Source organism: Chiroxiphia lanceolata, chromosome Z (assembly GCF_009829145.1).
Source record: "Chiroxiphia lanceolata isolate bChiLan1 chromosome Z, bChiLan1.pri, whole genome shotgun sequence".
Classification (NCBI taxonomy): Eukaryota; Metazoa; Chordata; class Aves; order Passeriformes; family Pipridae; genus Chiroxiphia; species Chiroxiphia lanceolata.
Genome location: NC_045671.1, coordinates 71735583 through 71807671, shown reverse-complemented (window position 1 = coordinate 71807671; position 72089 = coordinate 71735583). Strand labels below are relative to the sequence as shown.

The 72089-nt window shown below is 38.0% G+C and overlaps 1 protein-coding gene across 4 annotated transcripts; it reads right to left on the bottom strand.

Moving 5' to 3' along the window:
- Positions 1-19653: 19653 nt before the first annotated feature.
- DIRAS2 (DIRAS family GTPase 2) lies at positions 19654-53209 on the bottom strand. Of its 4 annotated transcripts, XM_032676207.1 has the most exons (3): positions 35880-36241; positions 31186-31265; positions 19654-23764 (listed from the first exon to the last, which is right to left on the bottom strand). In XM_032676207.1, exon 3 carries the CDS (start codon positions 23721-23723, stop codon positions 23124-23126), a length of 600 nt encoding a protein of 199 aa, XP_032532098.1. In that variant the 5' UTR covers positions 23724-23764; positions 31186-31265; positions 35880-36241; the 3' UTR covers positions 19654-23123. The 4 variants fall into 4 exon arrangements, with proteins under 4 accessions (XP_032532098.1, XP_032532100.1, XP_032532097.1 ...); XM_032676209.1 differs by lacking the exons at positions 31186-31265; positions 35880-36241 and adding an exon at positions 53127-53209; XM_032676206.1 differs by lacking the exon at positions 31186-31265 and having other exon boundaries at positions 35880-36237.
- Between the last annotated feature and the right edge of the window lie 18880 nt (positions 53210-72089).

Genomic DNA, 72089 nt, shown 5'->3' with positions numbered 1-72089 from the left:
TAAGAATTATACAGTCTTTTAGTCTTGCGATACAAGGAAAGAAAATAGCTAGAAGGCTTCAACTAGAACAATCCATTAGTTTATGAAACTTCTTAAAAATAAAAAATGAAAATTAATTAATCTTAATTGTTACTTTTCATAATTTTGCTCTAAAGGTTTAGTATCTGCTCACCAGCAAATATTTTATTTCTTTTTAATTATTTTTATGAGGCTTCTATCTCTTAACATGCAATTTTTAATAGTTCTTTTCTAGAATAGTGTCCAGATTTGCTAGATATTCTGAGTTCATTCATATTTGTAGAGAATAAATATTTATGATATTTGATTCTGAAAGAAGGTATCACAGAGTTTGAGAGCAGAGAGAAGCATAGGTAAAGTATTAACTTCTTATTTAATTTTAGGTAATTTTCCTTGGTTTTGTATGAGATATTTTGTGAATTTCTATTCAAAATCTTTCAAAAAACTCCTTTCTATTTATTGATATTTCTAGTTTACCTCTTCCACTTTATTCTTTTCACATTTTGCCCTCGTTTTTTTTTCTTCTTTCTTGCAACCAAGGAAGAAGTAGAATGCTTTTTTTCAAATTTAATTATTAAATAGCACTCTGAAAAGAAAATAATCTTTTCCTTGTTTTCTGAAGTATAGAACACCATGACCTGAGGTACTGCAGGGAAGCACAGGGACATTTTTGAAACTTAGGGAGACAGGTGTCCTACAAAAAGGGGAAGGGAAATATCAGGTAAAGAGTGGGAAGAAAAAAGAAGAGAGAGAAGAGGTCAGAAGCTGGGTTTAGGCCTTGCAGCAGAGCCCGCCTGGCAATTTTCCTTCCAGTTTGATGGGAAGCTCAGGTGGCACCAGCTGGGTCACTAACCCAAGGTCTGAGAGGGTCTTGCAACAAGAGTTGGTGTCTCCTCGAAAAAGGACGCTGTGCACCATCCATCCTGAGGAGAAAGCACTTTGTACAAACATTTTTTTTCAGTGTGTGCATTAATTTCAGAATTATGCACTTTCCTTTGGTTCTTTCTGAAAGCTTCAAAATCCCTCAGTCACTTGGTGTAACTGAACAGAGCAGAAAAAAGATGCCATTTTGCAAATGAAAATGAAAATTGTGCCAAAATGTTAAGCATGATGTTCCCTTTTTATAATATAACCCTTATGAAACTTCTCATACCTAAATTATTTTTTCAGCGACTGGATACCAGCAAACTAGTTCTGACCTACTAGTGAAGTGAAGCCATAAAAATGGGACAGATGTCTCCAAGTTGGCACTAGTTTTGGTAGACATCCAGATATACACACACACAAAATTGTATTTCAGGCAATTATTTTGTCTGAATAAGAATTACTTAAAAAGTTCTTTTATCAAAGGAGAAATAATCTATTAGCTGTGTCAAGTGCAGCAAGATTTCCTGGCCAGTCACCACTTGGGCTCCTTAAAATGTAGCACATTAACTACCACGTAAAATATCTCTCTTTCACAACCTTAATACCATGCAACAGCAAAGAATAAAGCAGCAGATATTAAAAAAAAAAAAAAAAAAAAGAAAAGGAAATTGTACACTCAGTTTCTCAGTCATTTTCCCTGTCCATAATAGAGTGAAAGGCTTTTGATGAGCAATGTCGCTTAGTGCACAAGAACAGGATGTTACTTATTTCAGCTGAAATGAAGCCCTCCAACAAATTTCTGATGTTTGCAAAAAGAATGTGTTCTCATTCTTCTCAAACCTGAAGGTAATATTTAGTTTGGAAAAGGATGCAAAATCAACAGCAAACAAAATTATACCTGAAACCATATGGGGTAAAATAATATTTTTTCTCTTTATAGCAGCAAGATGTTTAATGCTTCTGAGTCAGCATAACGAGGGTACAAAGTGACATTTATTTCCAGGTCAGGATAGTTATGTTTTCTCTAAGTGGTGAAGCAGGGCTATGTTATGTTTCCACAGAACGTTAGTTAGAGCTATTTGCCTTTTTCAAGTTTACAGTGGATGACATTTTGGTGATGCATTGTTGGGTTACATCACATTGTCATCAAAATTAGAGCTTTTATTCTCCCTGCCTCAGGAGGAATACCTCCCTGGCATTTTGGGAGAGTATGACAGTATTCCTTCAGTTTGAAGTCAGACCTGAAAACACATTTGGTTTACTTAAATGGATATTTACAGTGCTTCTCTCATGTTTTATTATGCTAACTGCTTCACCCATGGAAAGAAAACATCTGTCTACATTTCAGCTCACAGTCTCATTAAAAAATAGTATATCTTTGCTTATTGGTGAAGACTTCAATAGTAATTTGGCAGAAAAATCTCTGATTATTGTACCTGGTTATGTATTTTTCTTTCTCTTTTTTAGCCTTTTTCAGCCTATTCCTACTGTAGAGTTGGCTGGTTCGGACATCTTGTTTGTGGAATGCACAGTGTGTGTGTCAAAGCTTATCATGTTGTTGTTGGGTTGTTTTGTTGCCCCTAACATTGCAGCCCCAGTAAAATCAGTATTGTCTTGGTCGACTTCTGTCTCCAGTAAAAATTTTTTGGGTGAATGTAGACAACACTATGTTAGAGTGAACACTGATATATAATTTTCATGGGTACTGATAAGGATCCTAAGATAAAGTCTAAATATTCAGATTCACCAATTTAATAGAAGATATGTTTTCATCAGACTCAGCTTTTTTGGGGGTCATTAGTTGAAGTCTATTTTGAGTCAGTATTTTATGATGACTATCATTTCCAAAAAGCTTTTTAAGAGTGGTTAAAATGTGATGCATATATTAAGAGTATGCAGTCAGTCGACACTGAGCCATGCACATGACTAGAATTCATAGGATTAGCTAAAAAAAACCTGTTTCCATTTGCATGCTGTTGTTGGCCTAAACAGGTGAGGTTTGTGTACATCCATTTGAACATTCATTTCTTGGAGACTAATAGCTATTAATTCTGTCAGGCAAGAGATCATGTGTGGGATATGGTGGAGTAAGAAAAGTTTGGGCTCTAACAGTCATTCAACAGGTGATTATGAGACACTCTTGAGGATAAATGTATATCTTGGGATGTGTGAGTCATTGCGTGATGGTTGTTCTGACAAGCCATGTGTTAGAAAGATGAATTTAAAATAGAAGAACGGGGAGAAAGGTTATAAATATGGTAAATAATGTTTCCTCTAGAAACTGGAAGATGACTTCAAGCTCTTAGAATCCAGAAATTCTGGTGCTGCCTCATACAAGACCTCTAGGGACAGAGGTCTTAAATTACTGCCATTAACTGGAGCATTTGTGAGAAAGATAATTTTATTTTGATCACTGAAAGGTAGCCCAGAATGAGACTTAAAGATCTTCTTCTGGGCTTGTATTTTTATTTGTCCTTCCTGTAAGTATCTATGTGAGAGGGAGGGGAGGGAAGGGAAGGGCAAGGGAAGGGACAAGAGGAGAAGGGAGGAGGAAAGAGGAGAGGAGAAGGGAAAAGAGAGGAGAGGAAGAGGAGAGGAAGCGGAGGGGAACCAAAGTGCTAGGCCTTTACTTAAAGTTCCCTTATAAGATAAAAACTTTGTTCTTCTGGAGATTAATTGTAAAATCACATATATTTCTGATTTTTTTTTCATGCTACTTCTTTTCATTAAGTAAGAAATAGCATAAACATATCATAGGCACATCATGTGATATTTTTTTCTTCTGATGAGGATACCTAGATGAAGACTTGAGCACAGTAGCATTCGTTAATAATGCAACAATTAGTCAAGATAGCAATATTCCCATAGGGATGTGAGTGGAAAGACACACTCTTTGGGAAACAGTCCCAAAATGTAAAAAGTACAAATCACACGGTGGCAAAGTTCTAGCCCAATAACAGCATTGAATAGAACTACAAATTTGGAAGATTCAGATAAGTGAAAAGTCAACAGTCTTAGACCTACTTCATGCTACAGGCAGAGACACTTGGGGAATCTTCCTATTAGAGGGAGCTATTAAAAAGCAGTTACTCAGAAATATATTGGGTCAGCTATTGAATAGCAGAAAGTTAACCTATCTGTTTTGGTTTTTTCTGCTGGTTCCATGCACACCAAGGGTTCCAGCCAAACAGGCAGAAATCCCTGGGAGACTTTGAATTCTTGACTGTAAGTTCTTGGCTCCAAGGACTGTAGTGGGATATCCCTGGCCTCCTCAAATTCCCTACTGGCTTTCAGGATTTTGGCTGCTAGGGCTACAGTGGATATCTGGAAGTCCTGAGTGACCTGAATCCTTCTTGCAGAATCAGAAGATTTGGAGTTCCTGAGGAAGAGCTTCGTTATTCTTACTAGGGTATTTCTCTAGACTAGGTTCTATAAAACACACACACAGAAAAGAGAATTTTCTGCCAAGTTGGATCAAAATTGAAAAATATTGAAATGAATGATTTGCAAACTAGAAACCCCACATTTCATCTAATTCTGTCTCTATGATGACTATTTTAATGGCTGGGTAATCCCACTGCTAAATGAAATCCAATTTCTTTTTTTCTAGTGAGCTACTACAATTTGCAGATAGAGAAAAATAATGTTCTGTTTAACAATATTTATCATTAACCCTGTAAAACATTCTAACCCAATTATTCCAACAAAATGTGAAACGTATATGAGAACAACACAGTGTAATTGGGCAGAATCAACTCAGGCAAACAATTTTATGATTTAACTAAGGGCAGTGATAGTACAGGTTTAAAATTGTGGAGCATTAGAGCAAGAAACCCTATTAAAAGCAAGTATGGGAAAACCAGAATTATTTGAAAAGAAAGGTAAAAACTGTGCATCGAATCTAAACTTGAAATTTTTTGCTTTTTTTTTTTTTCAGTCATTGGACTGGTCTCCAAGTGCAATTCAAGAAAGTCTAAAAATTATTATAAGCTTTGTAATTTTGTTCTTGTCTGTATAGTATGTCTTGCTCTGAATTCTGTGCTAAAAATAAACCATCTATCAGTCAGGATGTCAAAAAAATAATAAGTACAGGATGTGAGATCACTCTCCTCATGAAAATCTCCACATGATCATATAAAAATAATGCACTCTTTGAGGCAACTGAAATGGTGTAAGACATAGAGAATCAGAATAATAATATTGATATTTTTTAATGAAGAGTGAGACAGCATAGTTCTTTCCACCATTTAAAAGAGAAGGTTTAAATCCAAAACACAAATAACCACTTCCATGATTTATAGCCTAAATCCATGCATGAGTCAAGCCAAGTAACTCAGAAGAGTAGTGTTCCTATCTAAACTGAAATAAGTACTTCTTGGTCATACGTACCTGGGTGTATTAACAAATGTGGTCATACTTGGCCTAGAGGGGGAAATTTTACTGCCCTGAAGTTGTCTTTGGGAGCATTCTTTGTCAATTCTTTACACAGCTGAAGTTTTTGACTGCCAAGCATTTCATCCTTCCACTTAGTAGAGGATACTCATTTCTGAGCAGATGGTCATACAACTGTGTGAACGTCTAGGCTTAAAAACAAAAGCCCTGAAAATAGAATTCTTCATTTACCTGTAAATCATACCCTGAATTTCAGTTGCAGTTTACTTGCTCTTTTCTCTTAACCTCGATTAATTTTTCTCACCTTCTACCTTTCCTTGAGCATAAAACACTTCCGAAAGAGGAGGTTGTGGATGACCCAGGCAGCTTGCACAGGACTGACATGCTCTGAGAGTGGAGGCTAATTACATCTGTAGATGTATGCATGTAGGAGCATGGCTGTCATGTTCTTCTATTTTTTCTATACCCTCATAAAATCAAGTACAATGTGAAAACCAATAGCACAGTAACTGCATTATGTCAACAAAAGTCCTCCCTTCACCACAGATTTTCTGTTATCTGGTCCTTTGCCCTTCAGAACTATTTGTGAGGAAGTGTAATAGGTTTCTCTGCTCTGACCACGTGCAGTAAAAAATGCTAAATATGAGAGAGAGACTGCAGTAACATGCAGTGTATATGACTTTGGTACACATGCACCTGCTATTTTTTTGGTAACATATGCTTAATAAGTTATGTTTTTATAAGTATGACGAGTTCTTATTTAGACTTTATTTTCTGTCCTCAGAATTGAATGAAAAGCCTCATCTTTTTCCCTATGGATAAATTTTCTTACCTCTGTTCTAGACATTTAAATGTTAAAATGACAGAGAACTTGAAAAAAGTAAACAGAAATTAGGGGAAAAGATTTAACACACACACACTGCCCTATAAAGCACTAGTTTTAATCTGAAAAGCACTATGTTTCTAAAGTGTTTTCTGATCTTCTTAGACTGCTTGGGTTTTCCTTCAGTTGGTGACTCTAGCACAAAGTTTATGGTCTTGTGATAATTCAGCACTAAAAGTCTACTGGAATATTCATTACACACTTCCAAATTTTGTATCAAAATCCCTATCTACATTTCTGCACTTTTATGGCTGTTCCATGGACAGTCAACAATACAGACAAACTGTTGTGCCACGTATGCTAACGTATTTTAATCTCAAAGACATGTAAAAAGAAAAAATTAATCTGAAAAATATTAAAAGAAGTGATTTTTCTTAAGGATGCAGCTGACTTGTTTGATTTCAAAAATGAAACCTTATCATCTGTATTAAGCATATAAAAATAAATTATTCTGAAATACAGGAAAAAATCTACAATAAGCTGATTATCATGTGATTTATTGCTGTGGGGTTTGCAGTATTTTTATAACAGCAATCTGTGAAGTAAGGCAGTGCCACCCATTTCAAGTGTAAGAGGAATTTATTTTCTGGCCTCAAAGCAGTGGCAAAAGCAAAGATTGTAAAATTAAAATCTTTAAAATTTATTTGTCCTAACAACTTTTAAACCTATTTATTGCTGCATGCACAGAACAGCAGTATTAGAATATGTTCTGCAGTTTTTTTTCTTCATTGTACTTTAAATCCTGCAGCCTGCAATCATCAATAATCTGGGATTATACCTATGTTGGATTATCCAGCAGGCTATCTGGATATGGAAATTAATTTTTGCTTTTACATTCTTATGTCTCATTTACAATGATGCTGTTAGGAAGACCACATAAGTTTGTTAGTATCACTGTGGAAATGGAAATTGAACTTTTATTTTACTGAACTATTGCTCATGTTTAGGGATTGAAAACCTTTTGTCTAATCCTTTAATCACAGCAGTAATACCACATACCTAAGTGAACTTCAAATAAACTGGCTCACTCATGTTCAGATTTTATACACAAATATGTCTAATTTTACTTCATCAGTTAAAGTCTAGGATGTCCTTATTCATTCTAATAATCTCAGTTATATAACAAGTCATTAATCATAAAATAAACATTTTGCAAGTAGTATGTAAAAGGAATGTTGTTTATTTGGTTTCGGTTTTAAAGTTGTCACTTAAGAAACGTCAGTAGGATGTTAGCATAAAAGCAGCAAAGCAGTATAATCCATTTTAAGAAAACAAATGGAAGGTTTTACATGACAGCCATTTTCTAACTGCTCAGATAAAGTGAAAAAACTGTAGGAAAATTCACGGTAACAACTAAAGGTGCTAATCTGCTCCCCACTCACCAGAAGACTTACACATAGCAACAAGTGCCTCCAATATTTGTGTTCAGTATCTGATTTTTGCGTTAATGCTGAGATTTCTACGTGCAATTTCCCGTGTGAAGTTTTTCAAAAAATTAATCACAACACTTTATCTTCCCAATAACTTGGCTGTGCAAGTCCATTGACTGAGTAGCAGGAACTATACACTTATAGTTGTATCTGATGAGCAATGAAGCTGGTGCAGGGTCTGGACCACAAGTCTTATGAGGAGAAGCTGAGGGAGCTGAGGTTTAGCCTGGAGAAAAGGAAATTCAGGGGGAGCTCGTCACTCTCTACAGCCACCTGAAAGGGGGTCGTGGTGAGGTGGCAATTGGCCTCTTCTTCCAGGTAACAAGGGACAGGAAGAAAGAAAATGGCCTCGGGTTGCACCAGGGGAGGTTTAGATTGGATATTAGGGAAAAAATCCTCACTGAAATTGTGGTCAGGCATTGGAACAGGCTGCCCAGGGAAGTAGTTGACTCACTTTCCCTAAAAGAATTTAAAAGATGTGTGGGCTGTGGCACTTCGGGACATGGTGTGACCACGATGAAAGACAGCCAGGTCCCTGTGCGTGTGTGCCCCTGCACACACCCCCTTCCATCTGTGATGATTGCAATTGACTTTGATACACATCAGCCTGCAAAAGGGTGTTAAATGCTGCTGGAGATGGGGCCAACTGGGCTAATTGCTCTCCCGAGGTTGCAGGCAGCTTCCCTGCTGCCAGGGCATCCTCCCCCTGCCAGGGTACATCCAGACTGCCTTTTGAGAACAGCAGACATCACTATTTTGTCTTGGTATTGGCAATAATTGTATTATCTCACATCACCTCAGCCAGCTAAAAATAGATAGGTAAAAATAAATCTATAAAAACGCACTTAGTTGGGTGATAACAGTTGTGTTCACACGTAACTGTGGAATGGATGTCCTTGAGTTTCAATACTATCTTTTTTTGTTATACAACAGATTTCAGATTTATTGTTATCTTCTTCCTGACATTTAGCATTATGCTTTGCTGGCCCCAACCTTCTACATGTCAGATGCTGTCAGCTCTCCACTTGATTTGATGCCATGTAATTGAATAGGACATGAGTTGAAATGGTAACATTTTTCAGCCAAAGTTCTTATAATTGTATTTATTCATCTGTCAGTAAATGGGCTCTTAGAAAATAACTAGTTACAAAGTTTTCACATACTATGAACACCTCAAGTTTCATTTCTGGTTCAGCTGCCTCTCCATTTCTCTCCTTTCCTGAAGATGTCACCATTCACAGCTCAGGCTGCGTGATGGTTTCCCAGAAGCAGCTTCTTTCACCTGAGACATGCCACATCCCTGTGCCAGAAAAGACTTGTAGTCTGGTAATTGCTGCAGCAATCCCTCAGCTTTTCACCTCCCTTTTTCTGTGTTGGCAAAATCAACTGTATCTTCTCGAGGACATCTAGACAGCAATTGACTTGTGAACTTGCTGCTTTTCCTCAATTTGGAAGTGCAGTTATCACTTATGAGGAGAAATGATAAGTGAAACCTGGGATCAAATGTGTAATGCCTTGTATTGCTGTACAATACATCCCCAGAAGCACAAAGGAGTTCAGGCAGGAGCCCTCACAGCAGGAAAACAGGCTTTACCTCAGACTGTGAAGGAAACCTGCCAATGAACTAACAAAAAGTAACATCACTGACCAGTGGAAGCAAAGTGCCAAACAATACAAATTCTCACTTCCTTCTTAACAAGGTTGAGTTGGTGCGACACTGTGTTCCTAACTTGAAAAGGGAATTCATTGTGAATTGGTGTTAAAAACCAATATTTTTAAAGATTTCAACATAGCATTCTTCCAACAGCAGTGAGAGTTGTTAGCAGCGCAATAATCCCAAAAGACTGTGTTGCTAACTGGGTTGGGATGGGACACGTCAACTACATGCCGTGCTGACCAGAAAGGAGAATCTAAATTTAGGAATACAATATATCTAGTTAGATTTAATTACCTCATCTATAATTTGTCCCTAACTAACCAGTGCAAAAATCTCAATTTTCTGTTAAGTGCCATAGGGTTTGGTTTTTTTCTTTCTCCTGTTTTCATGAAATGGTTTTTGAGTTTTCCTGCATTCTGTTTTGAGAACAATTCTAAAAATAATACTCTGTGGCATCAGAAGCAGAACATCGAACCCATACTAACCCACATGGAAAATTGCCACCAAGATGATCAGTATTTTTCTTGATTATCCGTTAGTGACAATTCAAAAAATACTTGTGAGACAACTCCTCAGTCAATTTTTAAATATTTTACAGATATTTTCACTCCAAATACTCAAAAAGCACTGCTTTTAGAAGAATTGTGTCTGGATGTTACGCTGTTTCGCAGTCTGAATCATTGACGAGGAAGTCTGAATTAAACAACAGGTTCAATTTGGTACTTCAAGGAGACAGCAGTAGCTGTTTCAGCAAAGTCTGATTATTACCAGACTTGAAAATAAAATTTGCCTTTCTCTCAGACACTCCTATAGAAGTGAATAAGAAAGCAAGAACCTTTGAACCTGAAGGTTCTGCACATTCATCTTCCCTATTCCGAGTTCAGTAAATATTCTCAGCTTTGCAGTCACGTACAAATTTAGAATATGACCTGACTATCTATCATTTAGATAGCCAGAAGAACAGTGTAGATGTTGGAAAACAACTATAAGTCTTCTGAAAAGAAATCAGAAAGAAATTAAATAAAACCTGGAAATTAATATTCTTCTGCCTCTTTAAGTACTAATAAGACCTCATGCAAAATACAAAGCAGTTTCCCTGTGTTTCAAGTATGTTGAGGGAACCATGGTACAGCTCTTAATTTTTTCTAAAGTCTTAGAGTGTACATTTAAATCTGTATATAAAAAGTTGTCATTCTAATAGATACAGTACTTTTCCATAGCAAACTGACTTTCAAAGGTGTAGGTAATTATATTTCATAGCTAAGCATAACTAAATATAGCCAACAGACTACAAATTTTAAGAGGAATAAATAAGAAATTTATGTACTCTAGCTTTTATAACTTTCTCTAAAAACATAAAAAGCCCATTCACAAAATGGACAGTCTTTAATCTGCAACACTTTTTAATATGCTACACTGTTTAGTACAGTCTCAAGTGGAGTAGTGTATATCTCAAAATACCACATTATGTGTTTGAATGCCCAGGCTCATTGAAACATGGAAGGCATATATAGTGCATAACCTAGATTTTTCAACCCACCAAGAATTTTTCTTTGCAGGAGAGAAAAAAGAACCATTGCAAAGCAAGCCAGTTAAACCAAATGTGTATTTTCCCGGTCGACAGAAATATATCAGAATTAAAAAAAAAAATAATAAAAAATAATATCCTCAAATTCCTTTTGAATCTTCCCCCTAAACGTAATTTCCTATCCAAGAATGTTTAAAGATGGTACGGAACAAAACAATACTTTCACAAAAATCTAAGCCACCCAGTTATCAACCCTCTTGACAGATGATCAGCTTTCCAGATAGGGTATTTTTTTTGTTTTTACTGATTTTTTTTTTCAATGAATCTTTCATGATTAATCTCCATTTGAGATTGCTTGCTACACTAATCGTATTGTCCATATGGCATTGAAGTAATTTATAGAGTACTAAGATTCTTATTCAACCATGCTTCAGATTTCTCATAAAACAAATCTGCCATCATTTTTGCTGGAAGAAACATTTGTGATTCATAAAATGACTAAAGCCCATCTATTTTTCCTCATACCTGAAAAAATAAAAGATAATAAAAAAACCCTGAAAGTAGTACTCTGGCAGATACACTTCTTTGTGCAATGATGAACTAAAGGGTAAAAAATGCGGTGAAACATGATTTTTCCTGCCCACACTGCTGTCAGTGTGGCAACTTCTACTGCCAGGTGGGGATTTTTCTCCTACACCATAGTATGTCCAAATGCCAGAAAAAGTCCATTATCAGTCTGAACTGAAATTTCAACAGTTATAACAACCTGGTATCTTTTGAAAGTGAAGTTCACAGAAAAGAACAAACTAACCCTAATATTATAGTGTCAAAATACTTCTATTTTGCCTTTCTAGAATATCACAGAATCATAGAATATTCTGAGTTGGAAGGGACCCACAAGGATCGAGTCCAGCTCTTGAATGGATGGCCCATAAAGGGATCAAACCCATGACCTTGGTGTTATTAGCACCATACCTTAATCAGCTAAACTAATCTCAGGGTCAATGTGTTTTCCTGTCAACTTTTAGATAAAAAGTGCTGGGATAAGAGAGTATTGGTCACATTAAAGATTATGTATAGTGTCTGTAGCATATAGAGGTTTTTTTCTTGTTGTATCATGTGTTTTTAGCAGGATGAGTAAAAAGGGAATATTTAAGATGTTAATCTTACCTGATGAAACACAAAACCCCATGTTAAAATCACAGATGATGAGGATTTTCTGCCATATCTGCAGTGACAGTAGCACAGAAACTCTAATGCCTGAAGAAAGCAACCTTTTGTGAATTATTTTCTCCCATGATGTTTAGCCACAGGGGTGGGTGAAGAAAGATGGAAAACAATTACGAGCTGTTATGAGAATCTCCCAGGAAAAATTAGTCTTCTCTTTACTTGAGGGGAAAACAAAAAGACAAAAAACTGAAAACCATGCACACAGTTTGAAAGAAAAACAAGCATTAAAAATACACTGTCAGAGCTGCCTTTCTGTCTCTGCCTATGAGCTGTCCTCAGTCATTGGGATAGATCACAAATAATCAGACTGGTGAGGACGTTCAGGATGTGTCTAGGGGCCATATCAGCAATGTCACTGCTATGAGTGTCTCTCCCATTACTGGGTGTTTTCATCCACCCACCAGCTGCAATGAGGGTAAAAGTATACAGATCCCTCAGTCAGTGTCTGTGCTCAGACTCCCTCTGGGTGCTTGTACCTGCTCTGACTACTGAAAAATTTGCAGAAGCAGATGTGCAACAGAGCTTTTTGTTCTCTTTTTTACTTACTTGCAGCATAGTTGTAGCCTATTATGGCTCTTACCATATGGGTCTTCTGTAGTTACCCAAACCATTTTTTGACCTGTTCAGCATGGATCTGGCTTTCTAAATACCCTGTTGCTTCCACTGTTCTTATTTGTATCTCTTCAAATGATCTGCACGTTTCTTAATCTGGAACCAAAACTGGAGATTACGCTTTGAGGTTTCACCAGTTGGTTGAAGTCTTTTTTTTTTTTTTTTTAAATTTCTTTTTCCTAGAAATGCATTGATTTTATATTGCTGATCTTCTTTTTTTTGTATTTCACAATCACTTTCACAGAATCGCAGGGTCACAGAGTGGATGAGGTTGGAAAGGACCACAGTGGGTCATCTGGTCCAACCTCCCTGATCAGGTAGGGTTATCCTGAAGCACATGGCACAGGATTGATGTAGAAAGTGATATAAAATATTGTGCTGTACGTATCTCGTTCACCAATATCAACAGAAATTGCTTATATCTGATCATCTTAATACTGAAATAGAAAAAAATAAAGGGAAGAAGTTCAGTATATAGTTTTCACTGAAGGTCATTGGTTATTGTTATTCTTAGAAAGAACATTCATTGTCTTTGTTCATCACTGATCATTCATTGTGGCACTTTGAAAGCTGTCTGGACGTCAAAGAACACTGAAATGTTCTTCCCAGTAGATCTAGGAAGTTTCACTTTTGTTAGTTGGAAATATGGTATTCCAAAAATCAGGCAAGCTGAGGTGTTTCCATTGATTTGGGGGATTTCTATTTCTAATCCTACAAAGCCATAGGGTAGGAGAAGTGGAGTGGTATCTACTTATTTATTTTAAAATAGGCAGTCCTCATCAAAGACCCAATGAGCTACTGGTCACTCAGTGCACATGTCCAGCCAATGAGCAAATCTAAGCCATATCCTACTTTACTTAACTTGTTCTATTTCCCCCCTACATTCTTTAAAGGATTGAACATTTGTTCTTTACGATTCAAATATGCCAGTGGAATACTCTCTCTTTTCCCACCGATGGTGGATTAAAAGCAAAATCAAGAAACACCATCATCTCCTGCAGGTAACTTTTACTATTCAATTGCTTCCTTTCTTTCTCACACCATGGTGCAATTAAGACCTTTCATCATTTTAGTCTTTCCCCCAGTACAAAAGCAGCCACGTCAATGAAAACAAAAGTCAGTAAGTTTATGTTATTGTTCCTTTTAAGACTGAGATGAGAACTTAAAATTTTTTCCATAGGAAAGCTGTCTTCAAATAGCTGCTCAAGAAAGCTTTCATTTAACATAGCCTTTCATCTTCTAAGCTTTTTAAAAGAAAATCTCCTGCAGAAAATACATAATTTATGCCATGCCTTAGAAAGCAAACAAAACTTGCTATCCGCAGTCAAAAATACTTTTTCTAACCTCTATGTCAGTATCTACACTGGTACACACAGTGATAAATCCCATTACTGCATGCCTGTGAAAGAGGGGTTGCCTACAGCCTTCAAAACAGCAGTGGGGCAATAGAGTTTGATGGACTGTAGGGTGAAGAGAGTGACCAGAGGTATCGGCTGCCTGGGGTGGGGAACACATGTCACGATGGCTCTGGCGCAAGCAGTAGTTTGTGTTATGCTCAGCAAGAGTGGCCTGTGCTTGTGTAGTGGTCTGTTCTGGAGCCTCCTGCAGATGACCTACATGCAAATTCAGAGGAAGCGAGGAGGTCCTGCAGATTTCTTCTCAAGCAAGCTCACAGGATTAGGAGTACGTCCCTCCCACATTTCCCCTGCGTCTCCTACGGGTTCCTCTGTGGTGGTGTCATCATCACAGAAGAGCTGCAGTCATGTCAACAGCTGAGGGGCTTAGAAAATGAAGTTGGAAGGAGTGAATTATTTAATTTTGTCGCCAGAGGATTTTAAAATGAGAGCATGAGAACCAAGGGAGTGTACTGACATGTCCAGTGGGAACAGATTTTCACCTAATGCTGTAAGTTTGGAAGAGACAATAGGCTTTGAAAAAATGGTAGCTGTTCTATAAAACAATATTAAAAGGACTTAGAGAAATTAAATTTTCACTTCATATGCTTTGTAAGTTTCCTGTATCTTCAAGAAAAAAAAAGTTGCTCCAGTATATGAGAGGAATTTGGACACTAGGGTATTGGTCATTTTGCTACAGATCAAAAAAAAAGTCTGAGTTAGAGAAAGGAAATGAAAAACATTTCCTAAAAGTCTCACTTTGTAGCTTACAAGTTTAACTTTTTCTTGGTTTTGTAGTTTCCTATACCAAAAAAAAAAAATCAACAATTTTTACCACAGAAAGCAAAATTCTTCAGTTTTTTCTCACATCAGGTCCATTGTTACCACACCAAATACACTGCTATTGAAAATAAACTGGACAACATAGGGACAAATTTATTACAAACAAAACCAGGAATGAGTTTGGTCTCTGACATTCAGAAAAAAATTGAATTTGCCCGTACTTCCATGTCATCCATGTAATTGAAAGTTAAAACACATGCTAAGTCTGTTCCTATTCAAACTTCTAACTTGTGCTCTAAAATACTCATTTTAGTGACATTTCAAACCATAAAACATATTTGTGGGGGAAAAGAATGACTAATACTGTCTCTACAAATGACTGTTAAATTATTCTCTTGAACTTCAAATTCTAATTACTATTAACAGTACTTTGAAAATCTCTTGCTGAAAATAGACCTGATATGGAAGTTTCTTTTCCTAAACTAACTCATACTAAAAGACCCAGTAGAACAGTACTAATATCAAGTTTTTGAGAAAAAAACAGGTTAAAGAAATCACCACAATAAATAGAATACAGTTTTAACTACTAGCTTGCACTTAACAATACATTGTCTTTCTACATCTGTATAGTACAGAATAATATATTTTCTTGACTTCAACACAACATTGATTTTTTTTTAAATTAAATAATACAGGTTCCGTAAGTAGTTTAAAGCAGTGCTGTGTAACCTAATTGACCCAGCAATGTTTAGACCATGGTAACTTCTGAGAGATGCAGCACACTTTATGTGCTGTTACATAACTGACAGGCTATTTTTGTTTGTTTTGAGGGTTTTTTTCCATGGCAATAATTTAACAGAGTGGCTGCTCACCGACCACTCCGGTTACTTTATTACTACACTATTTTGAGCTGTTTTCTAGTAAGTAATAAAGAAATTAAAATTGTTCTCTGCCATAGTGGCTTAATGGTGCTTTTGCAAAATGGCATCCAGCTTTTACCACTAGGTAAGCAAAAGACCATGAAATGATTAGGTGCAGCCCAAACTTTCAGAACAAAGTCAATCTTAGATTCAGATTTGAATTTGAAAAGAAACACTCTCTTTCTTCCCTGCCACCTCCTTTTTCCCATTTCTTTCTATCTCTCTGCCTCACATTTACTGTTAAATAAAATCCATACCACTGATTTTGGCATATGGTCTTGTTTGCACCTTAATTCAGGCAGAGACATCTTTCTAATAATTTTAATCACTGGATCATAAGAGCCAGCAAAAAAGAAGGACAGAATTTAAGATTGCTTCTTTTACCCCAACCTTCTTTTTAATGTTCATATTGACTGCTACTTACTCTGAGTGATTTATCTGTGTCCTAATGGACTTTATTATTAAGGTAATTCCAAGAATATGCAATTGATTTTTTACCTCCTTTGTTTCATCCTTCTTAAATATTATCATTGAAACTAAACATATTTACCCTCTCTCCACATTCAGTATCCCAAGAAAAGCCACTTCTGTAATTCTGCCTCTCTCTTCTAACACAGTCTTTCACCATTTTTTGGTACATGAACATGTACTTGATAGAGCTACATGTAAATATACTATTATTTGGATGCTTACAGACATGTTTCTATAAAAGCGTCCTGCTTTCCCTTGCTGCTGTATTGGGCTTTGTTGTTCCAGTCAGTTTTTCAATTCATTGTAAAAGGCAAGGCTTGACCAGTGTGAGGTTTGTAGAAGGAAAGGACCTGTTGTTCATACCTGCAGAGGTCGTCTCACCTCATTGAGGAGAACATCTGTCTCTCTCCATGTAGAGGGAAAGAGGGCTGCCTGGACTAAATAGGTCTTGTGGCTTAACCCCAGCAGACAAGTGGGCACCACAGCAGCTGCTTGCTCACTCCCCCACTAGTGGGATCAGGGAGAGAATAGCAAAAGTACAGGTGAAAAAAACCATGGCCTGTGATAGAGACAGGCTGATAGGTGAGCAGGCAAAGCAAAACTGCAAGCAGAAAAAAAGCCACACAAGGAATTAATTCTCTGCTCCCCGTGGGCAGGGGTGTGTTCAGCCACCGCCAGGAGAGCACGGCCCCATCATCCCTAATGGTCACTTGGGAAAATAAAGCCCATCACTCTGAACTTCCCCCCTTCCTCCTTCATCACCCAGCTTCTTATATTGAGCATGACACTTTGTGGTATGGTAGGGTCCAGTTGGCATCAGCTGTGTCTGCTCCCAGCTTCTGGTGCACCCCCAGCCCCCTCGCCAGCATGCAGCAGGAGAAGCAGAAAAGACCTTTGTTCTGTGAGAAACCTGCTCAGCAATAACAGAAACATCTTTATATTGGCAAGATTGTGTTCAGCACACATCCAAAACACAGCCCCATACTAGCCACTGTGAAGAAAATTAACCCTACTCCAGCCCAAACTAGTGGAAGAGGAAGGATAGGAGAGCTAAAACCCTGTGGCTAGTGAGTGTGTTCCCCTACACGGGGAACACATAAAAGTCAGCTATCCAGTGTAAATTTGCTTTTATAAAGAGTTACAGATTTGAATAGATCATTGAGTGAGTAGCAATTGCTCTGCTTATACAACCTACTTACTTGAGGTAACCTTGTGTCACCTCCCTGTGATGTCTGTAAGAACAGTCATCATTAATGCAGCTCAGTGTGATCAGTCAATATTGACTTGCTCTTTTGGAAAATACTTTTAGGGGTCCTGACTGATCTCCCAATTTTTTGAGAAATAGTGAGTTCTGTAAAATGTAAAATCTTCTGACATTCCCATTTTCTGTGCTCCTACTTCCCCTCCCAAATTATAATTCTCCTACCTCTTTATCACAATGACTCAATTGTGCAGGGGACAGCTGGCTAGGAAAAATCTGGAATTAAATTCATATGCCTAAGCATACAGTGCCTTTGTAATGTGGTTATAAATTAATAAACAGGCCAACAGTCTTTTTAAAGGACCAATCTGAACAACAGCAGGAACTGAACCACCAAAGAAGGAAAGGAAATTCAAAAGGCAAAGGATCTTTACAGCAGCTCTGGACAAAAGCTGCTGTATAGCAGATATATGTTAAAGTGAAACAGCAACTCAGTTCTCTCCTCACCTCTCTCTGAAAGTTAAAGCAGAATAACCTTTCTCATCTTACATATTAAAGATATTTGCCATACAGCTCTTATAAAAGAACACCTCTTATGCTTCTTTATTTCCCGCTTTCTCTACTGAAATAAATAAAATACTATGGTAATTTCCATGTGACAGACACCGTCATCCACAGCTTTCAGAGCATCAGGTATAGAGGCCCACAGAAGCTGGCTTGAGTTTTGGGGTGGATTGTGGTGTACACCACTCACAGCACCCTCATAGGCTGCACTTTGAGAATCTGAAACTAGAGATGCTCTTGTAGGATCCATTGTGCACCACTTCTCAGTATCTGAGTGTGACATACGTACATCAGACTGAACAACAAATCTTCTTTTGCCCTTCAGTTTCATTATGATTGCAGTAGAACCACTATAACTCATTATAAAAAGTAGTACTTTGATCAAGATATATGAAAGAGGTTAAACGTTTTCTCTATACCCTTTATTCCTCTGGTTAATTTAGAGGAAATTCTGGGTCCTTTGCAAAGAGCATCCAGGTATGTACTTTCAAAGGTACTCAAGCTCAGCTCTCCCTCTCCTTGCAGTTTTAGTGGAGCTGGACTTCAAACACACTTGACTACATGAAACAAATTTGTGGATTAATCAGAAAATGTGCACAGAAGGTGGGTGAGAATGCCAGTTAAAATGCTGATGAACTAAATGTGACAAGTGTGCATGAGTTTTAATGAGGGGACGTGTTAAAAACGAAAATATTTTCCACTGGGAAACAGGAGTAGTAACAAATGACCAAAACAAAATTGAAGGCTGGCAAAATTTTGTGATGCTTCTGGTGTTTCCATGGAATATGATACGGTAAACATTTGCAAAGCAATTAGTGACTGAATTGTGCAAAACTCAGGCCACTGAATTGGCACATCCACTGTTGTACAGTAGGCTGTAACAGAACCAGGACAAAGCATAGTAAATGATGGCACATTAGAAGAACAAAAAAAAAAAGGAACAATAGGGATTAATTAGATTCCTGGGGTGTTTGTTACTAAAAATAAAACGCTTCTTGGACTGCCATGTGCAGTGAGGTGAAATCTGTAATAAATACTCGATATTTCATCACTGGTTCAAATGCCTATCAACATGCATAAGTATTCAAGCTTGTTTTTTGATTCCTTTCTCAGTCAAATATGAATTATTGCTTACAAGAAGAAATAATTGTTTAACTTAACTGCTGCTACTGCATCTTCTGTATTGCAAGAAGTGTTAAAATATCATATTTGACATCTTTTGCAACAAGTGGTGATATAAAATGCAGTAGTAGTAAATTTGCAAAAACATCAGGAATTTTATAGAAATGAGGAGCAATAGCAGGATCCATATAGCAAGTTTCAATTTTTCACAAGCACAAAGTTTTATCTGTCATTATTTTTAAGTAAATATTAAGATATAGATTAGCTTTTCGAATGATTTTGATTTTTGCTGGCCAAAAGGAACACCCACCGATAAACTTTTTTGGGCAGTTTTTACTGAAGGTAGATTGCTTTGAAAGGTAGGTATTTGCCACAGTATAATAAAGGAAGAGTAAATACTGGATAAGATAATACTGGTCCAATTCACTCAGGACTGATTTGTATAGCTGAAGGCTCTGGGACTCTGCCTAGCATGTAAGAATCTATTTAGATTAAAGAATTGCCTTTACAATTTTTAAAAATATATAATATACTTATGAAACAAATACAATGCAGGCATCAACAAGACTTCTAAACTTATGTTTAGATTTAAAACTTTATTTTGTATGTTGAGAACATCACCACACACAGGGAAACTTGTAGGCACAAATTACTTCATATCCAGTTTTCAAATAAAACAATTGCTAATGAAATTGCAACAACACATTTTCATGATAACTATATACTTAATATTTCACATATACATATAAAAATCATGCATTTTAAAGATTCATTTTTACTAGATCATATTTTCTGGGTACTAAAATTCACTGCAGACCTTACATATTTTAAATATTCTTTATATACTTTTTAAAGAGATTATTATACTGATACCACATTCTCAAATAAAACACAAAATGTAATAAAGCTGTATATTTTCTTTATTTACCTTATATTTTTTCTGTATTAAAAAAAATAATTCTGTAAGTAATAGCAAAACAAATGTTTTCAACCAGCTCACACGTATGCAAGATATGTAAAATCTAATAGTATAAACTAGGATGGCAATGCAAGGGTATAAAATATCTTCTCTTTTGAGTCTGTGGTCCTTGAGTAATATTGCTTCTGTACTGGCCTTGCTTTTATACATGCAAGTCCATGAAATACTTCATGGCTTATAATGTAGCAAGTGAGGAATCAACTGGAAACTAAAGGAAATGGTCCTCAAGCCTAACACTGGCAGCTACTAGTTTTATTTCCATATTTACCATACAATTACTCTTTTCTTGCTATGAGGCACATTCAGAAAAAAGTCCAGGGCCAAATTTCAGCCTGTAATATCTTTGCAGTCAGTACATTTTAAGTAATTTAGATCCCCTATATTGTACTTCTGCAAGATACTTTAGTATGTAAATTATTCCTCCAGTTAAAGAAATAATGTTAAAAGGTATATATAGCCTTTTTTTTTTCTTTTTGAATTTCTATCATTATTCCATGCTGGCTGCTAAGGCATGTGCCATGCATGATGACCTTTGGCACCGGTGTGTTAGCATCTGTGGGTAACCTCTCTAATTTTGATCTTTGTATGCCTCCTTAAGGTTGATCATGCTTTTTTCCCAGCTTCATCCATGGGATCGAATGCTGTGATGTTGAGTATCATCAGCAATTTTTTTTTACACCGTCTATGTATAAACATTTATAAAAGTCTTACCAAACATAGTGCTTTTAAATGCTTTGCATCCCTGATCTGGAAATACTGTTTGATTTATTGACAGAGAGTCGAGAAAGATGCACCTGGCTGTGTAAGCCAAACCAGGCTTCTTTATGTGTTTCAGAAACTATTTAAGAATGTGAAGAGACAGTCTGACAAAACACAGAGTGAGCACTGAACTGGGACAGAGGAGATCTGCTTTTGTTCCTGGATCTACCACTAACCCACTGGGCAACCTATGTGCAGTTGCTTCCTCTCTTCATGCCTCACTTTCACTACCTGAGAAGTTAAGATAATGATGCTGTCCTTTTTGCAAAGTGCTTTGAGATTTATGGAGAAAGAGCGTTGTGTAAGAGCCAGGAATTTGTAGTCAATGAAGAATCTTAGCTTTTCTTCCCATGCTCTTTACAGTTTTCTCTTCTAATGCAATGAAGTAAATACACACAAAAAAAGTCTTTCTGAAATAAGTAGCAGCTTCACATTTGATTCTACTGGTGCCAGAATTTCTTCTGAGTGAATGACAAAAGCTGTGCTCCTTTCTAGACAGTGCTAATAGCAATTCTTCCTCAAAGGAATGTATACCATCACTCTACTTGTGAAATATCTGCACATTTGTTAGAAAGGTAGAAGTTAAGCAAGCAATAACTCTGAGAGAAACAAGGTAGCAATTTTTAATGCAATTACTGCATTTGAGCATCTCCTGGAAAGTATTTATGATGCAACAGGATGCATGCTAGTAATATTAGTACTTGACTTCATTTTCCCATGTTTCTTGATATAAACATTTACTAAAAGTATGCTAGGCTTTTTTATTGGTTCAAAGCAGTTCCTAAGGTGCAAATTGTGACTTCTGCAATTTTAATGTGTCCCTTAAAAACTGTATGTGCTTATTTTATGTTAGATGGCCTTTGTTATCAGTAGGATTCATACTTCAGTCATTCATATTAGTGTTTAAAAAAGCTTTGGAGAGACATCCAGGAAAGCTCACATTTTGTACAATTTTTCCCCTTTCGAAGGTTTTGAGAACAGCAATTTCCCCTGATAGAGTGTTTTAAATATTTTCTTTTTCTATTCTGAACTTTCTATTGCATTGTAACACAGTACTGACTGCAACCCCTAGTATGCCAAATCCTGTAGTGCTTATCCCAGAAAATCTTCTCTGAGAGGCTCCAATGGGCCCTAACTCCAGATATAGGATTTGGTTCTATAAATAGTCACAGTAGTTCAAATAATGAATTTAAATGGCAGATATAAAACTCTTCAGACAATATAAAGGCAGTAGATCTAGTAGTGCAGAAACATAACCCCATTCTGATTGGAATATGGTAATGTAAAGAAGCATCACTCATCTAATCTGATAAATTGAATAAAAACTTTGTATCCTGCATTGACCCCTGTCCAAGGGTACCACCAGTTCACCAGTTCAAAAGACATTTCATTCATTCATTCATTAATCACACCATGTGTTCATTTAACCAGCAGCAGCATTTGAATTGAGTCTTTCCCACAGAGGCTTTTTAGGGGTCTCCCTAGTCAGTCCTCCCTGGGCAAAGCTTTCTGTTTGTATATGTACACCATTTTTATACAATCTGACATTCTCCACAGGCAAATGTCTGTTCTTCTGAAACATATTTGGTCCAGAAACACAGGTCATTCTTGAAGCAGTGAGTCCAGAAAAGTAAATGATCTCCACCTCTCCTGCAGGGACTGTCTTTTCGACAACCTTCAGTCCAAATTCTGCATCCCACCAGAATGAAATATTATTCTGAAGGGTAGAGATAATATCTATTCCTTTTAACTGCTATACCCACACTTCCTTTTACTGTGCAATAGTTCATTTATTTGGCAGATCCAAAACTCTCTTATGTACACTCTCCACCAGTTAGTAGTGAAAATGGCACAGAATTTTTTGTTTACAGCATTCTTAAAGAAAATGATTAATGCCACCCAGAATGTATTTGTATGTTCTAGGTTTCTTCACAACTACTTTTTTTATTTTCTTCTGACATTACACAGTGCTTTCTCTTGTAGTTATATGCAAATGAAAATATTATTAAGTTGACTTTCCAAATCTTTCACATTATGTGTGTGAATGATGAAAATTCTTCTTTTCTGTAAATTACAAAATTAGGTATCCTGGGGCATCTTTCTCTTTCTTCCTGATTTATTTTCATTGAGTGCATGCTTTTTTATTTGTTGATTTTTGTCATAGCAACCACAGTATCTCATTTTTTCAAATTCTGAAGCTTTCTTCCAGAACAGATACTAATAAATAGGATCTTGCATGGTTGTTTGGTGTCTATAGGTATTACATGCGTGTTCTCAGGTAGGACTTCACAGCTGACTTCTGACAATGCAATTTCACATCACCACGCATTTGCCTTTCAGCTTCTCCTTCCTTTTCTGCTGCTTGCTTTTTTTGCCATCAATTTGCAAACTCACAGTCCTGCGTTTCTCCAGGTTGAGCAGCTCTTGGAACAACTCTTTCACATTGTGGTTCGTCTTGGCAGAAGTCTCCATGAAGGCACATTTCCACTTCTTAGCCATGGCTTCTCCTTCGCTGCTCTCCACCTCTCGGTTTTGGTTCTCATCGTTCTTGTTCCCCACCAGCATTATTGGAATGCTTTCTATGTCTCCTTTAATCTGACATATTTGTTCATAGATTGGCTTGAGTTCCTCCAAGGACTGCCGGCTGGTGATGGAGTAAACCAAAATGAAGGCGTGTCCTTTAGAGATAGAAAGACGTTGCATGGCTGGAAATTGATGGCTCCCCGTGGTGTCGGTTATCTGCAAGGTGCATATGCTCTTATCACAGCTGATCACCTGCCGGTAGGTGTCTTCAATGGTGGGGATGTAGCTCTCCCTGAAAGTGCCTTTCACAAACCTCAAAACCAAGGAACTTTTGCCCACTCCACCAGCTCCGAACACAACTACCCTGTAGTCGTTGCTTTGCTCAGGCATGTTTCCCTGTGTGCCACTTGGTCAGCTAGGGGGGAAAAATTCTAGGGAAGAAAACGACAAAAGCAAGAAGACAGATGTTAATACAGGTAACATGTGAAGAGTGCACATTGTCATATCTTTCCCAGTAAGAGAAAAAAAAAGTGACATAATTGATGGCATACCAGTTGTAGTAATTTAAGAAGATTTGCAGGGGGTTACAGAATGATTTTTTTCAGGAGTAAATTTAGGGTTTGCAATCTAGTCTGATAACAAAAGACCTTCTTTATCACTTCATGGCTGATCTTAAATTAATATCATGAGTTTCAGCATTCTTTCTACTGTACTGATATCCGCAGAAGTAAAAAGTTACATCTGGGCATTTCAACAAGGCCAAGACCTGAACAAGTTGTACAGACTGAATTACTCTTCTGTCTCTAAAACAGGTTTTCTTAAATCATACTTGAAACATGTTGGCGTACGGGTGTATACAGTCAATTACTCTGAATATGCTGTATCGTCAGTAGTTGCAGAATTTATCTCCACTACAACTGAACAATTCTTTTTGAGTGACAACAAAGACATACTGGTAGATTATTCATCAGTAGCACAAATAGGCTTTGTTTTCAAATCCATGTGAGCTCTACTTCAATGTGTTTTTCCACTTGCATTTCAGATCAGAGAGTACATTTTGACAAACTCAGATTGCTCACATTCAGTCTGCCTTTTCATTCTAATATTTATCTTGCAATAGAGGACATTTAACATGACACATGCTACACTTATCAGAGAGGTTGTGCAGTCATATTCATAACATTTTTAGTGGCTTGTATTGTAAAGGCTCACAGGTGCATATGTCAAAGGTCAAAAAATTCTGTGATTCCTGAGGTCAATTCCCCTTGACAAAACCCGTCTGTAAACAGTAGGACTACAAATATTGGCATAATTGTTAAATAACAGAAATGGTAAAGTTTTCAGGTGTTTACAAGCCGTAGCTGTTTTAGAATTCATTAACATAAAGTGAAAAGGATTTTGCCCTCCCATTAGCAGCAGCTCACTAGGTACACAGCACATACAAGTCTTTTTCATATTTAGTGAGATTTGAGCAAATAAACACTAAAAAATTGAACCCTAACATTGAAGAGAATCTAGGATATTGTTACTTTTCAGACCAGATTTAGATATATAAGAGGTGCGTGCAGGACAAACTGCAAAACTTGCTGAATCTGTATTTGTTCTTAAGAAAATTAGCTGTTTTAAAAGATAACCTCACCCAGGTGCCTTAATGGCACCGAGTGACTAAATCTGCCTGTTGCAATTTTGCCTGGGTAGCAGTAAATCCAGAACAACCCCAAGGAATTTCTTTCCTTTGAAGGAAAGCCTTCAAGATATTTCTTCAATGCACCAGAAGGAGTAATTGCATTGCTAGGTGGGATCTTACCTGTCTAGCAGTAGGAGAATAGTGATGCCCTAGAGATATGGGCATTAGTGGATCCTCCATGGCCTTATCTCCGTTGCAATCTCACGCCCAAATTTTTGCTTCTGCATTTTGATGCTGTTGCTGGCTTGTGCCACTTTGACTCAAGCTATGGCAACCCATGCTGCACTAATGTCTTCATTTGGTTGTTTGAGCATACCCTGATTTTGTTACCCTTCTTGTCCAGGGCATCCTATGCTGTCCTAATTCTAATGTCTGAGTAAGCTGAAAACATCTGTCTTTACACAATGTGTTGTGTGAAAGAGTTGTACATCCTCATTTGCCATAGGACAGGCAGAATAACCAGTGCAACAGGGCCTGCTGATCCCAAGGCAAAGTGGAGAGCTGTCACACCTCTGCCTACCCAGCCTGGTTTCAGGCAGATGATGCCTAAAAATGGAAGAAAAATTCTCCAAACAATATTGGTATAGATGAGGTAGAGAGCAGTTCTTCAATGAAAGCTTTCAGGTGCATGCAGTACCTCACAGAAGGTAGCTTCACCCCTTCCATCTCTCCTATGCTACAGTCAGTGTCACTCTGAGAGACTTGTTTAAATACAGGAAAGACAGATAAATAGGTGTGTTTTTCCGGAAGCATTAAAGAAAATTCTTTTTCTGAGACCAGAATTCAAGGAACGGAAAGGGAAAGTAGCCTCAGAAAACACACTGGTGTTTGCATCTGCAGAAGAGGGAAAACCCTCTGAGGAATAAAGAATATAGGAGAGCAACTCATGATGCTAAGAAAGAAATAAAAAAAGAAAACCAACACAAATCCACCAAACGACGTAGCTAGAAAAAATTGAGGAGGAACAAGAGGCAGCTAGCAGAATGCTGTTCCACTGAGGATAAAACTGTACCTAAGAGCTGCAAACATGCAAATTCAGAGCAGTCATAGAGTTTATAGTTGTGGATGACTGCACAGAATGAGCTATCATAAGAATTATAGTTTAATAATTTCTTGTGAGTAAAAAGGCAAGAGAGGAAAACCTGGATATTCCACCTTAGAAGCAGCTTAAGTATTGCACATTCGTATAATATGCAGCCTAAGAACTATGGGATGAGGAGAAAAAATGCACTAGGAAAATTTTTACTATGAAAATCAGTGAAATGTGGGGTAGAGAAATAAAATTTTAAAAGCTAGCTGAGTGTACTCCTGCTTTATTATGCTTTATGCTTTGAGCATACTCAGAAATCTCTGAGAAATCTGACACATATGGTAGCCCAAAAGATAGAACAAATTGAAATGTGGCACTTCATGGCACGAAGAATTAAGCATACCAAAACTTCTAAGGGATCCTGAAATGGCATGGTAACAGTCCTCAAAACATAGCAAGTCACTGCAAAAAGAGAGAGTGTATATCTGTAGTGAAAAAAAAAAATAGCATTAATGGGCTTACATTGTAAAAGAGATTCCCATTAGACATTTGGAAAACTTTACAGTGGTAAGAAAAGCAGACCTATTGCTTAGGGAGATTTTGCAGACAGTCTTTAGAAATTACCATAGTATCAAAGGATAATTCCAGCTGGAAGGGACCTGAGGAGGTTTCTGGTCCAGCCTGGTGGTCCCAACAGGGTCAGCCACGAGACCAGGGAAGGTTGTTCTGCCCTGTCCAGGTGTGAAAATCTCCATCATTTATTTCCCACAGCCTCTCTGGGAAACACTGCTGACTTACTGACAGGATGACTTTTTTCCCACTTATACCTGTCCTGCTCAGGAACTGAGAGGATAAAAAAATCCCAAAAAACAATCTCATGCATGGCTTTTTGATCACACCGAGGAGAAAGTATTTCCTATATATGCCTTTTATCATCTGTTGGTATTCTCTGTGTAGATCTGGTCAGAGTCTCCTGCAGTGAAAATCGTTCTGTATGTCTGTGGTGAGTTTGCACACAAGTGTTCATTTGTTAACTCTTTCCATACTGCCCTTTAGTTTGCTGATGTTCTTTGTCTTAAAATATGTTCATGAAAGCACAAAACAGAACAAAATAAAGTATGGTATTGTTCCATCAGCTTTCCATATTCTTGTCGGTATAGGTACAGAAAAATTAACTTCATAGAAATCTGGGTTTTCAGATGTACAGGATCATTTCTGATTCATACTTATGAAAACCTGTCTCATAATCTGCACATAAAAAAATACTTTTTACACATTAAAACTGACTTATTTGTAATAAAGCCTCATTTGCTGCTTTTGCTACTTTCACAACCTGCATCAGTGGAAATTTACTGTCATCCTCTGAAGTGTCAATTTATCAACACTATCCTCATTTGAAAAGGCAAAATACTTTCTATAGCATACATTGATACCCTTCATTTTTTAATTTTCTGATTGCAAAGTTCAGCAAATCACTGAGTCTGCACCTCTGCTGACAGCTCTGTTTTCTGCAGATGCTCTGGTAGCACAAGGCTCGAGTGGTTCAGTTACTGCAGGTGAACTTAATGGGCTATTCACAGGGACAAACCTCTGCCTCCAATTCAAACTCAACTGCAGACCTTTGTGTTGGTCTGCATGCTTTCCCCATTTACTTCTGACATGCCAGGTGAAAGAACTGAAGGGCTGCTCTGACAGAACTCTGGTTCAAGGTCTGAGTCATTTTAATATAAAAATCAGTTATTTTATTATATAGTGGTAACAAAAATATGCATTTAAAATGTTTAAACAAAGTACTTCACATTATAGTTTATGTTCTTTATAGTTCAAACTCTTCATGTTCTTTGGCTGACTAATTACATGTAGGTGTATTAGAATTTACTAAATTGATGTTACTGATCCCGTACTTAGCCACTGGATCTCCAGAGTTATTTTTAATTGTTTTTTTTTCTGTTCTAATTCTTCTATCAATTGTATTTATAACTTGCCTCTTATGTTTGCATTTAAGCTATGGATAACATACACAATAAGAGGCAAAAGGCGTTGGATGGCTGAAAAATATCTTCCAAAAACTAATCTACTTAAATAACTACACTTAGAGTAACATGAGATGAGAATCTCACTGCTCATGAACTCCTTCAGGTTATACTTGAAAACAGGCACAAAAAAAATATCGCTCACTCTCCAGTGTTTCCAGTCTTGGGTTTTGTTGCAAAAGATTTTCATCACGTTTGCATTGTTAGACTACCATATAATCTCACAAAATTGTTATTTTTTTACTAGATGGTATCTTTTAGTATGGCACTCATTTTATAAAACAACGTCATTGCTTTCTGGAGTCAGAGACTTTGATTACATCTCAACTGATTCAGTTTTTGAGGTTTTATTATGTCCTACTGAGATGTCAGTCTCGTGTGATATACAGCAATTTTCAGATGTTGGGTATTAATTTCCTGAAAACTCTTTTTCTTCAGGTAAAACCATCTCATGTCAGTCAGTGGTTTTTGTTATTTTTTTTTGTTTGGTTGTTTGGCTGTTTGTTTTAACTCTAAGGTGACGTCTCTGTTTATATTGCCATTATTATAATGAAAATTCAATAAGGGACAAGCAATGCTTTTAGTTCAAAATCTTGCCTCAATTTAAATTAGCAGTCTTTCCAGGCTATCCAGCGATGGCATCACTATACGAAGATACAAGGTACAAGGTGAAGAATGTACCTATAATTAAGATGGATTTCAACATGGCTATAAGGTTAATGTCCATTTCAGCATATCAAATGTGAAAAATGTCACATTATTTTTATAAAATACAGAAAGAGAGCTCTGCAAGGAGGTTTTGCTTGTTGCACATTATGTATTGAAGCAGGCATTCCTTGGAGATATTTCACTATGTCTGCTAATGAACATGGACTTCAAGAATGGGGACTTTCCTACTTCCAGTGTCTTCAACTTCGAATACAAGATTGACTTTTTCATTCTTTTTCTTTTCTTGGCTTCTTTGGTCTTTTCAAGTCAATGGAAATTTGGACACATTTGAAGACCAAATGTTAACTGTTAAAACGGCTCTTTCTTGCAACATGAGGTTCTAGTCCATATGGAAAGAACTTTTTTATTCTCATGCTGAACAAAATGTTCTTTGAAAGTCTGCTTCTTGATCAGCTAGTGTAAATCATGATTTTTTTCACTGCATAAATGTTGTAGCACTTTTAATTTATCTTGTTCTCGACCATAGCTGGAGAGAAAAGCATTTATAGCTTAATATTTTTTATCATTTGTCAGAAAGAAGGTGACCAGACTGAGTTGAAAAGAAAATGGCATCTTCTGAGGAAAAAACCAAAAACTCATGTGTCATAAATCTGCTGAGTTTACTTGACACACTGTCCTTATATGATATTTACTTGATCATTTCAAAGTAAAAGACAAAAGCAGACATTCTTCTTATTCAGTGTATTTGTAGAAAGCAAAAATTCGAACTACAAACTCAATTTATTTAAACTGAAACAGTTTCCATTTTAGAGCTATGATTTCTACAGTGTTGAAATTGCTCAAATTTGCACAGAAAATTCATAACTTAGAAACTGGGTTGGACTGAGACAGAGTAGAAAGCTAAAACTGCTCTGGGTGACCAAAATGTCAGAAAAGTGTCTGCTTTGGAGGAGTTTGGACTAAATAGTGTTTGCTTTCAAATATCCAAAAAAAAAAAAAAAAGAAAAAAAAAGAAGAAAAATAAAAATTGCTCTTTTTTTCCTTTCTTTTTCTTTTTTTATTTTTTTTAAATATATTTTGACCAAAGTATTTATTGCATTTTGGAACAGTTTTTTCACAACATTATAAATGTGTTTGCTACAGTACAAATATGGTGTAGGTTTCAAGCTAAGTATCAGAAACCAACTTTACAAAGTCTTTCAGAGAGGTTCTCTGAGAGGTTTCCTTCATGCTCCTGGTCCAGCACAGAAGAGAAACAGCAAGAACAGGAGTCTTTAAGAACAATTTGTTGCAAGTGTTTTTCTGTATTTACGGAGGGAGACTATTTGTATGTAAAGGAGGTAGAATACAGCCTGTATATTGGTCTGCAGTCACAGATGCTGTGCTCTGCTTTAGCAAACTGTCACATTGTCATCACGCCAACGCGGAAAATCTCATTCCCAAAACAATAGCTTTTCAAAATAGCTTTTCGTTTGAATCCCTATAAATTCTTACATCAAATGGAACCCCTGCTAAAATGAAAAATCTCAGATGAATAGTTGTCACAGTAAGAAAATCTTTGCTAGTTTCTGAAACTATGTTTTAAACTAAAGTGGCATTGCTTGTTAAAGAAGGTGAAACTGTCACAGAAAAATGAATGATGCAGAAGTAACTGTTGATTCCCTCCTTGGCTGAGGGTTCCTGTGCAGAAAATGCAGAAGGTGTTGGACCTGAACTAACAAAGAGCTTTACAAGTAGAAGTACACTGAAATTTTGTGCTCTGTTGGTATCTAAGAGCTTCCAGAACTAACCCTTGAGTAACAGGTATGTACCAATGAAACATTAACCTAAAACAAGATTCAGTATCTTTGAACACAGTTACCATGCAAAAGAAAAAGCCTTCCTTTCATGCAGTAACAGAAACATTATGCTATATTTATCCAGGATGGACAGTTAGACACATTTACCACACCAAAAAAATCTGTACTTTCATGCAGAAATGGAAATAATATATTAAGTTCATCCAGGATGCTCAGGGGTCCTATTGGCTGTCACTTCCTATTTAGTTGATTGGTTAATCTTAAAATTAAAAATGGACCATTTCATGACAGTTTCTGTCAAAATTCAGGATTTATTTTAGGCATGTTAGATATTTCATTGACTTGGATGGAGCTATTCTTACATTTATTTATCTATTTGAGCATTTTGGTGAACCAGTGTCTTAATCTTTAAAGCGCTTATCATCAAAACTCAGAAGTCTTTGTGTATGTGTAGTTAGGTATTTGTGAATGGACACAGAGAAATAAAAATGTCAAGATAACAGCATTGTATTCAACTCCCTTTGGGACTGATTTTTTTTGTAGTTTTCTTCCCAACTTAAACAAAATACTGTAGTTTTTCCTCAATTTTCAACAGATTTGATTTAACCAAGTAAAGAGAGAAAGATCAACTTACAGTGTTGAATGTTTGCCTTTCAACAGGTAGGTCATAAAGCCACTATGAGCAGCAGGGTTATAAACTGGAATTTTTCATTCCTATAAATGCAGAATCAGAGACTCAGTTTGACCTTTCAGCCCCTCTAGTTTTTTAATAGTAGAATACTGTTTTGGCATTGAGCAGTGACTTTACATGTCATAGCGAACTTCTGCTTCTCCAGATGTAGACTAGCCAAAATAAGTTCTGCATCTTATGGAAAAAGGTATGGGTTTAAAGTTTTCCTGGATGAAAAAACTTAGACAAGTACAAAGCACCGAAAAAAATGCAAATCAAGAAAGAACATTCTCCAAATAATCATTTTACTCTGGAGGGTTTGGATGATTCCATGTATTGTGAGATTCATAACCATTCAGAGATAAAAATGCCAACATAAGCAACCAGCTATTTCCACATGAAAATGTGTATTTACGCAGAATAGTATACTCATGGAAAACTAATATGGAAGAAAAAGTTCATTCAGCAAAAGAAACTGTATGAAGACTGGTGGCCCTTGTTCCTCTCACTGTAGCCCTCAATTCTGATGCTCTTACACAGCCCAAATAATATCCCACGCAAAACAATGTAGCTTAAACTGGGAACATTTTTGCAACTCCTTTGTTGTGCAATAAGTTGTGATTAGGATAATGCAGTGGATTTCAGGACCCAAAATGTCCCTGAAAAGTAATTAAATAATGCAGTACCATTGCTGATATGCTTCCAGACACTAGTAAGAAGACTGTTCTTCCACTCGATACTTCAAAAAGCTATGAAAATCGAAAGTTAAAGTATAACTTTGGGGTATTATATGACAATAGCAATTTTCTAATAGGAGACTCTAAATGTTCGTAAGAAGCTATTTGTTATCTATAATGTGCAATTTATCATAACCTGGTTTGGGGGAAAGTTGTATCTTTCTTTTTACTCCAAAGAGTTGGAGTTTTTTTAACAATTTATTTGCAAATCTGCATCTCAGGACTTTCAAAAACTGAATCATTTTCCCTACTGATTTTTTTATTATTATTTTTAAATAGAAAATAAATTTCATACTAATATTCATCATTGTCCCAAATTTCAATTCTTTTTGTTCTGAAGCAAGAAAGATAGGTTAAACCCTTAAAGTAGTTTAGTCTCAATTCATGTTTCTTCTCCTTGTAGTATTAAAAAAAATTGTAAAAATTATATTCTGAATATTAAAAAACAATTACTCAGTAACACATGGCAGCATTTTCATGTTTGCATGAAAAATTAGGAAAACTGTAATGTTATTTATTTGGGCCAACAGCAATATTTTAGCTAACATTTTACTATTTAGATAACTAACTTTTTCAGAATAGATAAAAGTTGTCAGCTTAAATTTTCAGGGAAGAATAAAAAATTAAATAAAAATAAATAAAAAAGAACAAGTGTTCTTTTCTTAGCTTCAGATTAATTTTAAGTCAGGATTACTGGACGTTTTGGGAAGGAAACAGCTGCAGTCCAGGAACGGATTTGCCCTTTTCATATGCTTGCTTTAATATGTATATATTTTAAATGAGGATGCTGAAAGGCTGACATAACTTCACTGGAACTTGTTCAGATTCAACTAAAACCAATTTCATTGCCTGCGGTCAGGGTGATGCTGACTGAGTTTTACTGCCATAGCATATTGCAGTCCTGCATAGCCAGAGAGACTGATTTTAATCTTGGATACAGAAGCTTAACATTCAACATTAAAATTATTTGCTCGAGGGGAGGTGGTCCTGCCCTCAATGTGAGCTGAAAGGTGCATTTGTCACAGTTTTGACACACCCTTTTTCACATTTTCTTGTCTTCTTTTGATACCAGTTTCAAGAACTATACAGTCATCAATATTTTTGGTTGAGAACTAATCAATACTTGTTTATTCAAAAAGGTAAATTAAAGCATGTTCGGTTTCAATTAATATGTACGGTTGCATTGTCACTCAGTGGGTCTTTTTCACTTCTTTTCCAGCAGTAAAGTGAGATAATTTAGTGCACATTTTAATGCCACAATAAGAATGCAGTGAAAGTATCTGTTCACTGATACTTAGAAACCTCTGTTTGTGTGTAAAGTAAAAATACTAAATGGAAAAAAAAAACTTCCAGGGATATTTTTTTTACTGAAACATTTATGGAAGTTTTTCATTTTAAAGGGAAATTCATATTGCTAATATCCATGTTTTACAAAACAGTGATTTTTCTTCCTCTACATAATATTGATAATTGCTCTATTAATCCTAGTAACATAAAATATTAAGGGGAAATTAACAAACATTTGAAATCAGCCCCACATACCAAGCTAAATGTCCCACAGTGAATACTGTTTCAGCTTAAATGTACAAATGACCCAACACTCACATACAGTGTGGGAGATGGAACAACTGAATGCAGCTTATCATGTATTACAGAACAGTTACTGAAGTCCACCATGAGTTGAATGTAATTCAATGTAGTATATAAATCAAAAACATTAAAAAGAAAAGAAGGAAGAAAAGCGCATGTTTATAAATTAAAGAATTAGAGGAAAAGGGAATATGGAATTTAATTCAGCCTTTCTGTAGGAAGATCTTTGAACCAGAATATTGTTTATTGTATGTTTATTAAAAAAGCTAAGTTTGAGGCAATAGCACATACCCTGCCACAGTGAAAGTGTAAGTTTTTACTTTTTCACACATGATGATGGGATCTTTACAAGGGCGAGTGTGTTGGTTAGCACAAGAGAAAATCCCAATAGAATTTTGTCAGGTGATCCTCAAAGGAAGCTGGAAACAGTGCTGGTAACACCTTAAGGAACAGCAGTACCAGTTTACATATTGTTCACCATTTTAGTGGTACTACAGAGACTGCAGTGCCACTTAATATAATCTTGACCACTTGGTCATAAGGAGCCATGCCTCTGAACTCCAATTAAATTCCAAAGAGCTCAGCCCTGCACTGTGAGAAAGGGATATTATTCAGCCTGAGGACCATCGGAGCCCATGAGTCTGCTGGTATGAACAATAGGGCAGCACAGTGCATAAATATGCTTTCATCTGACTGACGTGAGATATGTGGAAAACTGTGTTTCCAAAAACCTTGACTCTTCAATGCAGGCAACTTCCAGTGAAAAGTAAGAATGTTATTTAGTACTGAAAGAGACCTACTGGATTATCAAATCCAGTGCTTTGCCTCTGCAGGCAACCATTTCACATAATCCCTTCCATCAAGTTGCAACCGAAAAGCATTTAGAGTGTTTTCTATTACTTCAACTAGAATGTAATTTAAGAACCTTGCTGCTCTAATGGTTTGAAACCTTCCAGCCTAAGTGTATTCACAGCTCATTTATACCCATTCAGTCTTCTCTCTTCCAAGGGACAAAGGATAAAAAGCTGTACATCACCATCATTCTTTCAGGTCCACGGGACCACTGATTTGCTGTTGTGTGTTTTAACTTGTTCCATATCTGTGCAATTCTTCATGCAAGAGCCTCAGAAATGTGATGTGAGAGAGAGAGCATGAAACCTGGAGGAACATCACCTTCCTTAGTCCCTGAACAATGGCATGGATCCCATTCTGTGTGAACTGGGCACTACTGCATTCAGTAAGGACAGAGGAACCCCAGGGAGCAGCTCCTTGAGCTTTTCTGAGTCAGAAAACTAAAAAGGGGAGGGAGGAAGGGGGAAGCCAAAACAGCCCTCTGAACCAGAAATAAAAATGGTGAGATCCTGCAAACGTTCTAGACAGTAAAATGTAACTCCTGGCAAACATATAACAGCAATCATTTTCATCAGCTTCATTTACATAAAAAGGTGTGGAGATGCACACCTTACATAGCTGTATGTGTGTGCATGTATAAGCAGGTATATACATGTTCACTTATATCCAGGTACTCATGAAAACAGAACATTCAGAAAATGCCTCAAAATTAAAATACATCCAATCTTGTTGCTCTGTTCTGGGCTCACCCTTCTGTGGCTGAGTGGTGCAGCATTCAGAGCATTCCACATTTCACGGGGAAGACAGCGAGAGAGAAAGTGTTATCAAATCTGAATTCAGTCACTCTCAGGCACTTCAGAATGGTCTTTCATGATTTATTATCTTTCATTCAATTGCGAGAGACATGATCTACTGAATAAGTAAAATATTCCCCGCCTGACAGTGGAATGCTGCAAAGTTGTATCTGTCTCAAAGAAAGAAACACCCAGCGTTGCTTCATGAAGACTCCACATTTTTGTATTCTTCCATCAGTTAAAATGTAGCTTTCATTAAAGAAAAAAAAATAAAAATTAACCTCTCCTTAAACCACTGCAGTGGCAGTGCTGTAAACTAGGGCAAAATTCAGCACATTGAGTTTCATGAAAGCCAGTTGGAAAAAACAAGGTTGTGAAGTCATTACTAGCATCCCAGCACAAGAAAAATGATATTGTTAACTGGTCATTATGTGCATGACCAGCTTCTGGTTTCCTTGCCAGCCCCAGTTTGCAGCATGCCATGTTCTCTACGTAAGATAGAAGCTTAGATCAAATCTTGCAGTCATAACTCACACGAAACTCCATCGACTTCAGAGGAAATTTTGCCTGAGTGAGCACTGTGGATTTTGGCCAAAGGGAATGAAGACCTCTACCCTCAGTGCAAAGCTGTGCTTATTTGTATGAGGTGACAACAGAAAGACAGTGGGAAAAAAAAATAATTTACCTGTGTGGGAGCAGAAAGCTTCAAATGCTCTTCAGTTTCTGCCTGTCATTGCACCAGCTCTTCTCCCTCTCTGCCCTGGGTTTCCTCCACCAGAAAGGAGCCCCTGCCTTAATCAAGGGAGGCTGCAGCCCCTTGTGCCCTGTGCTGGCTGCTGCCTGCCCTCTCCTCCCGCGGCTCTGCTCCTCTCCGCTCGCTCCCCGGTACCTGGGTTGTGGGTAATGCTCTCGTTGGCTTGATCGCAGCCTCTCTGCTTTTAGGGACGGACTGACTCCAGCCCCTGCTAGTGCTACTGCCTAAATGGCGACGGCAAAGCTCATCCAGGCTTTTAACTGCCACCTACTGAATAATTGTGGAATATATATTTATATATGAGGTATATATGCATACTGGCTGTAATTCTCTGTTTTTCTCCACCAATCTAGTAGATTTTTGCAATTAGTCTTCAAGCCCTCCGAATATTCCATAGTTTATCATTTAAAGCTCTAGCTCTTACACTAATCTGTGCTTGTAATTCTCCCTTTCTTTCAGCAGTGAAACACAGACCAAGCCTGTCCCTTTAACTTTAGAAAGCTTACAAAGCCTTTGGTGAGGCTTATCCCCAGTAGGCATAAAACAGCAAAGCCCTATTCAAATCAATGGAGCTGTGCTGATTTACATTAGCTGAGAAATTAATCCCTTAGGTCTAATATTTATTAAAAAAAAAAAAAAAAAAAAAAAAAAAAAAAAAGAGTGGAAAGAAAAATGTGTTTTAAAAATAGCTTTTGTCCAACATAGTCCCTCAGAATTTCACTCATCTGAAACAGATTAGACTTTTTTTTTCCCTGAGAGCAGTGTAAAACAGGATTCCTGAAGTTTATGGACAAACATAAATTAAGATATTTTATCCACCTTTAATGGTGAAGATATTTTATTTTTATTTTTTGGCAAAAAATTTGTAGGCAAAATCTAATAGACCCTTCAGCCATTTATCTTTCAAAATAACTCCTAGTGCATTTTTCTCAACTAGAAGTGGGGTCCACTGAAGGTGTCTGAACTCCTACTGCAGAAAGAAAGTCTAAGTACAGGGTCTCCCTGTGAATACCCAGGGAAGGTGTGTGGGGATGCTACCCTCATAACCAAATAGTAGGGGTATGTAGGACTGTGGTTTCTCCAAGCTTGCAACATGTAACTGAGTTGAGTTTTGACATAAAAGGGCTCTGTGCATATCCTGAGGAGCACTGCCCTATGGAGGACAAGTGGCACCCAGCACCCTGGGCACAGCAGCATGGAAAGTGTTCAGTTTTTAGGCTTGCTATGGCTGACCAGTTAGTTCCCAACAGCTGGTGTGATAATTTTTAAACAGAACCCTTGGTGGCACTTAAAAATTGATTTGTTTGTTTTTTAAAAATGGATTTGTTTTAATTGCTTTTGTGAAAGATCCATTTATCACGCTAACGCTTTTGCTGAACACAGAAATGAAAAGGTTTCTCCTCTAAATTTGTGTTTTACAGAGTATATGTGTATTAGTATGCATGATGACCTGGCCAATATGCCCTGAGGAAATAATTTGCACTAGTGTGTGGTTCTGCTAGAGGATAATCCTGGCTCCTGTTTCCATAGGCTCCCAGGCAGCAAGCTGTGGATCAAACCATGTGCTGCCAGCCTGCTCTTTTGCCTGACAGCAAAGCCCTGCCTTTGGTTTTGTCACCACTTCTCAGCAATATCTTAATCCTGTGTGCTTCGAGAACTGGTTAATCAGTATCTCAAAACCAAAAAATTATAGTAATATAATTACTGCAACACAGAGAAGCTCAATCTATAAAGTTTATAATATTGCACAGGGATTTAGCCTGCGCTTTTTTCTGGTTCTGCCCCATGACAGCATGAGTGCAGAATCCAGACCCACTTATTGAATAAGTCCACAAAGTGCTTCTGTAGTTGCAAAGAATATGTCTTAGTAATTTTCAAAGGTCAACAGATCTCAGTCCTCAGTGAATGCGCCCTTGTTGCCAATGTGGCTTTCAATTTTCCTTAAAAACTGTGGGAGCGCATGAAGAATTTTAGCGTTATGACTTGCCACAAATCTTACTCACTTGGTTTACATTGCGAGTCTGAGAGAATCTAGTTCTCAAACCCTATTCCACCAGGATGGGTGTTCAAACTTTAGAAAAACTACCTTTTCAAACTGAATTTACTTCAGTTACAAGTATCAGTATAGCCTATCTTCATTCTTTCCTTACCTGTCCAAAGAATAGAAACCTTTTATTTACAGGTTCCAGATTTGTGCCTGCACTGACAGACAGAAATTTCACTTCTACAGCTTCCACCTGGGCTCTAGCCTGCCAAAATCACCATGAGGTTTTTCCTGGGTTGCCATGCTATAATTCACTATAAAGGAGACCTGTATGGGATTTTCCTCACTATCTCTGCTGAAAACTGACATGGCAGCTCCTACTCTCAGCAGTGGTTTTGTAACACTGCTGCTCTAAACGGCATTGTTCAGACAAGACAGACTTCTAAAATCCCAAGTGTGCCTCTCTCATCTTATGACAAATACAGGTTATTCACACGTGGTCCCAGCGGAGGATCCCACGGAAATGATCCCGGGTCAGTCCCACCCAGGCCAGGAGAGGCACCACAGGGTGAAGGTTTCCCTGTGCTAAGCTGCATTGCTCCCGATGCTGATGTGTGTTAATGCAGGATGGAGTGGACAGGGTCTGTTCGCAGCGAAGGTCTTCCTTTCTCCCAGTGGCACCACAGACCTCTGCCCTGCAACTGCACAATATGTACCAGTAACCCTCATCTGTTACTGTGTAGAAGGGAAAGCGCAGAGGGCAAGGGCACAAAGCCCTACCAGACAATTTCTCTTACAAGCTTCCCTCACAATGAAACATCTTAGCCAAGCTGTGTGATCATTAGGTTTCTGTGCTGCATCCACACTAGAGAGGGCATTTAAGGAACAAGAAGTTTGCTTATTTAGCAAAATATGAGCTGCCTAAAGCTTGAATGCACATTTAGCACAAACCTGCATAAGCACTGGAAGCGCTTCTGAGTCAAAATTCAATCCGTGGCCCATACACAGCATGGAAAAATGAGAAAGTCTTCAGTTTGCCCATAAAAGTTTAAGATGTGAAACAGCTTGTAAGGATTTTCTCTGTGCAAGGCAGAACAGTCTTGACAAAGAGAAGCCAGCAGAGAGCAAGGACTAAGCTCACTTTTGTCTTTTCTGGGATGGTTTTCCTCCTGTTAACCTCCATTTCTCAGGAATGCTTTCACTAAACCACAGTCTGGTTAAAATATATCCCTCTTCTCTTGCACATTTGGAAACTTACTGTCTTAGCTATGCAATGTTGTAAAGAAATTTAGTTCTTCCTTCCAGCTATCCTTCAAAATGTCTAATAGTTCTCATAAATTTATCATACTTTGGTATCTTCCCATCTGTATTTACCAGTTGGCTTAAAAAAGGAGGTAATGAGTTGTCTTAATCAGCAGTACATTGGACATTGCAAAAGATCTCAGCATCAGAAAGATTTACAGGAGTTTTTGTCCAATTGGAAGAAATGACTTTCTGATATAATTATTATTATTGAGTGTTTCTCCAGGGCAGCTGACTGTCAGCAGTGGATCTTTTAATGACCTGCATTTGGTCAAATAATTATATTTAAATATGACATGACAGTAGCTCCAGGACAGTTTATCTAAAGGGCTGTATTTTATGCTTGAACATTTCATTTGAATATTAGGCAACTTTCAACATTTTGTAAATTAAGCATGAAATTGCAATAGTATTTTTAGTGCCTGCATGTTACTTTGAACTGGAAAAACTCAAGAAAAGTAGATAGCTAGCAAGTTATTATTAGCACGTCTAAGTGCATCATAGCCCATTTAAAATGCACTGGAGCAGGTGACTACCTCTGGTAGAATTACATCTTATGTATAAATCAAATGCACCTGAAACATCTGTAGTACTTCAGGCAGTTAGTGGTCTACACCCAAACCATGAGATGATGGGGCCAAATTCTTCCTGGGTGTAACTGAGGTTCTCATGTTGCAGTGACTCCAGACTACCTCTTGATTTGAGTCAACAAGAAAGGTGTATCTTTATCCAACATGTTTTAGCAGCAAAGCCTCACCTGACCAGCAGTGCTGCTCCGTGAAATGTTGTGAGGAAAGCTCAAACTGCTGTTCTTCTGGAGAGGGGCATCTTATGCTGTATCATTTTCAGGCCCTGGGAGTACATATATGAAATACTGGTTTTGCTAGCTGTGGACTTTTAGCTCATTTTCTTGCAAGGTAACTTTGTGTTGCACACAGAAGTTTAAAAAACAAATAAATAAATATTGTTGTAATAAAACCCGGCCTTGCTCTTATCTTGCAATAAAATAAAGCAGCTATTTCAGCAAAATTGCAAGACATGTCACTCCTTACAGGCTGCAGATGGAACTGGTAGCTTGAAGAAATTATTATCAGACCCCACAGTGCCATTTTCTCCTTTAGATTTCAGTGGACTTCAGCCCAGACTTTGTCATTCACACCTGCAATATGGTGAATACAGTTTCCTTGAGACACCCTTTTGACCTGTAATCTCCATTATTGACTGCATTACTCTGAAACAATATTTTCCAAGTTTTTACTTGATTCCTGATGAACGGAATGGCACAAGGGGATACTTTTGTCTTATTGTCTATATAAGGTCCATAACTTCAGGGCTTGCTCCTGAACACTTGGGAGCAAGTGGTTTGCTGCTGATTTACAGGGAAAGAAAGACAAGGTTTAATTCTTATTGGCTTCTGGGTTGTCAGATACCATAAATGTGATTGAAGGAGATGGGCCATTGACTCTATTCTCTAATATCTTCCCAGGGTACACAGGGGAGAGTGCTATTGTGACTGAAAATTGATAGTTAACTGCATTTAACCTGATTTTCTGTGAAATGGTAAGATAGTGTAGCACCGCTCAGTATTTAACATGATAATTTTAAAATAAAAATATGTTGGTGGTATTTATAATAAACAAAGAACAGAAAACCAAAATTTCTGTGTTGTAAGCATAAAAAGAGTCATGTTCAACTCACTTTTCTTTCTGCAGCAATAAATCTCACTAAACCATGCACAAACACATGCCCATGTAAACTAGTGATTCAACATCAATAAATTGCATAGAGCTGCAAACACAGGAAAAAGTTACTATGCTTTCTTAGAAATCCATAAACAATATTTAAAATTTAATAATATTATTTATATTATTTAATATTGTTTTTCTTATTATTTAACTATATTTAATATATAATCTATATTATTAATATAGTATGCTATTAGAATTTTGTGGCATTTGTAAATTGTTAAGAACCCTTTATAGAAAAGCAGAGTATTTCTCTCTTTATTAGTATAAGCATCCACCACAAAATATACTGGATATAAATCAGTTTGTTAAGAACAGTCCTTCCATTTGCTGATCAATATTCACACTAAACTCCACAGTGTGTTTGACCCGTAATCATCCAGGCATACTGAAGAAAATCTCCATGAAGGAGGAAAGCTAAGAAACTTGTGACTTGATAAACATAAATGAATGACATTAATCATGTGTCATTCACTGATCTTAACCCTGCAAACACAAACTATAGCTCTCAGGACAAACGATGGTTTCGACAGGCAAAATTTTAAATTCACGTGACCATGATGCCTTAAAAGGTTCAAACATTACGTCAGCTACTTGCATTGCACTTGAAAATAAAATTGGAAAAAAAAGGAAAAAACTTCCCATAACTAGGCAGTTCTTCTTTTCTTAGTGCGTTCATTTATCTTGTGCCCCTTAAAATGAGGACAACCCCATTCAGGTTTTACAACAGCTCTTGGGTGTAAACATTACAGAGGTGTATTGGGTTTGGATGGCAATGTTTTGGTCCATGCTGGAGAAGATATCCACCTGCAGCCCATGCAGGACCCCACGCTGGAGCAGATGTGTGTGCCCAAAGGAGGCTGTGACCCTGTCAGATGCCTGATCTGGAGCAGGATCCTGGCAGAACCTGTGGAGAACACCTGGAGAGAGAAGTCTACACTGGAACATGTTTGCTGGCAGGACCTGTGACCATGCAGGGGACCCACATTGGAACAGTTCCTGAAGAAACTGCAACCTCACATTGGAAAATTTTGTGGAGGACTGTCTCCTGTGGGTTGGGCTCCACACTGGAGCAGGAGAAGAGTGTGATGAGTCCTTCCCCTGAGGAGGAAAGAGAGGCAATGTGTGATGAACTGACAGTACCCCTCAAGCCCATATCTCTGGAGGACTGGAGGGGAGGAGGTAGAGAAATCAGAAGCAAAGTTGAGCCCAGAAAGAAGAAAGGGGTGGGGGTTGGGGTTTTGAGGTTTGGTTTCATTTCTCATTGTCCTTTTCAGATCTGATTGGCAATAAATTGAACTAATTTCCCCAAGTCAAGCCCATTTTGCCTGTGAAGTAATTGCTGAGTGATCCCTCCCTGCCCTTATCTCGAACCCTGAGCCTTTCATATATTTGTCTCCCCTTCCCCAGCTAAGGAGGAAAGGTATAGAGCAGATATGGTACAAGAATATATCATTATTTACCAATGTTGTTGATCAACAACAGCCTGAAACTTGCTACTACTTTCTCTGTTTAAGGCTAACTGTGTGGCATGTTAGCTATGTATTAAATATTTGGATTACATCAAATATTCGGAGAAAGAAATACTCTTTTGGTTACAGGCAGAGTATTACACACCTTGCAAATTACTTTATTTTTGTTCAGGCCTTATTGTTGCCTATTTGAAATGGAAACTTTCATTTGTGATTGTCTTGACACCACAGATCTAATTGGTACTCAAATCCGTCAACTGCAACCAAAAATCAGAAGTGAGTAGCGAGCAGAAGAGAGCCCTCCATTATTTGCTAGGCTGCTGCTCCCAATTGTTGTTGAACTTCAGTCTCTACAAGGAGTAGAATCAGGGTAACAATACAGGAAACAACGGACAACCTCTAATTAGACATAAATTCTACTAATTTGAAACTCTTCCTAGTATCTGTGATTCAGACTCTTCCCTTTGCAGGAATCCCCACAGATGGGAGTTGTGTTTGGCTTAGAAACCCCACAGTGCACATGCACAAAATTTGCACAGTAGCAATCCTCCTGTTTCTGCAGTATACAAAGAATATCAGCAGGAGTTTTTCACGCTCTCCTCTTGACTCTGTGCTAAGTATATTATTATCTCTCTCCTCTTCCAACTAGATTTGAAATAGAGACTTGTGTGGCAAAAATACTTTTCACTACTCTCCACACTGCAGTTGTACCCAGAGGTGTGCACTGCTGTTATTTGTCTCTTTCTTGAGGATGTTCATAGAGGGGACTAGAGTCAATGGCAACTGCTAAGTTGAGCCTGTGATCTTTAAGTGCTTTACCACCAAGTGGATTGGTCTCCTAACCCTGTCAAGAAATGTGAAATAGTACAGCAGTGCTTGACACAGTGAACAGACCTTTTGGAACCAATATCAATCAGAAACTACTCCCCAAACAAGGCATCTAGCATGAAGCAGGTCTAAGAACATGTGTATTTCTTTTTCCTTGTCATGTAATATAGTGATAAACTGATCCGCTTCATTTTCTCTGTCCCACTGTGTCAGCCCTTTTAGACCATTGATTCAATACTCTCATCAGCACTTCTGTCATTACAGAGATCTTATGTGTCTCTGAAAATGTTTTAACAAGCAGTGTTCCATCAGCTTCCCAAGAATAGCTGGCTATTTAACAGGTTACTTCCTCTCAGCTGGAAGAAACTCTGCCTTTTACCTGATCAACAGTGAAACTCATCTTTACCTGTCAAGGTTAAAAGAGAAGCACTGAGTGCCAGTGCTGTGTTCCAGCAAGGCTGGCCAAGGCTGCTGTAATGTCCCCAAGGTGACTGGGACATGCAGGCTGGGATGGCAGCTCTGACAACCTTGTGCAGAAAGCAGGTTGTGTTCTTCACTGCTTCTGTAGGCCAGCTTGCTCAGCTGAAAGGACTTGTCAGACTGAAAACTGAGCAGTCTACTCCTTCCACATCTCCTCCTCCTGGCATTGAAGGTTTGTCTCAACAATGGCAGCAGCCTAGTGCCACCTCGTGTTATGGGAATCTGCCTCCTCCCTTCTGAGATACCTTACATCTACCAACCAAAGTCAGGGGAAAAGCTTGCATTCATTTTCAGATATGAAAACAGTGCAAATAATGGGAACAAGAAAACCCGTTGACAGTATTACTGTCAGATTCCCTCTTGCTATCACACTGATAAATTTTCATTGGGATTCCATGTAAATCATGGAAATATTTCTATCTGCCCTTTACTTTTTGTTGATTTTTCAGTTTTCTCTATGGTTCTTGCCACATATTTCTCTATGAAAGGCCTTCATTGGCATCTGTACACTTATGCATATCTGTACAGATATGTAACTGAACTATATAAAATGTCATGGCACTTGATCCTTCTTACCAGTTGCCATTGCTCCATGATCATCTTGTCGCTGTGAACTCACTGCAGAAGCCAGTAGGTCAGAGGTGTTTATCCTCCTTGCAAGGACAACCTCTCTTCTGCATGGCTCTGCATATCCTTAGTAATACATGATCTTCAGTAAACTTGTTAGCCACACAAAAACATGCAATCACCACAGTGGAAAAGAAAAACACAATAGACTTCAGCTCTTTCACCTGAATTATCATATTAAATGTTTTGATCAAGTAATATTTAATTGGTTGATAAAGCAAAAAAAATAAATAAAATCTTTACTAATTTTGTAGTTATGAATTGCCTTAGACAATGCGAAGTGAGGATTGTTTAGTGCACATTATAAAATGTAAAGCCACTCTGGAAATAATGTTACTCAACGTATCAGGAACAATCTTCCAAAGGACAGTTTAGGATGGGTAAAATTTCTTGGCAGAAATTCTATTAATTTGGAGGAAGACAGGAATTATTTACCCGGTGCAGCCTCACCTTGAACATTGCGTGCAGTTTTGATTGCCACAATCTAAGAAAGATATTAAGTTGTCAGAGAGTGTCCAAAGGAGGGCAACAAAGATGGTGAAGGGCCTTGAGGGGAAGGGCTGTGTGAGGAGAGACTGAGGGCACTTGTTCTGTTCAGCTGCAGAAGAGGAGACTGAGGGGAGACCTCACTGCAGTTACAACTTCCTTGTGAGGGGAAGAGGAGGGGCAGGCACTGATCTCTGTTCTGCGGTGACCAGTGACAGGACCTGAGGGAATGGCCTGAAGTTGTGTCAGGGGAGGTTTAGGCTGGGTACTAGAAAAGGTTCTTCCCCCAGAGGGTGGTTGGGCACTGAACAGGCTCCCCAGGGCAGTGGGCACAGCACCAAGGCTGACAGAGTTCAAGAAGCATTTGGATCATACCCTCAGGTCCATGGTGTGACTCTTGGGGATGGTCCTGTGCAGGGGTAAGGGTTTGACTCAGTGATCCTTGTAAGTCTCTCCCAAATCAGCATATTCTGTGATTCTGAAATACCCTTTTGATCATTATTTCAAGGAACTGAACCTATAGACCATCAATTGTTAGAATACAGCTGATGTTTGAATAGATTACAGGCAGAGTTTGCATGTTCTTCACTTACCCTTAAACATGAACAATAAGAGAGATATTAAACCTTTCCCAAATACCTATCACATCATATTCCAGGGGCAGATAGATGTCACTGCAATTCAGTGAGTAGAGCTGAGGTCTGGAGAGGTGAATTCACTTGTCCAAGGTCATCAAGTCTACTGGTAACAGGGCTAAGAATAGACTCTGCTGAGTCTTAGCAGAGCTTTCTGGTCACTAACCCTTCCTGCAAGTTATGGATAACTCTCTTGAATATATGTATGCTGCATATAAGTGGGCAATAAAGACACAGCCTAAGCCACATGGAAAGATTAACAAAAATGTATAATTGTCCATTTTGATGCGTAGACATCTATACTTGCTTGTGTTTAATAGCATTAAAACGTGTGCATTTTTATGAATCCAAAGATGTGTTTGTTTCCTTTTTAGGGGATAGAGATCTTGCAAAACTATCATTTGAACACTCCAAAATTCCCAGTCTTTTAGGTCACTTTATTTGGGTGGCAGCTCTTTAGGGAGGAATTTCCATGGTTCGGAGAGCAGCACTAATGAGCTGCATTTCATTATAATGAACTATCATTTCTGTAGCCTTGAAATTGAAAGAGGTAGTGAGGATGAGGCAGGAGGAAGCTAATGGGGTGAGAAAACAAACATAGATTAAAGATGTGAGGTAGGACTACAGTCTGTTTGAGCCCTAGTTTAGTTACAGGAAAAATGGTCAGACTTGTTCCAAAGCAAGAGGGAAGCAGCTAAGGCTGAATCAAGGTCCAAAGTATGACAAAAGGTCAAACACAAACCGAAAATATTGAGCTGCCACCTCTCTTCACTGCTGGTTATACTTTTGGAAAGCCCCATTACACAAATCCCTGCTCGCTGGGCTGAATACTGCCATTAAGTTGCTGTCTGCTCTGAATGAAACTGTGAATCACTGATTGTATGTGATGAGGCTTCCTGCATACAACTCATGCTGCAGTTCCTGTGTATAAAATAGAGTTTTATCTCAGTGTAGAATATTCCAGCTCAAAAAGTTGAGGTAGCTTTATTCGTGAACTGTCCATGGGTACTCCAGAGATGCCCATTTATTCCAGCTATTTGTCTGTTGGTCTGACATTGAGAGAGAGGAAAAAAAATGAGTATGCATCTTGTAGAATGTCAGGAATGTGACTGTAATAAAAATGTTCCCTGCTTGAAATATAACAGGCCTTTCAGTGTAATTTGAAGGCCTGCTGCTCATTTAAATTACCCACCGTGTGGGCTGTGTGCCATTATATTGTGCAACATGTAAGGAATAGAAAGAATTTGCTTTCCCTTAAAGAAATAAGAATGTTAACATAGAACATTTTCAGAGTAGTATAATCACATTTATTTAAGAAAATTAGTCCTTTAAAAATGAAAGAAAAAGACTTATACCACTTATACAAGCTGATCCTGTCCTTTTCTTTGTCACTGTTATTTTAATGTAAGTTCTTATTAATATGAAAAATTATGGCTTTGCTTGGAGCTTTAAAGGCCTCAAAAGACCTTGACTGTAACCATGATCATGAGAGTCTTTGTTCAGACCATCAGCTAGGTACCTGCTAAATCAAAACTTGAGTCCCCTGAACAGTTCTGCTGGAGAAAGATGGTAGAATTGGATGTTGGGTGCATGACTTCTGTTTATAGGCTCTGGGTCATTTAGAGTATGTCTCAAGAGCACAGCAAATAAATCACAGAATCACAAGAGTATTCTGAGTTGGAAGGGACCCACAAGGATCATCAAGTCTAACTCTCAAGTGAATGGCCAACATAAAGATTAAACCCACAATCTTGGCATTGTTAGCTCTGGGTTCTAACAAGATGAGCTCCAGTAATTCAAAAACTTTGAATTCTTAAAGATGAAACTTACAGAGTGGACTGTACAGAGAAACTTGAGCCTGTGTCAAATAAGCTAGCTCCAGAATCAAAAGCAGTGCAACTACCTTGGCTCATAAGTTGTCTCAAAGTAATTGGTTCTGCTGAAAAATGCAGTGTGATGCCTTCAGTGACACAATGATTGCATACCTGTGGCCTCTGCTAGTACCCAGATCCTGTGCTGCACAGACATGTCCTGCATGCGATTTCCAAAGGGCCCACGGCCTACACAATTGCCAAAATATTAAAGGGTTGCATTTGCAGAAGTAAGACCTTTACTTACTGCTCAGCAGTGCAACCACTAACACTAATGCATTCATACTGAGGGAGTCATTCAAGTATCTAAATGGTGCATCTAAGAACATTATTTTCCTGAAAAGCCCACTTAACTACGAGACAGTTATGACATGGCTGTGATAATGATACTTGTGGAGTCAGATTGTCAATGTTTTTATAAGGGGGCTTTGCCGACTTGGCAAAGAAAACAGAACTTGGCTGGTAACTTTTGTGTTTTTCTTTTCCTGTAATGGCACCTAGTAAAATAAACTGAAATTGTTTTGTAAGAGGTGAAGCATCCTTAACCCTCACCTATAGGTGAAAACCTGTCTTTATCAAAATTAGACTTCAATATGTGTTAGTTGGCAGAGTTGAGACTTGGTACCCTTCTACGTAAATTAGGCGGATTCTAAATAAATGAGCCCTTTCCATTCTGTAACACTGCTGCAGTGCTGGAACAAGGATGAAGGTAGGTATATTCTGCCCAAATCAATTGTTCTGGCATAGACAGAGAGCATACACTTGCATTAACTGCTACCACTCCATCATTCTGCGAGTAAACAAACCCATTAAAACTAGCAAATGCTCTTCCTCTGCTAAATTTGGTGACATCTCACAGATAAACTGCAATTCATTGCAGTTTGTGCAGTGTGGACACTACACACTTAATTTTATAAAATATTCTCAATATAATTTGAAGAAGAATTGTGTTGATGAATACAGATTGAAATCAGGCAAACAGTTTATTAAATCAAATTTTGGATGGAAACACTGTGGATAGAAAAGATTTGGTTAGAGATGGTTCCTTAATCTGCTCTGGTTAAACATCAAGGATTCTCCCTAGGGAAGAAAGCTACCAGAAAAAGCAAGAAAGAGAAGAATTATTTAGAAGATTTTGTTGAAATTCTTTACCTATCTCTTAGCAAAAGAAGCTGGTCCATGTAAGTGTGCAATTTTTTAATTCAATTAAAGCAAAATTTTACATATACACCCCTGATTGGTTTGGGGAACTTGGTTAATTGTGGTAGTCCAATTTCTTTTTCTGTTGGTTTTGGGTGTATTTTATTACTTTCGAAAAGCTTCACCGTGACCTTCTGATCTTCAATCACCACAAAATAAACCAAGATACAACAGCCAAATCACTCACTAAGTCTCTACTGGCAAAGGATTATCTGGACATTATCACAGTTCTCCCTTCCTAATCATTCCAGTAATCTTACATGAATGCTTGTTTGTTTTTTTAAATAAATATTAGCTCATCAGTGTCAGATTTGGAGACCTTGTCATAGTGCCAAGTGTCAGGAGACACTGGCATTACTCTTCTTCCACACAGCAATATCTAGAGCTCAGTTCATGAGTATGATTCAGTGTTTGGTTTCTTGTCAGCAGGGCACAGCACTTTCGACTTCACCCTCCTGAGGCAGCAACACTGAAAAAGCATCAACTAAATTGGGCCACTATAAAGATCCATTTTTTCATCTACCATTTTATAAAGTATAGAAACAAACCCCTCCCCCCAAAAAAAAAAATATAAGCAAAAAGAATACAAACACACAAGAAAAAAAAAGTTGCCGATACCTTACAGTCTTGAACCAGCCATCATCTTTTAACTACTATATGTGGTCATACCATGGCCTCACATTACTAGTGGTAGGTGCCTGTGCTCACTACCCTTGCCTTCATTGCTCATTTTTAGGTAGGTCTGTGCACCCCACACCACCCCCCCGACCTCATTAGAACACTAAAGGCTGCAAAAGACATGGAAGTTTTTTGTACAATTCCAAAAACTCCTGCATCAATCAGTGCTTCAGTGAAGCCTTTACACAATATAAAGTTCTGATGAGGTCCTTACTGACGGTGGTTCCATGACAAAGGCAATAAACTTCAGCACAAATGACCTGAGGTCTTCACAGCTGAAAACAAGGATTTATGACATAGCTTCTGCAATTAAATCCACCAAACTTCCTGTACCCTCAGCACGTGAGTAGTATAATCTCTGCAGATTGAAAGCTTTCCCTCCCAGTCTGTTGGTCTGCTTTCTGGGCATAATGTTACACTAAGAATGGCTGGCATAATCCCTGATTCTATGAAAAAATTAGATACCTCTTTCACAAGAGGGAAAAGCTTAGCTCAGCATCTGAGTGAAGTCCTGTTCCCTCCGGGAGAGCTGGCTACAAAAGGATAGTCAATGCTCCCTCCCCTTGCACTGGAGTCTTTTTATGCAGGTTTTGCTGAGCGTGGTTCAACATAAGTTGTTCTAACTTCTCTGTTAAAGGAATGTCCAGAAGCATAGTGTCCAGGTATTTACTTCAAGAATCAGAAATAGAAGCTTCTCAGTAAAATTGCCAACAGCTTCTTTTTCAAATGCTCTGTTGAAGTCCATCTGTTTGTCTGGAAATCAGTACAGAAAGTTATACTGAGAGAGGCTAGTCAGCAGAATCAATTTACCTCTTATCAAACCCTAAAGAAAGCTGTGAAGGAGAGTTTATACTGTGTCTTAGATTACACCTTTTCAGGAGCTCACAGTGAAACTTCTCTGTTCCATTTTTAGCAGTTCTTCAATGCCTGACTAGCCAGTAATGGCAACCTAATGTGTCCCCTGCTGCTGCAGCTGTAAAAAAAAAATCCATTTGAAAATACCTCACCCTGAAATAGGATAAGCCTAGAGGGAGATTTTTTTTTAATTGCTAAATTACATGTGGGAAGACACCCACTTTAGTTCTACATCTCCAAGGAAGGATTAAAAAGACAACGCACAAAACATTTCAATTGCACCTCTGCTGACACCAGTGGGGTTAAAATTATTTACTCCAGCAACAAATTTATCCTACAGAATATATTATATAAACAGATTTTAAAAAATATATAACACGACTCAAAGGAGTAATTAGTATTGGAGAGGCAAGTATAGATTGTTAGATGACCTATCTTTTTATCAAACTTTCAGAATCATTGCATCTAACTGTATTGTCTAGTGGACTAAAAAAAAAAAATAGTTTTTTTTTTTTAATATTTCCACCTTGTATACTCACAAACAAAGGCACTGTCATAGAAATCTATCAGACAAATGTATGTCTAACCAGGAGCACAGTGAAGAAAAATACTTTGAATCAGAAAATCACAGCAGTGTATTGCTGAAAATTACATATTTTTGATAGCTGCTTGCACTGTGCTATGTGATGTAATAATGTACTAAACAGTTATTACTATAAACATTTCTCCACCTCCACTTGAAAATACTAAAGTGTCTGTTAGTTTAGTTGAAATTCCAGTACTGTACAAAGTCATGGGAATAATGTACCACGGCAGTATGCGGGTGAATGTTTGTGAAAGAGAAAGGGATGCGAGTGGCCAATAAAAATGATAAAATAAAAATTTACTAATTAAAATTAATAAGAGATGCTTTAAAAATGTATTCATGAGGTCTGTCTACTGGACAGACTAAATTGCTTCAAATGTAGTAGAGTTCCAGGGTGCAGCTCCAAGGAAGATCAACATAATGTACTAAACAGGAGGACACATGAAAGAACAACCAGAAAATGAAACAGAAATGGCAAATAAAAACTATTGTGCCTGTAATCCTCTGAGGAAAAAGTGCAGGAAGAAAGTTAAAATAACATCTTTGACTTAGATGATGTGGTAAAGGTCATTCTGCCTTTAACAGACTGTACAAAAAGTGCAATTAGTCAGAGATTATCACAATTTTAACAAAGGATAAAGAAGTATCTTGAGAAAAAACATTGTAAAACCATCCTTGTTTGGTTATACTTTGCAATAAAGTATGCAGGCCAAAACAGGGAGCATCTGTTTTATTACAGCTAAAATTTCTTCCATAATTGCCTGAATTACAGAGTTTTAGGTGAACGTAACATGTCGCCAAGTGGAACTGTTCTCTGTGCTCCACCAATTTCATTATTTTTCAGAACAGACTTATTTTTCACATTCACCTATTGTAGTGGTTAGACATTTCAAGTGTGGTAACAATAGTTTGCCTATACCTATGCAATTCTATGTAGTTCTAATTAGACTGCATTTTAAAATTATAAGTTTCTTTCTTTGTTTATATATATTTATCTCTATGTAATTATACGTAAATAAATAAATTTATTTTATTTATTTATACATATAAAACTTGAAAAGCAAGATATTTCATTTAGATAACAGGAATCAATGTATCAGTCAGATAATTATCCATTATTTCTAATGATAAATACCACAGTATCACTGGTGCTACAGTATATCCACATAGTAAATAGAACATGTTATGCTCAAAATACTCTAAAAAACCCCCAACTTCTTTTTATTCATGGCTACTTTATCAGTTCCCTACCTCCCTCCCTATCCCCATTTCAAAATTCAGGGCAAACAGAGACATTTAAATTAAAGGATCTGGCCAATTTTCCAGTATTTGCTCATTCATTAAACACATGCTGCTGCATGATTTTTTGGAGAATCTCAGCTACAATGATCACTGAATCTCTGCTGATTTCTGACCATCACAGTGCTTGTACTTATTTGTGTTCTGTATATTTATGTATTCAATTTCGACAGGCCAAACAATAAATAAATCCAACAGTTTGAAAGGACATTTCACTCATTTTTTTAAAATTTATCCAGAAAATGCAGCTAGCATAGATCTAGCAGTTTATTTATCATCTGAGAGGATAGTCACAAAGTAAGAAAATGCAGTGTTAAGTATTTTTCTGCTTCAAGCAGTGCATCATGGCTGATGTAATTGAATTGGAAAACAGTGGGCTGCTGCCAACCATGTGCTTCTGAAACCAGTCACATGTGAACACTTTCAGGAACTGAAACCCACATTTCCTGAAGGTTTGGAGATTTGCTCAGCAAATACAACCAAAACAAAAAAACTAGAAAAAAACCCCAAAACCACCCCAAAACAAACAAACAATCACACACACACAAAACAAACAAACAAAAAAACCCAAAAACCCAAACCACCAACAGAAACAACCAACCAACCAAACAAAAAACCCCCCCAGCTACACACTGGAGATGGTACCAGGGTCCAGCACCATGCTCTTCTTACACTAAGCCTACTTATGAGTACAGAACATCAGAAACCTTAGGAGAAGGATAGGATTTCAGAATTGATGAAGATGGTGAAAAATTCAACGAGTTGCTTTACATGGGATATTGTCAGTTGAAACAGTAACTGCTTGCATGTCAAAACTCCCCAGCATGTTGCACTCTCTGTTTAAACTAAATTTATATGAACAAATAATAGTTCCACAAATATATTAATCTGACTTTCAGTGTTATTTACATATTCTGGCAGAAAACTTTTCGACATTCTACTTCAATCAGTCTTGAAAAATCATGTGGGAGTCAGAAGCCCAAATGGTGCTTTTCAGCTTTCATCTCATCATCTGAGGTTACTGCAGATGAAGACTCTTTCCAAACTTAAAAGTTAACATACTCTTAAAGTACATCAGCCCAATCCCTCCAATTAACTGCAAAAATTCTGGGAAACTGCTTTTCACTCACCTGCAACTGCATTTACTGAACAATTCTCAGGCTCTTACATGGCACTTGATGGTACCTGCCCGCTCTCAGTTGCAGTCTGCCACCAGAGAAAAATGTACCTATTCAGGTAAAACAGGGAAATCTTAACCAGACACATGCAACAGGCATGCTTCTGCTTGAGTCAGTTGTTTTGCACATCTTTTTATAGCCACAGTGTTGTGTGGTTGAGTCAGAGTAAACGTCAGAAAGGGTGAGAAAAGGAATCAAGTAAGCTTTGGATTCTATAAAGTATTGATAACAAACATCGAATTATTTAAGTGGATTGGTGGTTAGGATACATTTCTCACCCCATATCAGCTTGGTTCTGTCATGCTGAGAATAATTAAACTGGACGTATCGGTCCTACTAGTATCTTACAGAACCAGAAAAGGATTATATTCCCAGAAAATGGAAAATAGTAAACGCTAACAAAAAAAAAAAAAAAAAAAAGAAGCAATTATTTTTATGGATTGATTTATGTTCTGTTTTGAAACAGTCCTATCAACTTCTAATGAATCATATTGATCTGTGATAGGATGCGTAAGCAGGTGTAAGAAGGGAAGTGATATCCTCTCCCCAAATTAAAAAATAAACAAACAAATAAAAGAAGTAAAAATCCAGATAAAAAAAGGAAAACTTCTTGCTCTTCAACAGCTCTCTATAAGGAAGACAGAAAGCTGCCAAAGTGTTACTTACAAATTAGTGACATTTTTGAAAACTTTTTACGATAAAGGTCAACTATAAGCTAAGATGTAAAAGAAAAAAAAAATAGCCTTTTTGTTCTAAGGAAAATATTAAAGAGAAGTCGTTAATATATGATGGAACAAGTCCATCCTTGGCTCACCTTTTACTGAGTCAGCGCTAAAGAGGAAAGCCAGCCAAAGGGAAACAGTTGAAGTAACAGTTTCTTAACCCATAACGGGAAATGAACCAATTTAATTTACTTCTATGCGTCATAAGTTTTGCTTGCTGTTGCTGTTAATAATTAATAGCTCTGTTACTAACGCTCAACGTTATCCTTCTGCAGTAAAAAAGAAAAAAGGTCACGGAAAACTGAACTTTCACTTCTGATTTACCAGAAGAGAAAGGAAATGACAATGAATCCCTTGCTGCATCTGGATAGTCGTGCAGGAAGTGTTTGTCTCTTTGACAAAGATACTCTTGTGTGTCTGTCCCTGTGTCCGTGTCTGTGCCACTGAAGATTGTGAAAATACTTCTGTTTCTCCTCCATCTGTTTCAGCCTTTAAACACTTATGATGACACCTCAGGACACTATATTCAGTGCTAAAACATTGCATGCTAAGACAAGGAGCCACCAGTCACTGTTTTCTTCCTGATGATAATATTACTTGGAGACGGCAAACAGTGTCTCTCCACTGACATCCTGGAAGTATTGGTGGGAGTCTTTTGCCAGACAAAGCTGCAATAATAATTGCAGGCCCCAAATTTTTTTTCCCAGCAAATATTATGTTTAGGAAGCAGAGAAGTGATCTCAAAAGTTCTCTTACTTTCAGCAAACCACTTGAGCAAGGCTGTGGTAATACCCATTGCACTAAACCCCAAGAGCGTTTGCTGCTTTCCCCTACTACGTTCTTTGGAATAAATATTTGCATCCTCTGTATTCCACACTCTCTAGTTAAGTACTTATGAAAGTGTACATACATGTCTTTATTTCTGTGTATGCACATAAAATAATTTTGGACCCACTCCTTTTTATAACCCACTTAATGTTTTTGCAAGATCAAAGTTATCTCTCCTGAAGACCTCTTCTCTGACATCTAGGAATTTCATAGAATTTATCAGCATTTCTTCCAAGGAAGGTAAAATGCCTTAGAAGGAAAGGCATGGGACTGGCCACAGGGAACATTAGTGTACACTTGATCCACAGATCTGTGGCAGGGCCTGGCAGAAGTTAGGGGAATTGCAGTTGTCTGACACTGTCCAAGACAGCTGAAGAGAAAGCCAACTGCATCCTGGGCTGCATCAAAAGCAGCATGGTCAGCAGGTCAAGAGAGGTAATTTTGCCCCTCTACTCAGTTCTTATGAAATTCCACCCAAACTGCTGCATCCAGCTTTGGGGTCCCCAACCTGGTCCTTGGCTTGTTGGAGCAAGCCCAGAGGAGGGCCACCAAGATGATTAGAAGGATAAAACACCCTCTGTGGTGAGGAAAGGCTGAGAGAATTGGGATTGTTCAGCCTGGAAAATAGAAGACCTAATTTTGGTCTTTCAGTATCTGAAGGGACCCTACAAGAAAGATGGAGAGCAATTACTTACAAGAGGGTTGGAATCACTCTCTTGCTAGCTGCAAGAACATGTAATGATAGAAGAAGGGGAAATGGCTTAAAAATGAGAGAGCAGGTTTAGATAAGACATTAGGAAGAAATTCTTTACTATGAGGTACTTTACTGTGAAGCACTGGAATCAGTTGTCCAGAAAAGCTGTGTATGCCTCATCCCTGGCAGTGTTCAAGGCCAAGTTGGACAGGGCTCTGAGCAAACTGGTTTAGTGAAAGGTGTCCCTGCCCATGGCAGGTGGATTGGAACCAGATGATCTTTAAGGTCCCTTCCAACCCAGGCCATTTTATGATTCTGTGATTCTAAGATTCTATAATTCTATGATACAATGGTGTGCTTGTTTACATATGGTTTTGGTTTTGAGTTCCATAATCACAGATGTGACTTTCTTGAGCACTCAACCAACCATGTTCATGAGTTACATATTGCTGACATTTAGCAAGCAATATTTTCCATTTTGTTTAAGCAAGCAGTTCTTCTACAAGCAAGTCATTGGCATCTTGTTTTTCTTTTCCCTTGTGATGCATATGAACTACATCCAGTTTTGGCTCTGGCATCCTCCATCTTTAGCATTTCATTAAGTCATCTTGTTAGCTCTTGAAATAGCCATCTGGACACTAATGCTTCACCAGATGTCTTTCTTGCTTCACACGGGAGCAGCTGAATGCAAAATGTTTTGACAGACTTTCATGGTCACTGATGACAAAATACTGCCAGGATTTTTGATGTCTCTCTTTCTCAACCCACATGGGCCCCATTTGGGCCATTACAGGGTTAATTTTTGCAGTTACTAAGAAGGGCCATGGTTAGGACATGAAGGTTATTCTATACCACCTCACATCATAGTGTGGGGACTGCAGAGGAGCACCTTTTGGAGGAATACTGTGGCAGAAGGAGAGGTTGGGTATTGTCTATTTTCGTGTTTCTGTGCTGAGCAGTCATGTGTGAATTGTTTGCCTCTTTCATTTACACTCTGTCATTAGTGTTGTTGCTTTTACAGTTTGTTGCCTTATTTCAGTGCTATTTGCAGTAAATCTTTCATGTCTCAACCCATGATCTTTACATTTTGTAAAGCCACCAATTCTCCTCTCCATCCCACTGCAGGGAGAGGTGGGGAAGGGGGAAGTGGTCAAGCAGCACATGGTTTGGAGTGTTTCAGTGGGAGCATTAAATTGGGTAGTACCATTCTTAAACCAGAACACACATTTTCATGTCAGGGCACTGAAAACAGTTGTGTTGCATGCCTTTGATATCGAGACAAACTCTGTCCTGGGAAGAGTTCTAGGAACAGAGGCAGAAGCAGAAAGGGGCTTGATCTGCATTTCCACCTTGACTCTTCTCACAGCACTGAATCAATAAAACTTACTCTCACATAAAAATAAAAATCTCTGTTATCTTAAAATTGCATTCCTTTTTACATGATTGAACATTACATTGAACATTACATTGAACAATTCATTTTTTTTTTTGCGCTCAGTCCTACCAATGTTAAAGCTAAAGATTAAATTCCAACAACTCCTTTTTCTTGTTCAAAATACCCATGAAAACTGATATTGGTATAACTCTTTGAAGATTTCTGTAATATCTCTATAGCAGATATCTCTCTTTCTTTCTAGAATTTATAACATTTCATTTTTTATTTTCTTCCTTTTAATTTTTTTCTTCTTTTTCAACTTGACGTAAGAAAAACAAAACCAACCAACCAACCAACCAAAAAAAACCAAACCAAACCAAAACAAAAAACCCCCCCACAAAACCAGGAACAATTCTAGAGAAAAGTAAAAATTATTTTCTAAACTAATAATAAAGTCACTGGAATATTCTGTTATTCTAATGTGGAATGGTGTCATTTTTGTTCAGGGGTTTCTGCTCTAATATTCTCAAGAAGTCAAGAAAATTGGCATTAATGAAGCAGAGAGTTTGGCTTCTTCCTCTAATATTTTCTTTCTTATTGGCAGTTTCTGACAGCAGATTTGGCCTTTGATAAGAATGTCTTTTCTGACAGATGGGTGCATACGGCAAGGTTTCAAACAACTCTATTAATAAAGTTAGGACTCTCTATGTTCATGCAATTCTGCTTGAAAATTGAGGGAGCAGCAAGAGGCAACTGGTCCAAAAGGGCAGGGCTGTCCCATACCCGGGGTGATGGGGGCAGGAGAGGCCGTGGCCTCTCTGGCCACTGGGAGAGCAGGGCAGGGATAGTGACTGTAACCAGGATCAGTGGATGGCCAGTGTTGTCTGGACAACTCACAGGGTTGAGGTAGGTCCAAGGCCAAGTAGAGATGTCAGATCTGTCAGCCAGGACCAGGAGGGTGTGTGGCCAGGAAGGGTCAAGGTCACGGCTGAGTTGAAGTCCTGGTAAGGGCCAGGCTTGGAAGCCAAGGCCAGGAGGCTCTGCTGAAATATCTCCCAGATCTTTCTCACATGGCTCTTTCCCAGGAGACTGATGTAAGGGTACACAGTATCAGGACTGGCCCTGAGGACAGGCAGCCAAAGGCTTGGGGCAGCAGAGGCAACAGAGACCCTTGCTGCACATAAGCCCCCTGGTACTTAGCTCTTCCTGTCTTCTGAGGAAACTGAGAAATTTCCAAACTGTAATCATAGCCCCACCCTGAGTCCTTGATCAGAAAAAGAAATGACATTGACAGGCAGACAACTGTAACATATGAATTGTTATACAACTATAGAACACTCCAACACAGGGATACAGTGTCAAGAATGATGTTTAATCAGGATTTTGCAGAATGACTACTTCCTGTTTCTTTGTTTTTACACCAAATTACAAAGGGGATCCTTAGGGCTGTGTGCATCTGTGAGACACATCTCCAGCAGCCATCAGCTGCTCTCTGCTTCTGAAATAATCATGCAGCTAAGCAAGAGAAATATAAATTTCCTTCATTAGGAAATTACATAAGGCTTGGTATTCCTATCTTGCTTGTCCATTCATATTGACATCGACAAGAGAAGATTTGTATACAGTGATGGACACGCACAAAAGGTTACAAGATGCTTCAATGCACTCACAGAAATCATTGAGTCCTGAGTGTACCTACCCTAGCTTCCTAACTGCTAAAACTACCCATGCCTTTTCTCTTCTGGGATCTGGTAATCCACTGGGAGAAGTGATATTTAAAGTTTTCATCAATGATGCAGATGAAAGGATTGAGTGAACCCTCAGCAGATTTGCAGAGGACACTAAGCTGAGTTGTGCAGTTGACACACCAGAAGGACAGGATGCCATCCAGAGGAACCTAGACAAGCTCAAAAAATGGGCCCTATGGGAATCTCAGGCGGTCTAACAAGATCAAGTGCAAGGTGCTGCACCTGGGTCGGGGCAACCCCTGGTATCAGCACAGGCTGGGGATGAACAGATCGAGAGCAGCCCTGCTGAGAAGGACCCGGGGGTGCTGGTGGGTGAGAGGCTGGACATGACCCAGCAATGTGCACTCACAGCCCAGAAAGCCAGTTGTGTCCTGGGCTGTATCCAAAGCAGCCTGGCCAGTGGGGTGAGGGAGGGGATTCTGCCCCTCTGCTCTGGGACACCCCACCTGGAACACTGCATCCAGCTCGGGGTGCTCAGCACAGGAAGGACATTGGCCTGTTGGAGCAAGTCCAGAGGGGGGCCACAAAGTTCATTTGGGAGATGGACAACTTCTCCTATGAGGAAAGGCTGAGAGAATTGGTAATGTTCAGACTGGAAAAGAGAAGGCTTCAGGATGACCCAATGGTGGCCTTCCAGTACCTGAAAGGAACATACAAAGAGAGTCTAGTTTCAAGAGAGTATAGTGACAGGACAAGGGAGAATGTTTTTACACTGAAAGAGAGTAGCTCAGATTAGGTCTTAGGAAGAAATTCTTTACTGTGAGGGTGGTGATGCACTGACTTAGGTTGTCCAGAGAAGTTGTGGATGTCTCATCTGTGGAAGTGTTTAAGGTCAGGTTGAATAGAGATCTGAGCAATCTGGTCTAGTTGAAGGTGTCCCTGCCCATGGCAAGGGGTTTGGAACGAGATGATCTTTAAGGTCCCTTCCAACACGGGCCATTCTGTGGTTCCTTCACTCCTTGTAAACCCTTTCTACAACGACAATATAAAACAAGCCTTCGGTAAAAAAATGCCAACATCACAAAAATTGAATCAAAACTATTCCCACTGTGTAATGTCCAGGTGTGTTTTGCTGGGAGTGTCATAACAGTTTTTTTTTTACATTATTCTGCTTTCATATCTTGTGCGTCTTGCCTTTTTACTCTTTCATTCCTTTTGTAAGATTTTGGCTACCAACTGCTGTTTTGGGAACTACCAAGGAAATCTCAGGGTACTGAAGGAAATTACGACTATCACCAGGACGGTCAAAAGGTTAAGTCCTAAATCTAAAATATGTTAACATTTCCAAGGCTTAAGAGAACACGTAGTTTATGAGGGAAAGTGATAAGTATAAATTATCGACAGGATGCTATACCATACTTTTTGTCACAGCAAGCACGTTGCATAGAAAATTCACTTGCTGACAGATGGTTTATGATTTTTTGTTTCAACATATAAATGTACTTCATGTCTACTGTTGCAAAGGAAGACTTTTGAGCAAACTGCAAAGATCCTTTAACCTAACTCAGGTTTTAAGAGTAGTTTAAGTGTGTCTAGGAATGCAGGATGACTCCTTAATATCAGTAGTAATGATCATCATTTATTAATTGTTTCTGACCCTTACTGACTTTGAAGAGGCCTCCTGAATTTTGTTATTGTATTTTCAGTCAAGTCACCAGTGACATCATCTTCATAGAAGGTTTCATGCTCCCATCCTACTCAAGGTAGCATATTTTTCTGTCAGACCAGCTTAACTGCTCTGAAGTAGAACCACCTAAGCCTAATCCTTTCTTTAAGAAAACATGTTTTCTATGTAAAAGCCATATTTGTGTTCTGTTTTTTCAAGAATCTCAGGTATCAAGAATCAGCACGAAACAGCTAAGTGGCAATATAGAAGGTTTTTCTACAATCATAAGACACAAGACTCTTCTTAGGCAATTTTTTTTCCCGCTAAGTGATACAGTAATGCATAAATAAAATCATAAGATCTGTGCTTGCCCGTCTACCTGACCTACCTAACCATGAGACAGAAAAAGTCATCATAAATTTTCCTCAGAATCTACTTTTCATGTATCTTTCTACTTTATGTTCTGATTTTTTTAGCCAGCAATCCTCCATAACTCCTTCTGTGGAATATAATGAGCAGGATATTTCTTCCAGTTTTTGCATGATTCCAGCACACCTTGGGAACTGATTTAGGATATAATCACACAGATACATGCGCACAGATGCACACAAACACACACACTCTGGAAGTCAAGCTAGACTACTTGTACAAAATAATGGTTTTTTGTGACCGAGTCACTGGTTGGTAATTATTTTTTCAAAAAAAAAAAATCACTCTTGACGTGGAACACAACCAAGAGTCTAACAATTCTACAGAAAAGCCTAGAAAAAATGAGAATTACTCCAAAAGAAAGATATAAGACACAGCTCCCTCTACAGGTCTCACAAAATTATATTATACACCAGATATGACATGGAATATAAATTAAATTATATAACACAACATATAGAGAGCATGAAACAAAAATTTGTTTCTAGAATGGGTATGTAATAGTGGAAAAAAAGCCTTTTTCTTTTCTTTTTCAGAGAAAAAAAGCATGCCAGTTGGCAAAATAGAAACAAAATATTTCTATTTAATCTGTATATTGAATATTCAGTCTATGTTGAATATTCAATGTATATATCAATGTCCAACATATTCAATATGAAATTGTAGTTCTCCACTGTGATGTACCACTTACAGGGATTATCATCCAAGTTATTGGAAACCTTTTCTCCTCTGTGTTAACATTTAGATCAGGGTATATTCTATATCTTCTACCTAAATAATGGTTGAGAAAGGTTAGAATTGCAGCTGAAGAAGGGAATCCAAAAAACAAGCAGGAACTGAATCCAAAAGCACTGTGCTGATATGTCAGCTGCTGGCTAATGCAGGCGATTAAATTTTTATAGATTACTTAGGATCCTGGTTCACCAAATATGACTTCTGCTGTGGTGTGTACAAGAAGACTGCTAGGCTTGCCAAAAAAATAGTGGTGCACTGCGGCTCTTCATAGAACCCAAGATAATCTCACAGCACAGTACACCAGGAAACAGGTTTTAGGGAGGGTAGGAGACGATGCCATCAAGGAACCCCTAGACATCTACACACTTAACCAGGTCAAGCTGAGTTTTTTTCAGTCTGTATGTTGTCAGCAGCGGAGCCAAAAACAAGAGGTGTGAGAAGACTGTGTCAGAAGTTTTGTAACTGGGATGAGAAGAGGAAGAAATAGAAACTTTTAAAAATGCTGTTGAGCCCTACAGCACTAGGAGTAATCGAGAGGCAGCGAGGTCTGGAGCACTGCCCATTTCCTCTGTTGGGGCTTATTTACAGTGAGACTGCAACCTGCTGACCTCTTCTTTAGTGTTGTTCTCCTTTAATACTGTATTTATCTACCTCTGAGTGAGGAACTGAGCTCCAACACCACTTGCAATAGCCCTATCAACCTGGCATGTGAGCTGTCTCCCAGTGCACACACCTGGCATGGCAGAATGGAGGTAAGGACCATATGATCTGCTACCTGACACTGACAATGTGAAACAGCACATTACAGAGATCTCTGACAATTCCTCTATAGCATCAGAGGAAATCCTTTTCCTACAAGACATCAAATGCAGTAACAGATTCTATAACCATCCAGAAAAGCAGAGGATTTCACGTGACTTAAACGACATCCAACAGATATGCAGGACACGGTGAAAAAATCTCTGTCTTTGTGATGCTGCTCAGAAAAACGCAGACAAACAGAGGAGGAAAAGGACAGGATATATCTCAATGGACTCCTGTGCCTTTTAAGGTGAATGGGAAGTTCCTTATTGATATTCAATATGACATCTTACTCCTGCTAAAGCTTACTAAGGGCTTATTCTGCTAAGTTGTGCTCGATACTGAACTATGATGTGCTAGGAAGCATTTTTTATTTTAAAAGGATTACTTATGGTTTTCCAGACATTATGTCCCACATTATGAAGCTCTTAATAGAGCTTTTGATAGAAAAATTAATTTACCTTTTGACCAGCCTAAAGTGGAAAGACATGGATTAAGTAAATGGACTGTATTTTCAGTGGTCATACTTTATAGCAATATTAATAAAAATTCATTACAACATGCTGTAACCGGATAAAAATGCTGCTAGTCACACATTTTAGTTTTTCCACAGAAATCTCAGTATGACGTCCCCTGCTAGAATAGTAGCTTATGATTACCCCCCCACAAGGAATTATACAAAGAGACCAAACAAAATTACTTCAGGCAAGTGCTTTCCCACTGACAGTGAGGAAAGATGGAGACTCCATGAAGCCCATTAAGTGGTACTTCAGTGATGACTGTATTATAAAATGTATGTATGCAAGCAACTGTTACAGACATCTGATTGTGAAAGTACCTTTTAAACCAGATGAAAAAAAAGAAATAACCCTTAGAACTGACGAATTTTCAGTCCTCATTTCAAGCCTTTTCTGAAAAGCAGCCATCAACATATCTCCCTGAAGGAGTGTTGATAAAAGGCTGTGTCCTAATGGACTCAGCAGAGTATGATTTATGCTCACAGAGGAGATAAACCGTTTATGGAGTACAGGTAGCAGTGGATGAATGCAAGTGCTAAATAGAAACAACCGGTTTATAGCTATAAAAGCTGCCTTCTTCGTACCAGTTTGGATACTGTATTAATTTCTACAGTGTGAAATGCCAGTTAAGACATTGCATTAAAAGCAGCAGTTCCCAAAATAAAGGTACTGACCTCAGTAGAAGCTGTGGCACGTAACAGTAGAGGGTTGAACTGAACAAAAATAAACTTGCAGAAGTGAGTATCATAAAAGGGGTTGCAAACCAGGAGGTGAAACTGCACATTTGGGAACTGAGAACTGAGGATATTTTGACTCTTTACCAAGTTCTACTTTATGGGTAATATATGCAAGTATTTGCTATGAATTCACCAAGATCTTACAGGAGCACTGTATAATGGTGCTTTAGAGCTCACTGCCTACCTGGCACTCTGCCTCTTATTTCAAATGATTGTGGCTACCATGCTGTGTATGACAGTATTCCAAATAAGAATCTTTCCCTGTAAATGATATACAGCAATACTCAGTGTTGTGGTTTAACCCCAGCTGACAACCAAGCCCCCACTCATCTGCTCGCTCACCCACCCCAGAGGAGATGGGGGCAGAGAATCAGAAAGGTAGAAGTGAGAAAACCGATGGGTTGGGATGAAAACAGTTCAATCATTAAAATAAAATAATAATTGAAATAATATGAATACTATTATTAATAATAATACTTTAATTAAAGGGAAAATAACAAATAGGGAGAAATAAAACAAAAAAAAAGACAAGTGATGCAACTGAAAACAAATGCTCACCACCAACAGACCGGCCAACCCCCGAGCAGAAGCTCCCATGGCAATGTCCTCAATAATTTGTTTGCTGAGCACAGTATGACATGGTGTGGGACATCCCTTTGCTCAGTTGATGTCAGCTGTCCCAGCTCTGCTCCTTCCCACTTCTTGCCCACCCCCAGTTGACTTGCTGGTGGGATGGTGTGGGGAAGAGAAAAGGCCTTGTCACCATGTAAGCACTGTTCAGCAACAACTAACACATCCCAGTGCTATCAACACTGGTTTTACTCATTATGACTTGTTCTAATTAACAAGCTATTAAAATGTACTGGTATGTTTCTTTCCAAATATTTTGGAAGACACTGTTCTTGAGTAATCTTTCTATTCATGTTAAAAAGTGAACATTAAAAAAAAAAAAAAGTGGAGAGAGACTAAAGGCTTGTCATGTTAATTTGTGCAAAATCTTCTGAACCTACATTTGTTGTTGACATACCTCTCAGCTAAGACATCCAAGACAGCAGGTGCAATGTCAAAATAAACTCTGCAAAACCCATCTGACTTTACAGATAAGTCCATTGACCTTCTTTTATAATGCAAAAAATGTAGCCCAAAGCAGAAGTTAGTGTTTTGTTTTTAGACAATACACACTAGTTTGGGCAATGAAGGTACTAATATGTTCCTTTTTTAAAGCAGGTTGCACTCTGAACCTCACAACCACCAATACTGAGGGAAATACATTGTACAATATTAAATATCTACACTTACTTTATAAATGAATTGATAGTGTCATAATCCTTAGCTTTAAGTAAATATTTAAATATCCCTAGTCACTTATAAGAATGTACATAATCAGAACATGCAGCTTTATTCAATTATTAGTGAAAGTTCCCACACTTCATTGAAAGAAATTAATTAATTCATGTAAGTAAGCTACAGTCTTGTCATCTTAATCACAGTCCTTGTCTACAAACAATTAAGGAGAACTTACTTCACTACTTGAAAAGAAAAGTCTGAGTTGTTAGGAACTTCATGTATTTTATCAGCACAAATATTTATCTGCAGTATGTTACTCCAAGAGCAAGAAAATGGTTTGCATCTTTTATTCCTCGATTTTGGTCTCTTTTCTCAACCATTAATATATAAGAATCTAGGTAAGTTAGGACGTGATTTTAGAAGCCTGTGAAACAGAAACCCACGTGTCAGAATGTACATGCAATAACTTTAGTTTGGTATTCTTCCAGCAGTGTGATCTACAGGTATGAGTTCCCAGTGCTACAGATGAGATGGCTCCACAGGCAAACCTGTAGTTACGCTTTCATTCAGCCAGTTGTAATGAAGAAGGAATCACAGCTCTTGCACAGGACCCCAGTCACATAACTTCAGCCATTCAGAAGTTAGACATTCAGCCTAAACCGTTTCCAGTTTTCAAGGAGAGAAAGAGTGAGATACACAGAAGGTGAGTTGTTCCACTTAGGAGGTAATTAAGCATCTTTCAGCACAGCCTTTCTCCTTTGTTGGGTTCTAGATGACTGATCCGTACTAAAGATACATTAGGATGATGAAAGGTTGTCTGAAATTAGCTGGGGTGACTCTCACCCTTTCTGTGTGGATTAACATAGAGTCTTCATGCAGTGCATGAACTGTGTAAATTTGCATCACAACACATCACAAAATATTCTGCTCAAGCAGGTCACCGTCAAGCATGACACACTAATTCTATCATGCAAAATTGTGTCCCAACAGATTCGTCTTTTCACCCAGGTATGTGGTTACAAAAGATAGAGCCATGCATGGTTCATGCACTGTTGCTGGAAGATGTGATGGTAATAGAAGAAAGCTGCAAAAAGTGATGTTACCTGTATATGGGTACAGGTACACTTTCCAGTTTTTTTTATGCAATTTGTGACTTCCAGAATAACAGTTACCAAAATATTTTCTAGGTTAGATCTGTTTGGCAAAATAAGATTTTGATTTGGACTTCTGAAACCAGGAAGGCAAAAAACTCACTCCATGTATGATCAGGAAACAGCTAAGCACTGTGAACATTTGCCTATGGCTGGGGCTAGGAGCTCCCACAGTGCCATCAGCTGCCTGCAGGAAACCAAAAGCGACCTAATATGAATCTCTATTAATCTCAAATTCACTCTAGAAGTAAAATTTAATACTTTTCCATGTTCAAACTTGAAGAAAACTAAATCTGAAAGGAAGAGTGAGAGGTCTTCCATGGCAGGTTTCTTTCCCAGCTGAGGACTGGATGAGGTATAGGGCAGAGACTTGTTCTGTACTTCTAGAGGCAGTGATTCCACATCCTGCCCACAACATTTTTTCCAGTTACTCACTGCTCTCCTTACTAGAATGCTTTTCCTCGTTTCTATCCTGGATATCTTTGCAGCTTAAGCATATTACTTTTCATCCTAGTTAGTTCCCAAAGACAGACAGAACTTTTCTTTTTCCATAGTCCTTTTGTTACATAAAGGTCATGTCTTTATTTCAGTGTTTTCTTCACGTTAATAGTCTCACAAGGTTCCTGGATCTCTCTCCAGTTCTGTGGGCTGGACTGGATCTACCTCTAAATTGCTTTGCTCTAGACAATGCCCTTATGTGTTTCTGGAAATAGGTGTACTCACAACTGCAAATAGCATCCCAACCACAACTTTAGTATTGCTGTCTAGAGTAGAAGGAGTATTCCATATGCCTTGATGGCTGTTCTCCTTCTCTTAAATTCCAGTACAATGGCTGAAGTGTTTTGTAGCATCACAATACTGTTAACTAACACTGAGGCTGTTATAAAATGTAACCTTTCAATTACTTTCAGAACTGTTATCTTCAGCTGACTCTTCTCCCTCATTTGTGCCACTCCATCCTCCATGTGGGTCCTGGTATTTGTTTATGTCAAAATTTGAATTAGTTTTCCTAAACATTCCTCCCATCTGTTGTCCGTTTTGAATTCTAATACTGTTTTCCACCCTGGGATGCCTTCCAGTTTCTTTTCACCCACAGTTTTTACTAAACACCCTTTATATTCAGGCTTAAATGGATAAATACTCAGTGCAGAAAAATTACAATGCCATGACCTCCATGTTCTACCTTGTCATTCAAGTAAAAGCCTGCAGTTCTGTGTAACAAGGTACTCAACTACAGTTTTTTAAGTGTATGAGATAAGGGCTGTAGAAGTTATCACTGCTGTTAGGGAAGTTTGAAATATCCTATGGCTCTGTATGTTCTTTTTTATCTGAACTACTACTTTATCTCAGCTACCACATTTTAAAGATAAAACAGCAGCAGAGATTTACCATGATGAAGTGCACTGCTGTGTCATACAACTCTCTGCCTCACTGGTGTTTTCAAGGCCCTCTTTTTCTCATACCAGAGCTTAGTTAAGGCATACAAAGCACAGTGAGAAGGTAGATTGTTGGGTTTGCCTGTTAGCCTGACTGAGTCACACTTATTGTGAGGTCAGATTGACTTTAGGTTAGTCCTCCTCAACACAGCATCTGACTTTTCTTCATCGACATTTTCTCTTACTAAATTAACAAATATTTGCATAGCTAAATATTGCATACAGACATACCGACTGAAGTATATTCCAAAAGTGGTTTTAGACCCCAAGGTCTATTTCATCAGCTATTTTTGACATTCAACATCTAAGTTCCTATTAAGTAATCAAACACTGTCATCCATTAAGAAAACAAATCAAAAGGGCAAAGTGTGGATGGACATGGCAGTAATTACTCCTACTGGACCAACAGCATACAATAAATATGCTTTTTGACAGATTTACAGAACAGGCATAGTTTCAGCTTAGCAACCCTATTCAAATTCTGTTCCTCAAGTAAAACTCAGCTCAATTGCTTTTAGTGCTCAATATATGTACATCCCATTATCCATTCTTCTCTCTTTTCTTCAAAACTACCAACTGGGCTATCAGTTAAATACCCTTGTGGAGGTAATGATTTTCGTTCTGCAGATATTGCATTTTTTTTTCAAGTAGTTAAAGACTTCGATATAAACCATCAGTCATCAGCCATCCTCTTCATGTTACTCAAACCTACCTGATGTATATATTGCCTCTCTTCAGTTTGAACTCTGGGAATGAAGCAGCTCAGCTGATCACAGACTTCACAAGTTTTTTTGTAGACCCTTGGATTGACAAGGAGATCTTCCAGGAACATTCGTGAAACATGAAAGAACACTTGAATAGAAGAAAGTCATATTAAACACTTACCTAGTTTCTCTACTTTTGCATTCTAGTCTTGAAATCATCTTTGAATATTTTTAATCTTTGGGGAAAAGAGGTATAAAATAAAAATAGAACAAGGCAAATGCTGTAGGTGGAGTTGTAGTGCTATATAAAGCTGAGGTTCATGACCTTTCCAGAAAGCCCTGACATCAGTCGCTTATAACTTCATCAGACCATGACCTTTAACAGTTATTTTTCACACACTTCGTTGTCTGCATAAAATTGCATCTTCCATAATTTCACATTTAAATTTATCAGAAACAGCTTGTTTTTTCCCCTCAGAATGCTAGAATAAAGGTATCTGTTTTCTCTTCTTATTCTGGCTAAGTTATGTGTAACAGTTACAAAGTTAGGATCTCAAAAGATAAAATTCAGGACTGAAGTCAGGTGTGTAACCCACTGTGACTCCACCATGTCTATGTTGTACAGCACACAACCCCTAGTCGTATAAACACAACTTTTTTTGCAAGATTCCTGCTTCATTCACTTCATCAGGTCATTAACAGTTATTTTGCAAGCAAGTCACCAATATTACTTTTCTTAATGCCTATCTACGATTAAATTGGTGAATGTGCAGTAAACTATAATCCAGGCTGACAGGATTATAGTTCCAACCTCCCTGTGCAGACAGTCACAGCCACCCCCCCCCAGAACAGGGAGGGAAGAGAAGAGGGTGATGGGAGGAAGGGTGTTCCTCTCTGAAAATGCAGTCAGCTAACACAGAGAAAGGCACTCCCAGCTGTAGTGGAGTGACCACAGGGAAGGCTCAGTGCAGAACTAGTGCCCTTTAAACATCTACGTGTATAAAAGGTGTTGCACTTCTTTCATAGGCAAAACTCTCAGCCATCAAATAATGTCCAGTCCAGCTAAAAAACCCCACATGTATTCCATCAGCAGCATTTGTCTCTACCTAACCTGAGTCACCACTAGAGCAAGACTACCCTCTCTGTGTCATGAGTCAGGGTTCCTGGAAAAGATGGCTCGTGGGCCATGTAATTTCAGAAGACAGATGTAGTCAAGCAGGTTGGCATAAAACTGCACATGATCTTAAATTCAAGCATTTCTTAACTTCGTATTTCTACTTTTGCGACTTTAGTAGCTTTTTATTGTATTGTATTTGTATATGCATCAACGTATACTGTTTCCTTTAGGTAAGGCCTCATGCTTTTTTTCTTTTTATTTTTTATTTTCACCTTCCTATCCACACACCTGAACATTATTATTTGTCATGGGAAATAAGGGCTGAATACTTGCCTTATAAATCCCTGATATGTCATGCACCTCTGTGACATTATAAGTAACAGTAAATAGAAAAATAAATCAGAAGCTTATTTTGTGCAGCCACGTTATGAAGCACTGTAGAACTTCTGAATTAGATGTTGTTGGGAGAAGAGGGTTAAAAGCAGAAGAATGGCAAGGAGGATGGTAGATTGGCTCAAGTGACCATGCAGCTGGGAATGCCAAGGCCAGGAGTACAACAGTGTGGGAAACTCCATATATTATGGCTTCAGCCGTTTGTCCTCTGTCTGTCACACAGACATTTATTGATTTGATACAATTAAAAATAGATTTGATGCTCTGACACAACATTTTTCTCTACTTCATTGTATTCAATACAAAATTATCCTTAGTTGGTTTAATGCAGCACATGGTGTTACAAAGGAGACAGAAGTTCATAGGTGGTAACAGTGGTAGTATGTATTAATTAATGGCACAGTTGTTCAAAAACCCATGCTGTCATTTTACTGACATTCACTCTACTGAAAAAAAAAAAGATTTATTCATCTGACAAGAGTACAGATATGACAAAAGAAGAATATATATTGTGGAGAAGTAGAGAGGGAGAAAAAGAGAGAGAGAGAGGGAAACATTCTGAGAACTCCAAATGGACACGTACACGAATGAATGTAGGAAATCATAATGAATGTAGGAAATCGAGTATCCCTATACCTCAAGAGTCATGGACTGTACCACTCCTTATAGCAATACAGACACATAAAGATGAAATCCTACTATGTTCAAAACAATGCTCATCACAGACTTTTAACCATTTAAACATACATGAGACAAGATATGTTAATGGAAACTTAGAAAATGACAATTACAACTATATACATGTCGTAAACTAAGACACTTACAGGTTTAAAAAATATTAACACGGGGTTAGCCTAAAAGTTGACTAAAACCCCTCATAAAAATGCTGACTCCATATAATGAAAATCACCACAAAAGTCCACTGCTTCTCTCAACAAACTTTGATGAAGAAACCGAGAGGTATCTTCAGGATGTCCCAAAGCTGTGAAATACCCAACTTATGGTATCAGAAACCTGGGTGGCTCCTTAGATCCAGAGGCCAACAAGGAACAGCCACCCATTCCAGTTTTTATTGATCCATTTTTCAAGCTACAGAAAGTGAATGAATTAAGTTGAGAAAGCAATTAGCATTTGGCTGTAAATGCTGCAGCTGATGTAGAGAAGTGAATAATTCATTAAGAGTAAATAAAATGGTATTTTATCTAAAAAAAAAAAAAAAAGACGGGAAAAAAGTAACCAGAATGTTCTTCTAGCTGGATTTCAGAAGGCCTGGAAGTGAATAAAACTGCAGTCCACAATGAGGATACAGTACATTTCACAAAATGTAATGGAAATGCCCCTTTAAAATAGAGTCCAAGGACATCTGTCACAGTGTAAATATTTCTCTAATCTGTAATCTTGCAATCACAATCCCCTTCATCCATCAGCATCTCTTTAAAACCATTTTCTTGTCTGGCTAGTGAGATTGATAAAAAGAGCAACCACCATGGAGCTGCCTTTAAATTATTTGAAAGGCTACAAGATAGAAGAATAATTGAATACAATCTAGGGCGATGGTATCCATTTATAGTGTCTTTCTAAAAATGTGGTGAAATTCAATTCCTGTTTTCCATGGTCCATGTCTTCCACCCTTGCAAAACCATCATTTAGAGGTCAGATGCAGACTTTGCTTTATCATTCTGGGTTCTACACTGTTGTATGACATGCAAGAGATGAATCAGGTCAGGGAACAAGCATCAGCTCTCCAAGTACTTCAGTAAGACTCCAACACCCCAGACTGGATCTGAATGCTGCCTGGGTATTTGGAGCAGCAAGAAGTCTTTTGAACACATTTGCCTTCAAACTTTTTCTGTGGTGCAGCTGTCTCCAGTTTCAAAGTTTGGTTTTCCCTGTTGTAACATGAAGATACATACAGACCTTCGTGATTTGCACTTGAAAAATGTTAAATACAGGGAACTGATTTTCTGCTTTACACCCCGACAAAACCACCCCTAAAACCATCCAAGTCTAAGAAAACCTGGTGCTTTTAAATAACTCCAAATTTCAAACTGTTTTCTTTTAGTCAGTTATGCCTGCTGCATCACACTTCCAGGAAAAAAAAAAACATAACGAGAGAGAAGAGTCTAACAACAAAAGATCAAGCTTTTGATACTTAGCATACAGCACTCCTTGGTTCTTTACCACTCACATGCTATTAGAAGTGTTGTGGTTGTGACACTTCTGAAAGTACATTGTTCATGTGTGGTTAACATTGCCAGACACAGTTAAGTGCTTCCCCTTCCACCCACAATGAGGAATACAGTGTCTGAATAAGACCCCCCCCACTGCTGCTCTGTAACTATTGTTTTTTTTCTTTTTGCCTCAAGCAGGATGTCTACATACTAAAAATAATCTAGACAAATGTTCCCTATTCATATAAATTTTGTTCATTCAGCTTCTCTGTGCAGCTTCTTAAGAGTTTTGATTTTTTTTTTTTTGTCTTGAAACAACACATATTATAGGCATAAAGGATATTTTTGGTAGCATTTATTAGGAAGCCTACCAGACACAGAAAAGTCATTGCTGTATAATACCAATGTAAATAACATTAAAATTAAGGTAACTTCTGCTTTCTGTTTTCAAACTATGTGATCC

Bases quoted from the DNA above. Each gene is read 5' to 3' on its own strand.
- DIRAS2 (XM_032676209.1), bottom strand. From the start codon at position 23,723: ATGCCTGAGCAAAGCAACGACTACAGGGTAGTTGTGTTCGGAGCTGGT.